General features: G+C 47.5%; 2 long non-coding RNA genes across 2 annotated transcripts; one reads left to right on the top strand and one right to left on the bottom strand.

Moving 5' to 3' along the window:
- The first annotated feature begins 12476 nt into the window (after positions 1-12476).
- LOC144371069 (uncharacterized) lies at positions 12477-43282 on the top strand. The gene is made up of 3 exons (XR_013431228.1): positions 12477-13034; positions 13488-13648; positions 42991-43282. It is a non-coding gene; the product is annotated as an uncharacterized LOC144371069 (long non-coding RNA).
- Positions 25411-40689, bottom strand: LOC144370916 (uncharacterized). The gene is made up of 7 exons (XR_013431006.1): positions 40267-40689; positions 39261-39343; positions 38914-39037; positions 38414-38527; positions 37621-37734; positions 29789-29930; positions 25411-28236 (listed from the first exon to the last, which is right to left on the bottom strand). It is a non-coding gene; the product is annotated as an uncharacterized LOC144370916 (long non-coding RNA).
- Positions 43283-71917: the final 28635 nt, after the last annotated feature.

Raw genomic sequence — 71917 nt, 5'->3', positions numbered from 1 at the left:
TCTGCATGAAGATGCACGATGGGCTCAGAGGAACCTCAGAGTGGCTTCTTCCCTGGACAGCTAACACGGGGACCTGTTTGCTGAGCACCTGCCTTCTCCCAGGTCTTGCCTAGACTGTGTCCCACGGTCCTGGATATGACCTGGCAGAGACAGGAAGTACACTCTTCACACTGCAGCCATGAGCTAGTGGCAGGTGGATTTCTGAAGATGACCATAGGAATCCCACATGTTCTTCTCACAAAGCAGGCCTGACACCTCCATCTAGACATGGGATCTATGCTCCCTCCCTTTGATTTCCAAAGACAGAGCCTCAAAGCTACATCAACAGCCTCCACCTGGCACCATACTGAGTCCAGGAACCCTGATCTTACCATGCCAAAGAGCCTGCGGGGACAGACCCCACAGAGATAGAAAGAGAGAGGCACCTGGGGAAGTCCAGCTGCTCCGACTCGCCCCTGGTCAAGTTTCCACAGACACCTGACAGACAGGTCAGTGAGGAAGTCTGCGAGGCCAGCTCAGCCCCAGCTGCCCCTTGACTACAAGCTCACAAGACCACTCAAAGCTGCTGCCAAACTCCTGGCTCAGGGAACCTGGGAGAAAGGACCCAGGAGGACGGCATCTAAGATTTGGGGTGACTGAGTCCATGGCAACAGACCAGATTTAAACAACAGGGAAGTGTGAAGTGATCTGTCACTCAGAAACTCCTGCCAGCAAGTGAGTGCGTCACTGTCACTCGTTCTAACTAATACACTGTGACTAAAGGTTTCTCCATAGGTGAGCAGGTTCAGGGAGGGAACCAGAGGTCCTGGGTTTAGGACAGCCACCTCTCACCTTTGATGCCTTTTAAATGATGAGTTATGTAGGTAGATTGCACTTTTCATTTCATATTGTCCTGTGTAAACACACGTCTCTAACCTCACCATTAACAATGGCCAAGTGGAAATTAATCAGTGGAAAGAGAGCCAGCTCCCTAATTGATGACTATGAACATGGACTTGGGACAAGGCAATATTGAACACACAGACGCATCGCTTTTACATTTTCCCTTTGACATTTTTTTCCACTGCTAGTTCACAATAGAAGGGTAAGTTCTGTTTAAGACAATGCAAAATGTCTTAAAAGGAGATGGACACAGATGATTGCTTGTTACTTACAAACAATTGAAATTAACATTTTTTTCCCTCTTCTGTGCATTAACTACTTTTTGGATTGAATTACAGAATTCACTAAATATTTTGGCACACCATAGAAATTAATTTATTGTCTCACTTGAGTTCTTCATTTTCACACATAATAATAGACTTAAGAATATGGGATACTGTACTGTCTCTGCTTAAACAATAATCTAGGACAAGCATTGTAATCTGTGTTTATACTTCTCATCTAGAACACAGACATTTGTTTTTTATTCAAGCAGTGTGTGTGTGTGTGTGTGTGTGTGTGTGTCTGTGTGTTTGTGTGTGTGTGTATTCACATATTTTTTCTATCTCTTGGCAAGTGTTGGGCTAGCCATTAGATATGTAATAGTAGCAAAAGGCTCATAAGATCTCCATCCTCATGAAAAGTTGAATTGAGAAGAGAAACATGAATCGCATCATTTGAACAAACAAAACTCACAGTGGTTGTGTTAAATATATAGAATGACTGGCACATGCCTATCAACTCAGCAGCTTGGGAGGCTGAGGCAGAAGAATCATGAGTTGAAAGCCAACCTTAGCAACTTGGTAAGGGCTGGGGATATGGCTCAGTGTTTAGGTGCCCCTGCGTCCAATCCCCCGTGCCCCCCCCAAAAAAAATAAAGTACAACCAAATGCATCTTTTATGACTGGTAAAAGAGTGCATTAGAAGACCAGGCTCAGGAAATCAGTGTGATGTTGTCTGTTAAAGCTGAGCACTCTTGGGTAGACACCACCCAAAATGTGTCTGTCCCTTCACTCAAACACATTAGAGTGTCCTGCCAGTACCATTTGTCACAGCTCCAAAATGGGAATGACATAAAAATGTCCATCAGCAATGGAATGGATTCTAAAATTGTGGTCTATTCATATAATTGAACACTACACACAATGACAAGAAATGACCTATGGCCACACAGAAATATGTTTTGACTCTTACCACCTGATATCGAGCACAGGTGTGCACTATCTGATTCATTTACATGAAATGCAGAATAGAAAGAGTAAACCTCTGTATTAGAATAAAGACAGTGGCTCCCGGACAAAGCAGTAACTGCCAACGGTCATGAGTCTAGGGCTCTTGTGGCTGGTTCTTTGATCTAAAGTAGGAGCATAGATGTGCTCCCTCGTCTGTGTGGGGTTTTTTCTGTCTGTTGGATGGTGTGTGTGTGGGGGGGGGCGTCTGTGTGTCCCTGTTACCTGCAGCTTTAATCCTGAAGCCTGTGAGTGGAGACTGGACCTGAGGCAGCTCTGTCCCCCCTCAGCCTCACGCTCTTCCGATCTCAGCCCACCTGAGCAGACTTCTGTTCTGAAGCACACCACACTGTTCTCCAACCTCCCGATTCTATTCATGTGGTATTTATTCTTGCCTGAAATACTTTATTATTCTTCCCCAACTCGAGTGTCCCTTCTTATTGGTTGCCCAGACTCAGGTGCAATGTTGCGTTTAGCAGAAAACCATTCTTAATCACTCTCTGTAACCCATATTCCATTCATATGTTTTCCAATTCTTCTGATATATTTCTCAATTTGAGTTTTTTTTTTTTTTTTTTTTTTTTTTTGCAGCTAGCCATTTGTATGTCAGATCAACTCTCTCTCAACTCCTACTGACTCCACACAGTGAGCAACCTCAGGGAGGGGGTCTTGTCTTAGACCTGTTCATTGTTTAAGTGCCTTGCACAGACCCTGACATGTCGTATGTGTTAATAAATGATTGAAAAAAGAATTCATGAAGTAGTGCTAGAATAGACATGTCCTGTAATGCTTGGGTAACTAGATCATCAAGTAGAGAAAGGCAGTGTAGACCCCCAATTAATAGAAACAGAGAAACTATCAACCCTTATATGCTTAACCCAAGGATTTCTGGAACATTTCAGGGAAATGGTATCCACCAGGCAGAATAATTATGATGTAGGTGGAAAGCTGTATGAAGAGAACTTTCACACACACACAAAAAGACCTTCTAAGCAAAGGAAGGCTAAAGGCAATCTACACACAATAGAAAAACACAGTTGCCTCCCTCATTGCTGATCAGGGCATCTCCAGCATGCGGTCACAGGCTCCCTTGTTTCTGTTGAGCGGTGTTATATCCCTGGTCTCATCCTAAGTGCTAAGATCACTGGTGACTCAGTCCCTGCACACAGAGAACAGGAAGACACATAAATACATCCTTAAGTTGACATAGTGTGGTTATTGAGAACCAGGAAACGTCCACCATTGCTTCTCCTCTTTATGTTTTTGGAATTGCCATTTTGCTTATATGAAGCATTTCTAAATAGTCCTCAGATCACCTGCATTGCTTATTAGCTACCCATGTGCTGCCTTCAGGTGTTACATAGGCAACAAATCATATTTTCCTTTGAAAGCTAATAATTACAATAGTAAGGAGAGGGAGGGAGGGAGAGAGAGAGAGAGAGAGAGAGAGAGAGAGAGAGAAGAAGAAGAAGAAGAAGAAGAAGAAGGAGGAGGAGGAGGAGGAGGAGGAGGAGGAGGAGGAGGAGGAGGAGGAGGAAGAGGAAGAAGAAGGAGGAGGAGGAGGAAGAGGAAGAAGAAGGAGGAGGAGGAGGAAGAGGAAGAAGAAGGAGGAGGAGGAGGAGGAGGAGGAAAGGAAGGAATGTGGGAGGGAGAGGGAAGGAGGGAGGAAAGAGAGAGAGGGAGGGAAGGAAGAAGAAAAGCTAGTAAAATTTACTCTTTATCCAAGGAGGTAAAATCTGTCTCTTTTCACTCAGAGAAGGTTCTTTCTGGCCACTGGGAGACACTGACAACGTGGGGAGGGTTGGTGAAGCATTACCTCTGCTTGCTTGATAAGGAGGTCACCAGGAGGAAAGTGCTATGGTGATAAAATGTGCTCTGCTTTATAAACTTGGTGTCTCCTTCTGTCAAAAGTTACTTACCACTTTGGGGACCTCTTTTTTTAAATATTTAAATACACTGGAAACCCAAGCTCACTGAACACATCTCGGCTGACTTTCCTTTCCACTTTCCTAGGTGCTAATCACAACCATTTCAGTGGGTCAATGGCCCGGGGAGCATCCACGGCTCTCCCCTGTGCCTCGTACCTGCATGAATCACCGGGAGCTCCGGCTTCCCCCCCACATAACTGCATCCGGGTGGACATCTCACTGCCTTTAATAACTTGGCTGTGTATTTATCTCTCTTCCTTGACTTTAAATTTCTGTAGTGGAGTTTAAAAATTCCAGATCTGTAACTTTCCTCTCCTTGACCCCGAGTTGGCTGCATGAGGCATGTTGAAGTGCTTTACCTTTGTGGAATAAATGAAATCAAGTAAGCCTTTTCTCACTGGCTGTTTTCCATATTATTTCAACAAATATATGTTTTCAATTGTCTACATCATCATCGTTGGCCTTGATTCTGTTAATACTGAATACTTTGATTCCAAATTGACCTGCAGAGATTCTTTTTTTTTCTTTTTTTTAAGCACTGGGCTTATAGAATCGCCACAGAGTTTCTACATGTTGGTGCCTTAATTGTGTGAAGAAAGATACACTAACAAATACAGACACATCCTCCCAAACAGAGAATGAGAGGAAGTGTGTGATGTCACCCTCTGGGAATGCCACTAAATGCCCGCTAAAGAAGGATGTCTGTCTTTGAGAGTTGGCACCGCACTTGGAAGCTCAGCTGTCACTTTTTTCTCACATTTATTCTGAATGAGCACAATCCATCCATCAGTGCTTAAAGAGTTTTCCAACAGTACATTGACCTTGAATGCGGCACATTGATTTTCAGTAACGCAGGGCAAATAGGGTCGTTACTGAGTCACCCAACAGTGGATGTGATTGGGAGCAGATTTCTGAAATTCCAATAGGGTGCCACCTGCCTCGGGTGATGGATCAGCCTACTGTAAGCCATCAATCCTTCCCAGGGTCCTGAAAATGGTGACACCTCTATGAAATTTATCCTTACGTACACCACCAGCCAATGCCCGAGGCCATAACTGGGGCTTTTCCACAATGGCGGGGCCTCTTGGGTGGACCGCCTGTTTTGTTTGCAGCAGCATTTATTTACTGAAATGCTTTCCTGAGAAGGGCCCACTGGCGACTGGTGACAAAGATGTAAGCACTCTAGGGAGTTATGTCTGCAGCAAGGACTGAGCGATAGATAACAGCTCTCGTCCTGAGCTGTTGGAGGTTAACGCCAGATCAATTAAGGTGATTGTTTCCTAGATTGCCCTGGACAAATGTACACACACAAAGGGGACATTAGCACAAGCAGAAGAGGAGAACAAAGAGAAATTAGCTAACTTGCCAGACTCCCAATCAGACTGGAAAGAGACCTTGCGTTATTCTGAAATGCCGAATTATCTTGATGGCGAGTTTCCTTTCAAAGTGAAGCTCCTGTGTCCTTGTTTTTACTTTAGCATGTGGAACCTTAAAACAAATGAAGAGGTTTTGTTAAGAATCGGGTAATTGCAGGGGCCACGCTAATTTTGTTTTGGATTTGGAAAGCTGTGTCTCTTTTTTAAAAGAGAGACATTGTGTTTTCCTAAGTGATAGTCACTGTCACTTAGGATTATCTGCTGTGCGCCAATTGCCACCCAGACACACAGAAGGCATTGTACCAGTGTTCTGCAAAACCCAGTAGGTGGGGTTAGCCTCTTTCCCATTTTACAGATTGGAACACTGAGGGGCAGAGGTCTTGAGGAACTGGCCCAGTCTTATATATTTATTAACAACAGAACTGAGATTGCAAATCTGTCCCTTTCTCTTAGACTTTTACAAGACCCCTGACCCCATTCTTTCTGTTGTGGCCCTCTGTCATTCAAATAGCACAAGAAATTAAGCCATGGACATTAAGATATATATCTGGCTCTAATACTGCCCACCTTAAGAGCAGCAAACTGGAGCAGATTGCACTTTGGTCCTTTATCCAAAATGTTAGCAGACGTTCCCGGGCATGGTAGTTAGCAAAGGTGCTCCTTTGGGACTTGTCGTGCCCTCGATTATATTTCCCTTATTATAAGATATTTGGAAGAAGGAAAGTGTTTGGAGGGGGATGTTTGTGAAGGCACACCCACCCACCTGTCATTTCTCCTTGATTCAGGCAATCCAGTGTTGGACGTCTGTGACCCTCGCCCACCAGACGCAGGGATCGATATCCACTCAAGCAGGACCTGCAGTGACGACAGGTGAGGGCCACACGAGTCAAAACCCAGCCCAAGCCACCGTGGGAAGGCTTGCCAAGCTCACCTCTCTCTTTGGATAATTTCCTGCACTGGTGGGGAGCTGGACGTCCACAGCCAGAGTGAGCTACTGACTGTTCTTCCTGGCGTAACTTTCTGGAGCAGGCGGAGCGCTATGGCCTCAAAATGTAGCTTCATTCATTCATTCATTCATTTACCTCAATCCCCACTCCCCTCCCAAATTTAAATTTGGGTCCCTACAGCCTCACGCCTGCCTCTGGGCTGTGGGACATTTGCAAAGGTGATGGCATCCTTCTCAGTTTGAGCATCTAACATAAGCCTTTCTACATAGAAGACTCTCAGCACTTGATCCTTAAAAGACAAAAAAAAAAAACCAAAAAACTAGTAGAGAAACTCATGATGGTCTATAGTATCCTTCTGCCTCACAAAGGCTTTGAGAAGATAAGGAGAGAGGCTTTCTCTGAGAGAGATGGTCCTAGGATCTACAGGCTTATGGTGAGGAATAATGCAGCTACCATGATGTCCCCTCTCTGTGTCTTAATACTGAAGATAGTTAACAAACACCCATAGAAAAACATTATTACCCATTAGCTAAATGGATGAATAAACATCTCTTGAATGAACAAATATCGGTGGAGTGAATGAATGCTGTAAATAACTAAATAGTTGCTGAGTGAATGGGTGGATGGTTCTTTCCTGAATGACTAGACAGGACTTGGCTGTGTCGAGTTTCCCATGGCGCTGGGAATTCAGGCTGAACGGATACAGTGGGCAACTTTGAATCTACACTTGTCAATGTGTTACATTCAAGCTGCCCGAATATCTAAATTCTCCAAGTAGGAAACCGATGGAATTAACTACCTCGAAATCTGTCTTCAAACTTCTAAAAACTTCCCCACAATTCTAGTTGCTGTGTCTCAAAGATAAACCTCCCACTCATTTTTACTATTCATTAGGATGACCAGAAAAAAAAAATGGTGTCCTGGGTGGTGGGCATACTGTGTGTGTTTAAGGAATGAATGGAGCTTCCTAAACATCTATTCCAGGAGCTATCAGTATTCATAAAGGAAACCCAATACGTGACAAATGTGATTAGAAACGACTGTCAAATAATGACAAATAAGTTCTAATAAAAACAGACACAATCTTAACAATTACTTGAAATGCAGGTATTTATCAAACCGAGCAAGATTAAAAATGACCAGATTGCATTAAAGAAATCGAACTGATGGAATTTTAAGCATGCAGCTTGGCCGCTGGACTCTGCTCACGCCTTCCCCCTCGCCAGGCTCCCGGCCCAGCAATGGGGTGGGAGTGAGTTTAAACAAAGAGTGCTCCAATGTGCCCGCGAGTCTTCACATTTTTTACCAATGTTATCTTCAGAGTTTGGCTCTGCAGAAAAATGAGACCACAGTACAGGGACGAGTGGGACAGAGGACCGTCTCTCAGACTCCAATTGTGAGAAACAATGGAGAGACAGCAACAGCCGCGTGGGTGAGAGGTGCAAGGGGCCCCGTGGTGCCTGTCCTCAAAGGGGCATTTATTATTAATGAAAAAGTCCAGATGGATTGATTTTGGAAAAATAACTGGACAGGGCAATGATGATTAAGGATCCTTTCCCCCCTTCCCAATTCATTAATTTTCTCTCTCTCTCTCTCTCTCTCTCTCTCTCTCTCTCTCTCTCTCTCTCTCTCTCTGTCTCTTTCTATTTTAAAGACTTTAAACAAAGACTGTGACACTAGCCACTCATCTTCCTGGAGAAGCGCTGATCATATTTTTCAAATATTGACGGCCAAAATAATAATAACAATGGTAATAATCAAGATATATTTTCTTTTATCTTTCCACTATGATTTTTAATTTATTAATAAGAACCCCCTATACATCCCTAAAACTTCAATGGAATTTCTATTGCTTAACATTTAGCAAATTCTACCTGTATGCTGGGTACTGGGGTGAACACTACAGATTTCATGGAAACTGAAGCTGATATACTGGGAACTTTCTTTAAGAAAAATGCAAAATTGGATATGAAAGGTAAGATTCAGATTGACAAGATTACAAATTTTTCCTATTATTCAAATGCTACAAATATGGGCTACTTCCAGAGCCTTGGAAAGGGCCCCTGCAGAAAAAAGGCCTCAAGACGTAAGTTCACTAGCTTAATGAGGAGCCCTTTCCTGACACTACTGGGATTACAGTACATGCTGTTTTTCACAATCAAACAAAATAGGTGCAACATTTTTGTCCTGCTATAGACTAAGAGACTGTGGCTCAGGGAGGTTCAGTCACTGACCTCAAATGACAGAGGCTGGACTTGAACTCAGCCTTAAGAGCCAGGTTACTGCTCCCTCACTGTCTATGGCCCCTCTAGAGGCCGAGGAGAGAGTCCACACCACATGAAGCATCCAGGAGTTTCAGGACTCCAGTACACACATGGACCAGTATCCAGATGAGTTATCAGCTGCAAGGTAGGAAGGAAGAGAGATGGCCAGGGAACGGGGAGGGAGCAAGGGAAGGGGGAGCCAGGCTCACCCGACTCTTCCATGGCCAGCTGGTCCTTGGACACTGTGTCTGAAGCAGGCTTCTGAGGGGTGGTCTTTCTTCTCTGGGTGGATGAAGCACATGACAGTGTATCCCAGGTGGTCCATGGGGACCATACATCATGACTTCTTGGAAGTATCTTTGCCCACCCTCAAATGCATTGCCCAGTGTGCTTCCAGCTGTACCCCACAGCTAGAGCCTCCCTCCACCCCCCGTCTTTTAGACATGAACATCAGGTTATTCACACCCAACTAGCTTCCTTTAGAATAAGAAATGGAAGGAGGGACGGGTTGTGTGTCTTTTGACCAGCGGCTCTGAAAATTGTCTTTTCCCCAGCTCCACCACCCCAGCCTTCACTGAGTGCATCTGGCTTCAACATCCTTTGCATCTAGACCCAAAATAACCTCATTTACTGCTACTTTTAGGAATTAAAATTTCCAGGCTTGTTAAGGCTTTTATTTTCTTGTCCCTCAACTAGGATATGCTGTGGCTATTGGAAGAAAAACAATCTCACCACTAAGTACTTTGTAAAGAAACAGGTGGGAGAGCCAGGCACGGTGGCGCACACCTGTAAACCCAGTGGCTCAGGAGGCTGAGATAGGAGGATCCTGAATGCAAAGCCAGCCTCAGCAAAAGTGAGGTGCTAAGCAACTCAGTGAGACCCTGCCGAGTGCCCCTGAGTCCAATCCTTAGTACATCAAAAAGAAAAAGAAAAGAAAAGAAAAAAAGAAATAGATGGGACCCAGGTGTGGTAGTACAAACCTCTAATCCCAGCTTCTTAGGAGGACTGGGCAGGAGGATCACAAGTTTGAGGTCAGTCTCTGCAACTTAGCAAGATCCTGTCTCACAATAAAATAAAATGGGCTGGGATGTAGTTTAGAGGTAGAGCTTGCTTGGGTTCAACTCCCAGTAGACCCCCTACCACCACACACACACACACACACACACACACACACACACACACACACACACACATGCATAAATTAAATAAATGCACAAATAAGAAAAAAAAGAGCAAGGGAAGATAGGTACTGATAACAAAAACTGGGAAGATGGGTTTCTCAGTGAAGCAGAGGGTCCTGCCACAGTGGTTCAAGGGCCCATGGAACTAATGCAGGAGGAAGGGGTGGGGAAGGTGGTCAGCTTCCAGCGGCACAGGCAGGTAAGGGAGATCATCCGCCTTGCACAGGCACAGGCTTGCTTTGGCCTAGGGCAACAGGTCTGGGCCTAGGAGAGAAGCAACCAGCGCCCTCTGCCTTAAGCCATTTCTGCATCTCTTCCTACATCAGGCCCTATGTGCTCATACTGGGCAGAATTCTCATCAGGAAGGAATGGTAAACATTGGTCAGAGACACAGACTGCCCTGATTTGATCATCACATGATACACACATGGATCAAAACACCGTGTTCCTCATAAACAGGCATAAGTGTTACGTGTCAAAAATAAAAATAAAACTTTAATAAACAAGAAAGGTTAAGATTATGAAATTAACAGCGGCATCTTGGATCTCCTGACGCAATACCCGTGGGCTTCATATGTGGCTTGGTAAATGTGTGAGCCTTCTTGATGTAGCTGAGCTCGGGACGCAGTCTCAGATCACCCTAGACTACAGAGCCCAACCCAGATTTCTAAAACTCAACGTCTTACCAGCTAGAGCGAGGATGCCCATCCCAATTCTCCTGTATTAGACTTGATTGGATTAACTCACTGATTAAATTATTATCCAATAGTCATTTACAAATATTGATTGTATGTCTATTATGTGCCAGGAGAACCATTGGATTTTTCTGCAGCAAGATCTAACCTTAATCTTAGTCAAAATGAAGACAAGGCTGAGGACCTAGTCTGACAGGTGCCTGTCTAACGGTCATCTGTAGCACAGGTCCTCTGAGATCTGTTCCGCCACCTTTTGCTTCCATGACAGAAAGTTCACGCTCTTTTTAGGTGTCATCACCCAAGCCTTGTGGAGCATCAGAAGCAATTTCCACCAGAGAATCCCAGAAAGAGGCAGAGGACAGAGAGCCCTCAGGCTCATCTGCAAGTAGCGGTATTATCTGGGACTTGGTCATTGTTTCTTCTCTATTCTCCCTTTCCAAGGGATGTCATCCGGTCCCACAGCTGAGGGCTCTCTAGTGCTAGGTTCTATCTTCAGTCTCAAATTCAACTACTTTTTGGCATCCTCGATAGGGTGTCTAATGCGCATCTCAAACACAACACTCTCAAAAGCAAAGCTCAGGTTTCCATTCACACTCCATCCCCCTGACTCTTGCTCCTCTCAGTAAATGGTATTTCCACTTTAAATTCTTCAATTCCTTTCTCTTTCACTCAGTCTTATCTATTCCATCTGCAAATTCTGTTAGTTCTTCGTGCCCCTCCGAGTGGAGCACATGCCTCTTGTAGGTAAGGATTTCGCCTGGTTCAGCTTTACCTCCAGGGCTTGGGCTAATGCACACCACTGAGGTGTCGGAGAATGCCAGGGAACAGAAACCGAATGAGGGTGTTTTCTCCTGGACTCAGCATCCCCACCTCTTCCCGGGGCTTGTTCATTTATTTTCTCACAGCACCACATCCTTTGCTTCCGTCATGGGTTAAAGGATTTATAATTAGATATTTATAATGCTTTTATTGTTTAATACATGCCTTGTCTATGTGTCAAAGGACCCTGAAGGATAGATTTATGTCTTTCATGCTCATTTTATCCCTGGAATTTGATAGGGAGTAATATGGTCATTCATTCAGCAATAATTTATAGAGATTTGTTTGTTTCCAGATCGTTGAAAAACACTGTAACTCAGAGATTCATAAGACACATTGTCTGCCTAAAAGGACGTCTTACCTCCTGTCAGACAAAATGATTGAGACACGTAACTGCCTATCCATCCATGAATGTAGGCAAAACTCTGCATTTACGTCCAAGTGCTAAGGAGCACAGGAAGGGGACACAAACTTGTAGGATCACTGGGAGATTCCACACAGGACATGGCAGAGGATGTGGGGCTTCAAACCTAAGGCCTGGGTGGGCATGGCGAGGTGAGAGGTGGCAAGGTCATCGAGGGAAACGACCCAGGAACGTGCACAGGTGAGGAGCCACAGTCGGACACAGCCATCAGTGTCACCGGAGCTGGAGGATTCTCAGTGGTCGTGGGTTAACTTTCAACATGTGCGATGCAGAAACGCATGGAGCTTCCAGAATATTCTCCATATCCTCCACAGTCACTCTCCAAGGCAAGTTATTCATCCTTTCATGGTTTTATCTGGGCTTCCACCCTCAAGAGCCTCAACAAGAGCACAGGGGGAAAGGAGCCCTCATCTCCAGGGTATTCGTGTCAAACATGCTCCGTGCTCTCTAAAACTCTCCGTCTTTTCCAACTATGCTCAGGCTCTGGTGTGAATCATGTCCTTTCTCAACATTCACCGAAGGGATGGTTGCTTTCCTGAATGCATAAATGGGTGCACCCCCACACGTTTGAAGAAGGAAGTGGCAGACAGTCCGGGATGGGCAGGAATGGCTGTTGTTTTTCTCACAGATACACAGAAATATGCCTGTTCCGAGCTGGGGGTGGGGCGGGATTGGAGGGTAAAGAGGCCCAGGTGACAAAGATGTTGTGTGAACACAGGATGTATTATCCCCTGCCATCACTGATCTGCGTGAATCCTGTCTAATGATTGCCCAAGGGGGCAGCAAAATTCTACCTGGTGCCATTGCATAGATTATCTCAGGTGTGGACTTGCTCATTCATAGCAGGGGATGTGGGGAGGACAAATGACCAAGGCCAAGGTCAGCAGACAAGCTGGCCGGCTGGCTGGCTTCTTTGTGTGAGCTTCCTGTTTACCCTGAAGCTCTGTGATCAGTCATTGTCTTCCCCACTGGGTGCACTTCCCATCTCCCCTCACAAGAACGTGGACAAAGAGAAACATCAAAAAACATCGTCCACACTGACTGACATGGTTGGAAGCAGCACGGAGATTCAGAAAGAGCACAGGCCTGGGGATCAGAGAGGACTGCTGCGACTCCATGATGGGCCTTGGGATGGTCATTCAATGACTCTACCCGATGAGGACCACAGAGGCCTCCTCCATCGCAGAGCTTTTGTGTTGGCCAGTGAAAAGGAATGCACAGTGTTGAGCACAATGCCTGCTTGGTACTATGTAAGCATAAAAAAATAAAGAGCTAATAGGTGCTAATAGTAGTATTCCTAGTGGAAAAGTGGTGGTAGTTATGGGGGGAGGAGGAAGAGCTATGGGCTGGTTGGTGGTGTTGGCAGTTAGACTATTAGCAGTAATGGTAGTAAATGCTCCTCCTAGCATAGAGTGGTGTTGGAGATACGTGGAAGCAGCAGTAGGAATTACCTAGAAGGGTTGCAGTGTTTGGATTCAAGGGTCCCAAGAGCTCTTGTGCTAATGCAGGAATGTTCAGAGGTGACGTGAGTGAACTGCGAGAGCTGTAACCAATCAGTCCCTCCTGGTATGAATGGCCTGACTGGGAGGTGACTGCAGGCAGGTGGACTGTGGTAGGAGGAGGTGGGTCACTGGTGTCACACGCTACAAGGGCTCATCTTCCCTGAGGTGACTCCCCTTTCCCCCCATCTGCTTCTCTGCCAGGCCTTTCCGCCATCATCGGCTGCCTTGGGCCCAGAGCAATGGGTTCCGCTGTCTATGGACGAAGACCTCTGAAACTGTGAGACCCGGATAAGCTTCTCCTTCCTCTAACTTGCTCTTGCCTGGTGCCTTGGTCCAGCTACGCGACGCTGACTGAAACACAGGTAGAGGAGGTGACGGAGGGGGAGTTGTGACAATGGCAGTCGCATGCCAATGCTGGCGGTCGTTGTAGTAATGGCAGCAGGAAAAGAGGGTGTACTGGGATGGGGGTGGGGCTTGGAGGAGGAGGGAGGTGGCAGCAGGTGGTGGTGGTGGTTGTGGTATTGGCAGTGGGAAGAGAAGTGGGAATGGGCGGCAGCGAGTGTAGCAGGAGGAGAAGCTGGAGTGTTGACAGTTCCTGGAGCAAGGGGAAGAAGAGGAGGAAGAGGAGGAGGAGGGGTGGCAGCAGAGTGCTCGTGGTAGGCGTTAGAGTAACAGGAGCTTGACTCAGTTCTGACAATAATTATCATTGCAACAATGAGAGTAACCGTGACAGAATGTTTTTGATACATGTGCTTCCCATCTTCATGGGTTATGTTCTGGAGACTTCTAGAAGAGGGCACGGGGAATAGGAATCCTTATATCCAGAGGCATCAGGGTCAAACATCCCACTGGCGTAAGCCCTGTTTTATGACTATTTGTGAGGGTCTTTGACATTTTAAGTTCCCCCCGAATCAGCCAGACTTGGCCCATACAAGTTAAAGGACTTTGAAATGAGGCTGGGGCCTGGCATATAGGAGCAGTGTCTCCCGAAGGTCACACGGACACACTCCCGAGGGACAGCAAATGCCCTCGCCCGTTCCTCACCACAGGCTTAGTTGGAGGGGGAGGAAGGAGCGCTTGGCGATGGTTCTGTGGCTGCCTCCTGCCACACCAGGCTTGGCCCCCAGCCTCACCTACTCCTCTGCCAAGCCCCAAGACAGAAGAGCTCATTTTCATCCAAGAAATGAGAAAGCCAAAGGAGCCTACCGAAGAGGCATCACGGCGACACTGCGCCTAAGGGTCTCCACTGCAGGTAGCCCGAGCCCCTCGGGAGCCGAACGGCTGATTGTCACATATCCACAGCGCGCAGTGGAAACCTCAGCTTTGCACAACGAGGCTCGGGTGCTCAGGAGTGTGGCCGCGGTTACACAGTGTGCCCAGAGAGTTGGAGTCACAATCCAGGTGGGTCCTCTTCCCAGGGGCCTGCCCAGATGTCTCCAGCCCTCACGGCCACCCTCCTCTGAGGACTGTGCCGGGTTATTCCGGAATCTTCCCTACTCTTGTGTTTTAGTTTGTGCTCAGCTAGACTCTGGACCCTGCAAGAGGAGTCAGAGGGTTTTCTTCGTGTCATTCGCAGCATCTTTGAAACCACAGAACTCTGGCGATGAGCTATCCTGTGCTGGAAGTTGGCTCCGAGACACAGCTATTTGTACCAATGACCAGAGGAAAACAAAAAGAATTCCTAGATGTGGTTTTGCAAAAAAAGAATTAAAATGGTATGGCGGCAGGTTGAGATTCAGCCCCATTCCTTATTATCTGAGAAATAAGAGAATGGCCAATCGCTCCCTTAGCCTCCGTGTCTGCATCCTCAAACTACAGAAGTTGAGATGCTTAGAAATAACCCAGGTGAGGGACGCAGCTCGGTGCCTTGCCATGGGTAGGCAGCAGTTCAGGCAGAGGAGGAGCTGGGCTCTCCAGGAGCTCGACCTTTATCAGCAGTGAAGGTGGGGAGGCTCTTTACCACACAGGGCCTCCGTTTCCTCAATCATGGAACTCCCAGGGTGAGGGCTGGTTGAGGGAGTACGCCTTGGGGTGCACCGTCAACGCTCAGTAGCTTTATGAACTAGCAGCTAGCCACATCTATGACCCGTGACTGACTCAGATGCTGTGAGAATGGAAGGGTAGGCAAGATGGTGTGCTCCGCGGGACAGAGAGTACTGAGGTGGGCGCTGAAGTAGGATGGTCTCGAAAGGCCACAGGGCCCTGTAGACTCTGGGCAAAGGAAATGCATGCACATGGCGGTGGGCAAGGGTGTAGTCACCACGGAGAACAGGAGAAAGTTTATGGAGGACACCTCAGGCCTGCCTCCTGCCTCCGGGAGCCGGGTCGAGGCCGGTGAAGAGGGAGGCAAGGCTGCTCTCCCAGTGCACCTGGAGGGACCGACCTCGAATCCCAACATGGACGGCGTCCTGGCATTTATATTCTGCCCGGTCTCCATGTAGTTTACTCTGCACACTGTGTACTGATTTGCCACTTTTTTAGGGTAAGATTATGTCTCTGAGTAAGCTGATTAGTGTTAGACTGATTGTTTTAAAATAACTCGAGCGGCATCTGAATTTATTTACATACATGATATTGCCTTCTATAAACACAGCTGTAGGCAGAAAGAAAATTCAACGGTATTTTAGGAAGTTAAGCCAACAGTTTAGCTATAATAAAGGCGGCCTTCTCATTCTGGTTTCTCTTTATTTTATTTTATTTTTTCTTTGTGGACTCAGATTTTCAACAAGGGCTGGGCTTCAATACCCCTGTCCCACAGAGTCTCTGGTAGCAAGAGAGAGGAAACACAAGGTGAGTCAGAAAGAGGAAGAGGACATCTTGCAAGGAGGTGGTGGTCCCGGCCCCAAGTCTCATGAGCACACGCTGACTTCCATGCCTGCATGAAAACCACCCTGCGCTCCAGGGCTGTTCCACTTCTCCTGTGCAGGGCAGGGCTGTCTGCATTGGTGGCTTCCTTGTGTGTTGGTTGAACTCAGTTCTGTGTTGTCAGGCCCAGTGTTAGGCTCTGGAGATCCAGGAAGATAGAGACCCTGTGCCCAGGAACCTCAGTCTACTGCTGGAGACGGGTACATGGGTGGCTACGCATGTGGGCTGTGAGCGCGTGCATTCTCTGTGAGCGCGTGCATTCTGGCCCAAAGATTGGCCCATTGTACAGATCTTTAAAAAAACATGCTTCTTGTTTCATTGATTTTTCTTTATTGCTTTTCTCTATTCGATGGATTGTTCTATCTTCATTGTTTCCTGGCTTCATTTCTGTCTATTTCAATTTGCTCTTCTAATGCATCGAAGTGGAAGATGAGATCACCAATTCAGATCTTTGTTTTTTAGAATACAAGCAGTTGGTGACACCATTTTTCCTCTAAGTACAGCTTAAGCTGCATCTCACAGGTTTTGACATGTGTTCTGATTTTTATTCGTTTCAAAATATTATCTAACTTAAGATTTTTTTTCTTTGGGAAACAAATTATAATATACTAGATTGTAGCTTTACTTTCGAGTATCTGGAGAGTTTCCCCATATTTTCTATTATGATTACCAATTTTTTTCCATTGTGATTAATGAACATATTTTATATGATTTTACTTTCCTTAAATTTATGAAACTTTGTTTTATGGTGCATGATATAATTTATTTTAGAGAATATTTCATATACACTGAAAGAACAATGTGCATTATGCTGTTAGTGGGTAGAGTGTTCTATAAATGTCAAGGAGGTCATGTTGGTTGATAATGTTGCTTAAGTATTCTACAGTCTTACTGATTTTCTGTCAACTTATTCTATCATTTACTAAGAGATACATCTTAAGGTCTTTGAATATAATTGTGGAATCATCAATTTCTCATTTCAGTCCCGTCGTGTTTTGGATCATGTAAATTGAAGGTCTCCATTGGATTCATGTACACTTAGGATGGCCATGTGCTCTTGATGTATGGATCCTCTTATCATATGAAATACCCTTCTTTATCCCTGCTGATATTCCTTGTTTCAACATCTGCATTTTCTGAAATGTGGATAGCCCCTCCAGCACTCTTTGGTGAGTGTTTGCTCGGTGAATCTTTTACCATCCTTTTACTTACACTATCTGTATTTTTATATTTATATTTTTATTTTTGGAGCAGGTTCCCAGTCAAAATATACTTGTGGGTGATGGTCAACATGGCAGATTATGGTATTAGTTCTTTGGTTAAATACAAGTTTAGAGGTGGTTGTAAAGACATTTATAGATGTGATTAGTATTTTAATAAATAGACTTTGCAGAAAAGCAAATTACACTCCATAATATGCATGTGTTTTGTCCAATCAGTTGAAACATTAAGGTAAAAGACCAGAGTACCCCGAGAAGGAAGTAATTCTACTTCTGGCTTGCCTTTGGATTCAAGATTGTAAAGTCATTTCCTCTAAGTCTCTATTCTGTCAGTCTGCTCTGTACGTTTTGGATTTGTTATTACCCATAATCGAATGAGCCAATTCCTTAAAGTAAGTTTCTCTTTCTCTCTTTCTCAATTCCTTAAAGTAAATCTCTTACTTAAAGTAAGTTTCACTTTCTCTATCTCTGTCTCTCCCCCTTTCTCTTCCCCTATCTATCTATATCTATATCTATAGATAGATAGATAGATAAAGAAAGATAGTCTATAGAACACTGACTAATACATTGGATTTGCTTTTTTATGCAATGTGGTAATCTGACTTTTAATTTGAGTATTTAGTTCATTTACATTTAGTACAATTGCTGATGTGTTGAGTTTTACTCTATATTTTTTATTTTATTTTTTAATATTTGTTTTTTAGTCGTAGTTGGACACAATATTTCTATTTATTTATTTATTTTTTAATGTGGCACTGAGGATTGAACCCAGGGCCCCGCACATGCTAGGTGAGTGCTCTACCACTGAGCCACAGCCCAAGCCCTATATTTTTTTATATTTATTCTTTCTGTTCTTTATTTTTTCTTCTCTTAGTTCCTTCTTTGGGACTAATTTTTAAAATTCTATCTTACCTCTAATATGGCTTTCTACATCTGTCTCCTTTTTAAAGAATTGGTCTTCTATGATTTTGTACATAAGTTGTAGTAGACTATAATAATGTCTATACTGTTATAGTCTACCTTCAAATATTATACCATTTCTACAACTATGTAAATATATTTCCATCTTCTATCCTTTGTAGAATTTTTATCATGTGTTTTACATGTATAGATCTAGTATGTTCCACAATAAATTGTTTTACTGTAATGAGTCAAATATTTTTAAAAGGGTGTTTAAAATGAGAATAAAACATTTTTTATTTACTCTTTAAATTTAGGGTTTCTGGCACTCTCTATTAAATTGTGTAAATCCAACTTTTTAATCTCTGTCATTTTATCTTGCATAATTCCTGACAAGGAATCTTCTATAATTCTTTGGGTTCTTCTTTTGAATATAATATATTTCTCTGGATGCTTTTAAGACTTCCTTTCCAGCTTGAGATTCTAACAATTTCTATCAATGGGTGTGTTTTCCTTGAGGTTTATTGAACTGCTTGTATCTATGGATGTATAGTTTTATCAGATTTTTTTTCAAATATTAGAATTTTCAATACTTTTTCGAAAGATTTTTTTCTCTTCCACTTTTTTCTTGGGCATAATCAGTTATATATTAAATTGCTTTGTCTTTTGATAGCAGTTGCTCATTCTCTGTCCATTTTTTTTCAAGTTTTTTTCTTGGTTTGTTTATTCTTACTTTGTTTTGTTTACTTTGTATTGCTGCAACTGCAAGATCATTAACTTTTTCCCTTTCTTTGATGTCTAACCTGTTCATTCTCTTTAGTGCATTTCTTTTACATGACTAGAAGTCCTATTTGGGTCTTTTCATGTATTCATTTTTCCTATTCATCCCATTCCTCTTTTCCTATGCCACCTTGAACACATGGAATTTATTTACAATAACTGTCGTACGGTAGCTGTTGATCTTAGCAGTTATTTCTGGGTTAGCTTCTACTGATTGATTCTTCTCTTGGTAGCAGATCATGCTTACCTATTTGTGTGTATGGTGAGCTTTATTGAATATACGACTCTGTAACATGTTGTCTGGGACTAGATTTTGCTGCACTGGGAATTGTTTGCAGCCTGTTCAGGCCCACTTTTAGGCTGGGTGCTACAGCTCTTCCTATTCAGTCCCACCACTGAGATGGTGTCCTCCTGAGGATTCTGATGCTCTGTGTTTTACGGAGAGCTTTGCTCTCTGCCTCGTGGGAGAACCATCTCTCAGTTCTCCGTGAGCTCCAGGGGCTTTTCTGCCTGCTGCAGAGTGTGAGTCATGGGTAGTTCCCTCTGGCTCATACGAAAGCCAGCACTCAGGAGAGATTCCAGTGCCCGCTTCCTCGTTTCCCGAGCTCTCTCTCCGTGCCCCTGGCCAGCCATCTCACTCTTCCCACCAGGGCTAGTTGCCTTCCTGGGCTCTGACCTCCGGCTCTTCACATCAGCAAGACTGAGCTGGGTCTGGTCGGGTCCTGCTTCACTGTGTCTCTCTGGTAAGTGAATCCAGGCAGTTTTCTATTCAAATCACAGGGTTCACACCACTTCTTTCCCTTCTCCCAGGAATCATAGGCCTATGGTGCCTGCATAAATGGTCAAGTGTCTAAAAACTCCAGAACACATGTGTGAATATACAAAAACTCCCTAGGGCTTTATAAACATAACAATTTTACTAGAAAATATACATACAGATGTATAAAATATTCTACACAAACGTATAAGATTCTACATATAGAGTTTATATGTACATATTTTTTTTCTAATTGATGAAGGGAAGGATAAGTGTGATTGGAGTTACTCTCTGTTCCAATGTTTTTTGACAACTCATATTTTTAATCATGAATCATGAGCTGAAATGTGGGAACGTTGACTTGGCAGCGAGACGGGGGCTACCTGTGAACGAGCACGGTGCAGGCGTTGCTCTGGGTGTACGAAACATAGTCTGAAAAGATGTGTAGCTCCTGATTGGAATTGTCTCTAGGTGCTAGAACTGTGCTGCAGATGCTTTTCTTCTTTTTCTCTTGGCATTTTCCTAAAAATTGAAAATAGAAATTTAGAAATTGCTTTTATATTGGAAAAATCAACTCTATTTGAAAAAATAATTAAGGCTACTGAGTAATTTCACACTGAGGAAGTAATCCCAGGGTTATTACTCTTTACAAAAGAGCCATGCTCACATGCTGGTAGGAACAGGCACATCGTCTTTTTGTGTGCCTCATCTTTGGCTTGGTAGTTCCCCTTGGACTTCATTTATTTCCAAAATATATTTGGGCCTTGGGAAAAAAAATAGATACCATAAAATAATAAAACAATTCAGGTGGAGGTGAAAGTTCAAGATGCAGGAAATGATGTGGGTGGAGAGTGTATGGTTGAGGGCATCCTGAGAGGGCCTGGAAGGAAGCCATGGGATTTTAGCAGGAGAACTAGACTCAGGGAAGCTTTGGAAATCAAGCGCAGAACTTACCTGCAAACTTACTGGTGGCCAAAACAGAGAGGGAAGCAGTGGGATTTGGAGCTCTCAGAATTAAATCTAGAGTTATTTCACCTGCAGATGATGTTGTCTATTGTATTTATTTCTGACTTCTAAACGAACATTTCATATAAACCAAGTCAAAGAAACACTCAACCTACGGAAGCATTATGTTCAGCTCCTTAGGGACAGAAAATCATGCCGGGTATAGCCTGGCTCCTTGAGGGCACTAGTTCCAAGAGAGAGGATAGAGAAGACAGGATGGAGACCTGTCACGGTTTCAGACGGAGACCAGGCAGTGCTGGATTGATCTACCTCCAAGCCTGTGAGGTCCAGCTAAAGGTGGACGGTGAGCGGGCATGAGCCCAGGAGGACAAAAGCCTCCAGGAGAAATACTGCAGGGGGTGCCAAGGAGGCCGAAGAGGCATCACTACGGATGGGAAAATTGGTGGCCAGAGAGGCTGCTGGGGAGCAGCAGGAAGGTGGAGCAGGTGCCCCGAGTCACATCGCACCACCTGAACGCCATACAGAGGAGCCCTGACCATAGACCCACAAGTCCTGTCTCTGCTGAATTAAAGAAGCTGAAACGAAGCCATGCGGATACCACCTTGAGCTTTTCCCGCTAATGAAGTTGCGTCTTCTAATGGACACTGTGTGTCCGGCCCTGTGTCAGGTGGCAAGGCCTGTGCTCTGTTATAAAGACGACAAAATCCACACAGGGGAGGAAGTGCTTTTTAGCCCAAACCCATTCTTTCTAACATTTAGCAATGTTGTTTACGTAGCAAGGCATCTGGGAAGCGCGACGCTGAGACTCAGATGTTCCATGGAAGGTTCCCTGGCCCTGGCCTGCAGTTTAACACAGGACGTTTGGTGTCCTTTTCTCTAGAGGACTTTGGGTGGTGGAAAGGACTCGGAAGAGGCCGGGAGGGGTGAACCGGCTCCAGCCTGGCTCTCCTCTGGGCATGAGCTTGGGAGCCTCCGGGTGGAGGGTTGAGGGTCTGGACTGGGCATATGGCTTGTTGTGTGTCAGTGTGCACACACGTAGGTATTGCTGCCATGGAGTTCTCCTGGACACACAAGTTGTTCTGGCTCTGAATTAGAGAAATAATGAAGTCCCTTTAACATTTTGTGGCAGTCTCAGGCCACCACCCTTTGTGTCAGCCAGGGCCATCAGGAAAATGCAAACCACACCAGGTATTTTAGTTAAATAAGGCAATAGAAGGGGAATATTGCACAGGTATTAGAAGAGCTGAAAGGACAAAATGGGAACACAGAGGTCACATCAGTAGTGACTGTAGAAGACAATGCCACCCTCGTGTCTTCCGGATGTGGAATCTCAGAGTGCCCACCGGGCAGACCCAGGACTCTGAGGAGGCCTGCGACTCAGGGTCTGGACCTGGGAGAGGAGCCCCTGCAGGGACCAAGCACGGTCACCTGCAGCAGGGTGAGCGCCCCAGCCTGGCAGAGATGAGCCAGAAGACGCCTGCTTATGCAGGAGGCAGAGGACGGGTAACCGGGTTCCTGGAGGGTCCACCCAGGCTGGTGAGTGCAGGATGCTCACTTGCAGCATGAAAACCAAGGCAGGGACATTCTTGGAGGGATGACTGTAGGCTGATGCTGAGATAGAAAAGGTCTAATTTCTTATCTTCTTTTATCCTTGCGATAACCCAAGAGGTATGCAGCTCAGAGTGTGTGTAGCCTTCTGAGGGCCACGAAGCTAGCAGGCAGGACAGCCAGAACTTGGTGGCTCCTGCACTCTTCCTCTTTCACTAAGTGATGACCTTCTCTACACCCTTTGGCCTCACCAATCAGCTTCAACATTGATTGAGCAATTACGATTTCCCTGCCAACATGTATGTGCCGAGAGATCAGGACTGCATAAGATTTTCTGGAAGCTGCATGTGGGGCCTGGCACAATGGACAGGGTCCCATAGGCATTCAGTTACCACTTGTTGCATAAACCAGTGAACGTTTAAGTTCCTCTCCTCACCTTTAAGTACACTAAGAGCATGTCCAGATGCATGATTTCATACTCAGACACATGCAAACTGTGCAGCCCGGCCTAGATGTCTGAAGTATCTTGGTCCTGCATAAAGGAAAGCTTTTGAAGTCAGAAGGGGAGCCTGGGCACTCACGTGCCTGTTTTTGCACCTGCTAAGAGACTGACTGCACATCGTTTATAAATGAGGCAAAAGTGAATCCATAGCAAATGATCTGTGAATTAACCATCCCATTCACCATGGCTGCTTCTTCCCCTTCTCCCACCCACCCCTGCCCCCCACCCACCCCCACCCGGCTTAGCCTATCATTAGCTGCTATCTGGAATCGACAGTAGAGTAATTTGAACTCTGGTTCCCAAGGGCCTATTCTTTTACTTCCTGCTGTAGGAATACGGTGTGTATTGATTAGATATCAGACTGTAATGGGCTTCCAATCTCTCTGCCTTAAGATATATGATGGAGATGACAGGAAACAGATACCCTGTTACTACTTGTAAATAGTCTGGTTGAACAAAGTGGTTGGTAACCGCTTCGGCGCCGGGCCCCTCCAGCCCGGAGACGCTGCTTTCTCCCTCTTCCCAACCCGACTGTGTGGCAGGGAGGTGGGGAGCTCCCTCTCCACACCACAGCCCTTGCTCAGGGGACCCTCCCCTCTCAAAGCCGTGCAAGGGAGGATTTCAGAGTGAAGTTAATGCTTAGTAGGTGCATCATCACAGGTGGCTCAGACACAGAACCCCGACAGCACCCCGCCCAGCGCCTGGCGTGCGGGAAGAGGTGCCGGATGCTGATTGCGGGCAGGAGCACCCTCCTTCCCTTCTGAGCACGACCCAAGGAACTTACTCAAGGAGCTTCGCTCTTCACACCTGTGAAATGGGGATCCAATGTCACGGGCAGGGCTCCAGCAAGGACTGGGTTCAACCGGGCGCCTGGTGTAGCTTGGCTGGGACCTGGCAGTCCGGGTGGTTCTCCCTCTGCTAGAATTCAGGGGGTTCTTTGGGGTGGGGAGAGGCAGACCCACCCAATGCTCTCCTTGTCCTCCGTGGGGCAGGCCCTCAGAGCTCCTAATGGTGGCACCTGGGGGCAGTGGATGGAAGGAACCAAGCTGGAGCACACGCAGCCTCCAGCTCTCTCCTGGTCTGGCCCCCGGCACAGGTGGCACCCTGTTTGCACTTGGCCTGGGGTGGCCTTGTGGGTTTTGCCTGCTTCCTGGACTGGGCCTGTGTGGTTTGAATGAGAAGGACCTTGGCTCTCAGCTGGAAAACTGCGAAGTCACAGTTGACTGGTGACACCTTTCCCCTCTGGAGCCCCCCTTCCTGAGCGGGCCTGAGCTTGCCCTGCAGAGGTGTCTTAGGTGGGGCCTTCCATTTCCTTTCCTTTCCTTATCAGCCAAGATGACTAAAAAGCAAGTTGAATGGTGATTCACGAAGGATTCCGAAGGAAGATTGTAAACTTTTAAGGGGGCATAAAATGTGAGTTTATACATTTTTAATTACACCGGGCTGGAAGCTCATATTCATTTATTACTAGCCATATCAACCACTTATCTGCCACTTCTTTAATCTTTGCCCTGCAAACAGACATGACCCTGGTCAAGTAAGATAAATGGAGAATTAAAAATGGCTACATTCTGGGAATTGATTGGGAAAGAGAGAACAAGAAGCCGGAGGCTCAGGCCGATCCTGGGCCCTTTCCCACCCTGGCTGTGAGGGGAGACAGAGCAAGTGGGCCTCCCCTCCGCCCGGGCTAACGTTTCCTCAGTTCTCCTTCGTCTCCTTCCTCCCCTGCCCCCATTAGGATGAGGGGATCAATAAAGCCAGCTGGAGGGAGGAAGGAACCGGCTCCACGCTGGTATCAGATGCCGTATCCAGGCAGCGCGAGGGGAAGGGCCGGGGCGCAGGCGGTGACCTGACCGCACGTTCCAGAACGCCCGGCTCCCATTATTGGCTACATCAGCACTGTCCTCCCAGAGGTTGCTCTCAATTAGCCCAGGAGCGGGTTGAAAGGAACTGTGACCGTCCCCTTCTGTACCTGAGGGATCCGGCCAGGAGCAAAACAGGCACACGCACAAGGAAGCCCATCCTTTGCCGAATGCTTTCTTTGGCTCAGCCTCTGTGCCAAGTTCACAGTGCTGGCCGTCTTCATTTCCCCCTGGCGAACACACCTGATTACTCCTCTCCTCCAGGTGGGGACAACGGAGTCACAGAGGAGTCGGGAACTGTGTCCCCGCGTGTAGAGCTGGTAAATGCAGAAGAAAACTTCACCCGCAGATCTGTCTGATCTCCTACCCCAAAGGGAAGCCATGCCTGCCATCATGTCCAGCTACCAGTTGGGCAGCAGCAAATAAAGGAGAAGGTGCAGGTAGTGACAAGGGGGAGACTTCATTTAATCCTGCTCCTTTTAAAAATTTTTCCCCAACTCAAAAACAAATCCAGAGAGGAAGAATGACTGGCCAAGGTCACACAGCAGAGCCATGACTAATCCCCCTGAATCTGGGTGTTTTCCTGTGCGCAGGGCAAAGATACAAGCTCACTTGTCATTCACACCAGTCCTCCCGCAGACACCAGCAGGAAACCCACCCTGCACCGTGACAGGGAACCCGGAGGGCCAGAAAAATGGGGAGACAGAAAGTGGACATCCCAAAAGCGAATCTCAGAGGTTATTTTATTGATTCAACAAGCTTTTATGGAGCACCTAATACATATAGAACTGAGTTAAAGTGCTGAGATTTCATGAATGAAAAAACAGGTATATTAAAGGTGTGTGTGTGTGTGTGTGTGTGTGTGTGTGTGTGTGTGTATGTGTGTGTGTGTAGCAGGGTCCTTTCTTATGTAAGTAGCTATCCCAAAGACAAGTTTGAGCTTATAAGGAAAATGAGGTCAATATGATTTTAAAAAATGATAAAACCTTCCATAGGCACTGTGAACGGAGGCATCAACACAGTTGCTGCAGAATTTCCCTTGATCACCATTTTTTTTTTCTGATATTGAATTAATCAAGTTTTTTGGATTCTTTAGTTGTAAAAATAAATGAAAACAAACTAAAATCAAGACACCTCTCAATTGGCTGTTCTTGCTTGGAGGCGAGAGGCTGAGTGTTTGCAGGGAGGGGTGACGAGGCTGGAGTCTGCCCAGTGCCTCTCCTGGCCAGGAGCTCCGTTGACGCTGCTCCAGGGAGTCCCCCGAAGCCTTGCTAGGTGTTTTCATCTGCATTTTGCAGACAGGGAAGCTAGAAGCAGCACCGTGACATCTCAGCAAGCCCACAGCCAGACGGCAGGAACGGGCCCGTCAACTGCAGAGCTGATGGCGTTTGGAAGACACCTCTGCTCCTCCTCACAGCGCGTCACCTTCACATAATGATAAACCCTTCGTGATAAAGACAGTCATTCCCACGTCTTGAGCATCTGCAGGGTACCAGGCACCATGCTGCGTGGATCCTAGACACTGTCCCACGGGAGCCTCACGACAGTCCCACGGTTCAAGTACTGTCTGCACCTTCCCTTCACAGACAAGGACACAAAAACACAGAGAAGGCAGGTCACCTGCCCGGGAAACCGGGGAGCCAGGACTCAAACCCATTGGGTGTAGCTGCAGCCTCACACTCTTCACCCTGCCTTTCCAGGAAGAGAGGAGCACGGCCCTGCAAGCACAAAGGCGGGTTCCCAGGTCGTGGGGAGCCCAACACTGGAGAGGAATGAAGAGGAGATTCCAGGCTGGCCGGCTCTCACCCCGTGCTCACGCCCATCAACGCATGTGGGGTCTGAATGGGGAGCCACTGCCCTGGACTACATCTTCACTCGGGATTCTGGTGAATGTGACCCTCTAGCTCGCATTGTGTGGCGCTCTTGTGATCCAGCTATGACAAGGGACTCCGGCTGGTGCATCTCTTGCTCGCGGGGCTCTCCTCCGTGAGAGTCCGGTGCTCCATATTCCCTAAGGTAAACACACCTGGGCCTTCTCTGGAGGTGTGCCTTGGTTTGAATCAGGCTGTGGTGAAATGGTGGCTCTCTCCACTCGGCTGCCCGTGGCTCCCAGCTATCCCTCTGCCTGCCCTGCTCCACTCTGCACTCCTGCTTCAAGGAGCAGGGGCACATGGCTGCAGGAACTGGGGGCGGGGGCTTTCCCTTTGCTGCTCTTTGACTCATAAATGGTTCTCCAGGTCACCCTTGGCCAAGGAGAGAGCCCTCTTCTCCTAGAGGCCATCAAAGTCCTCAGTCCCCTGTTGCATTGGTCATTCAAGAATAGAAGCTGAGACACGGAATAAGAGTGCATACATGTGTGCAAACGTGTTTGTTGTATATGTGTCTTGCAGATATGTGTGTATGATGTATTGTGTACGCTTGTGTATATGTGCATATGCATGTGTCTCCTATACATGTATGTGTATTATGTATGTGTGAGTGTGTTGTGTTTATGCGTGCACAAGTGCTTATGTGTATGTGCTATGTGCATGCAGGTGTAAGCGTGTTGTGTGCGATATGTGCATATTAGGTGTTTGTGTGCATATTTGTGCATGTGTGTCCTATGTGTATGAATGTCATGTGTGTTTGGGTGTGAGCTATGTTTTGTGCGTGCACATATGTGTACATGTTGTGCATACAGGCACATATATGTGTGTTGTATTTGGTTTTTGTGGGTTGTGTGTGGCATAGATGTGCTATGTTGTTGTGTTTGCATTATGTGTATGTGTGTCCTTTGTGTGTATGTTATGGATGTGTGTTGTATGTGTCATGTGTACATGTGTGTGTTCATGTGCCTATGTTTACGTGTGTGTTGCATGCTGTGTGTGTGTGCAGTTCCACACTCGCCTTGCACGCTGGTGGGCATCCTGGTGCTATAGGCTGGTGGCTCCCAGTCCTTCTCTTCACAGCAGCGGCCCCTGTTTTGTGCAGGTTACGTTGCTCATTCTTGTTGTGGTTTCTGTTCCGCTATTCACGGCCCTGGAGCTGGTTTCCTGCTCCCTTTAGCTGAGAGGAAAAGCACTTACATTATACATACATGGACATTCTTCAACAATCACTTTTGCTTTCAAGTCAATAAAATTTGACTTATGAGCAAAATCGTTGAGAGATTTTGATGGTATACTATTGGCTCCCATGTGGGGGAAGGAGCAGGGGTTTTGCCAGACCCCACAGAGCTCCTCCAGGAGAGGGACCCTGCCCTTCCTGTGTCCCCAGCATGGTCTCCAGACACTATGTTTTATCTGGACCACCAAGGAAGGACCAGGGCCCTGACTTTGTCTGGGGAGCCTGCTCTTCCCATTGGGTCTATGGTCTTAATCACAGATCATAATCACTTATGTTTTTTTTTTTTTTTTAAAGAAAATGAAGCAGGATTCACTGGCTTCTTTTATCACAAGTGTCACTGCAACAGTGACTCAGTATGGAGGCCACATGCTCATCACGTTCACTTGGTGAGGTCACTCAGATCAGCCTGGTTTTTGCAGGACAGAAGCGTCCCCTTCGTCACCACCTGTAGAGCCAAAAGGTACTCAGATAAGAATAGGTCTCCCGTAGAAGCAAATATGAATGCCAGTTGCCCCAATATGCCAAAGGGCTTTGCTCTCTCCCCTCCTTTTCAGAAGAATGATCAGGACACGGTCTCCACCCTGCAGCATGGATCACCCCACTCCACAGCTGCCCTCGGGAGAGCAGGAAGCACACATGTGGGTCTTAGATCAGTCCCTTCACTTTGCGTGTGACACCTGAACAGGTCAGCTGGCCTGTGGCTCCCTGGGTGTCTTGACATCCATCAAAGTACCGCTCGGAGCTCCCAGAGTCCGCTGGCATTCACCCTAAGAATATATTTGGATTCCTTTGCTTATTTATCCTGTCAATTCCTTCCCCACCTCAGCAGCAGGCCTCATGCTAGCTGGGAACTGAGGATTATTTTTGAAAAACTAAGCAAAACCTTCAAAACAGTTTGCAAGTCTTGTATCGGCACGTTTGTGCTCTCACAGCTAAAGACCTGTCAGGCCTCCAGTGAGCACCTCGACTTCGGCTCAGCAAACGGAGCAAAAGAGCCATTTTGTGCATGAAATCGCCTGCGTTCTGCATGGAGATCTTGCTGCTCAGCACCCTGGGCACCTAGCAGCTGTGTTTGGCTTTTCCTGGAGCTGGGAAATGGGGTCCCAAAGCATAGACTCCTTCTTGTTTGATGCTGGAAAAGCCATCCCAGAGGAAACAGAATTCAAAGCGAGAAGCATGAATTCTCACTTAGAATGTTTTTCTCTGAAAAAATAATTTTTTTTTTTCTAGAGATAGATAACTGCAGTGGGTGGGGTATGATCAAATGTTCACGCTCATCCAATACTCCGGAAAGTCTGAATTGCTCAGAACCCTGATAGTGTGGACTTATTTCATGCAAACAAACAAACTGGCAGCAAGAATGTCGATCAAAGTAACCATTTATATGCCTTTTGGAATAGTGTCCAGGTCCTCAGACCCTTTGAATTTCACTTACTGGGATCTCTCCTGAGGAAATAAACCTCAGTCCACATCTCCAGTCACATGGGGGCACAGTCACCAAAGCCTCAGGGAAAACAGTGATTAGAAAACCGGGAGCACGGGAAGCCAGGAAAGGGTTAGGGAGAGTAGAGTATCCGTTAGCCAGATGGAACGTTTTGCAACCATTAGCCCGAGTTCATAAAAGAAGTTCACAAAAACCGTTACGGCAGATTTTTTAAGTAGGTTTTATGGAAGTGTAATAAACATAGAAAAGTGCTCAAATCCTAAGCATGCAGCTCAATGAATTCACAGAGTGCACACACCCATGGATGAAAGATGGAAATGCGGGGTCCTTGGCACCCCAAAGCCTTCCCCGTGCCAACCCTGGTACCCCAGGGAAGCAGCTCCTAGCACTTTAGATCAATCGCCTCTACTTGTGAGCTTCCCTGAGTGATTCCTGTATGTTCTCTAGGCCCTGGATTCTTTCCCCAGCTGTTTTGTGTGTTGGGGTCATCATCCGGGTCGTCCCAAGCTGCCATTCCCACGTTGCCATTGCGCAGGGTGCCTGTGGCTGTTACCTGTTCTCTCTCGAGGATCTTGGGTTGCCCCGGATCGTGTCCATGTGTAAAGTGCTGCCAGGGTGGTCCTGTTCACTTCTTTTGGTGATTTTGTGTGTACCCATCTGTAGGGTTTGTGCCTGGAGGGCCAACGACTGGACTGCTGGAGGGACAGGCACATACTCAGTGTAGCTCAGACCTCAGCTTCCACACCATTCTACCTCATCTTCCTCCCACCAGCAGCATGTGAGAGCTCCAATTGGCCCAAATTGTCACCAACTTGATGTCTTGCATTAGTTTAAAAAAAAAACCATAAAAAATAAAATTCAAAAATTAAAAATAAAAACATTGCAAATGTATGAGTAGGATAGATGACAGATTTGAGAAAGATAAATCTAGAAAAAAAACATAGTAGGAAGCATTCTGACATACTCAGAATTCCTTGGTTTTGTGTTGTTGATGGACTCTCTCCCCAGCTAACACTCACTTTCAAATGCTATCGGCTCTGGGAGGAATGGCCATTTCCCTGGCATCTCCATGTGTGACCAAGCACCTGTCCATCTAACCATTCATCCGTCCACCTGCCCATCCCCTGCCCATCTTCTGTGTGCCTTCTGCAAACGCACACTAAATACCCACAGTGTGCCTGGCACCCTGCTGTGTAGATAAATCATGGAGGTTATATCTTATCATTTTACAATTGGGCATCAAAAATAAGGCCCCATCGAGGTGCACGGGGGAGGCTGAGCATAGCCAGGTGTTTCTCGGGGGCTGTGATGCACTGGTCACTGAGCTAAGCGGGTGAAGTGGATATGAGTGTTGAAATCACTGTCGTTGTAAATGTGAGTGTCACTTTTTTCCTTCTGCACAACAGTCAAGGAAGCTGAAGCGTGGATAGTCAGGCAGCTTGCCCGGTGGCCAGCTGGGTGGGATTCACACTCAGAGCCCTGGGCCTGCGGGCTCTGCCCTTCTAATCATTCTTTCTGCCATGCTGCCTCCTACCCAGTTAGGGCAGAGGGAGAGGGAAGCACAAAGGAAGTGATGTTGACAATAGTTGAAAGATAGTCTTTAAATGTGGTCTGAACAGGAATTTGGTTGTTTTTTTTTTTTTAATTTTCTTAAGGGGGGAGGGAGAGAGAGAGAGAGAGAGAGAGAGAGAGAGAGAGAGAGAGAGAGAGAGAGAGAGAATTTTTTTTTAATATTTATATTTTAGTTTTCGGCAGACACAACATCTTTGTATGTGGTGCTGAGGATCAAACCCGGGCTGCATGCATGCCAGGCAAGAGTGCTACCGCTTGAGCCACATCCCCAGCCCCTGAACAGGAATTTGTTAGGCAGAAAAAGAGAAAAAGGGATACTTCTAAGCGTGAACCCAAGTCGTCGAGGTTTGCTCCAGCTCTGAGAGAAGGCTGGAAGTGGGCATGAGGCAGAGACAGGGATCGCGGTGAGCTTAAGTCTGCCAAAGGGACCCCTGAGTCCTCTCTGTGGAGTCCCCAGGTTGGGCACCAATGCAGGGTCAACAAGGAGCCGTGGAGGTCTGGCCTCTGCCCAGTGCCCCGGGCCCTCCTCAGTTCCCACTCTCCTGCCTCACTCGTGTCTTCTGTAGCTGCACTATTCAATATGGTGGCCATTAGCCATTTGTGGCTATTTAAGTTGACATGAACGGAAAGGAAATAAAATGAAATTCCCCAGTTGCACGACTCACATTTCCAGGACTCAGGTGGGGCTGTGGCTCCCATATTGGACTTCAGAGCCACAGGACGCTCCTGACATTGCAGTATGTCCTTTTAAAGAGGGCCACTGTGTGGTCTGTCTCTTTTGCATAGGAAAGTACCTAGGGACAGGGACCCTGTCTTGTATCGAATATGCAAAGAAAATTACTCAGTGGTTATGAAGTCACTAGCTTTGGGACTCAAAAGGAGTTTATGTGCCGTGTCTCCTGCCACAGGGCCACTAGGCTGACGTTGTTACTAGCAGTGTGCCCCTGATCCAGTGACTTTGTACCTGGTACTTTTCCAATTTGAGCATGTATGTGGGTCCCCCGGGGCCCTCTAGAATAGCGCTAATTTTGCATCAGTCATACTAAGGCGTCAGGTCGATTTCTGAGAAGCTTCGAGGCGATGTGCATGGTACTGGTCTGTTCACCACACCTCCGAGAGTGGAGAGTGGGGCTCTAAAACCAGGAGACACAGAAGCAGCCAGTCTGGCTGTTGGGATGGGGAATTTCTGTGAACTTGTTTCACGTCCAGGAATTCATTTTGCGAACACAGGGACAACTTCAAGCCACTCATTCGCCTGTTCCTTTTGTGACAATAAAACATTCGGTTTATAATGATTTTTAGAAGATGAGAAAATCAGAGTCCATTGAGAAACCTGTGGTGAAGAATGCCACCCTCCTGATCCCGTCACCATTCTGGTCCCATCATGGTGACCACAGCGAAAGGGTTAACAACACGGACCGGAGAACCAACTCAAGAAGTCTCCGATCAAATTCCACCGGGTGCAAGACATCTTCAATAGATAAGCGTGCTTTGGAAACGCGCGTCGGAGACGAAGGGAAAAGGCCAATGTGTTTTTAAGAAACTTCGGGCAAAGAGGAACACAGGCTATACACTTGTCCCAGGAAGAAAAATCTCTTTCCAAGCCTTTGCCTTCCTTAGATATCTCCTTCAAAACCGCATCTGACACGGCTCTAATTTCCCTGCTCAATAGCGGTATCATCCAACAGCCACACATCACAAGTAACATGTTTATCATTTAAACATTTCTCCCAGGATTGGGTTTGAATTATGGATTGTGAAAACATAGATTCTGTTGCTTGGGAGGGGGAAAGGGACTCTTGTCAGTGTTCTAGAAAATGAGTCTTTAATATCATGTGAAAGAATGATCCTGAAGGCTCAGAGGTTTAACTCCTTAAGACCACCTCTTTTTCCTTTCCTTTCTTTTTTTTTTTTTAATTTTGAGACAAGATCTCGCTAAGTTGCTGAGGCTGGGCTCAAACTGACGATCCTCCTGCCTCAGCCTCCCGAGTGGCTGGGACTTCCTGGCATGTGCCACTACCCCTGGCATTAAGACAGTCTCAATGCCCGAAACAAATATCTTCAGTTAAGTACCTCATGGCTCTCCTTCGTGCCAGAGACTCTGAGAGAAGCACACAGACACTCTTCAGAGGGGAGGCAGACATTTAGCTGGTTGAGCAGCTCCAGGGCTCAGGATGCAGCTGCTTCCTCTCTGTCTCCACCCAAGTTCGGTGGTGGCCAAGGCGGAGTCGGTCTGTGGGATCCGAGCGAGTCAAGTGGGTGTGGAATTAAATCTGGCCACTGGTGCTCTAGAGCCATTTAATCTGGGCCAAGTTCCTTAATATTTTCTGAGCCTTGGCCGTCTGAGCAATAGTAAGATCTGATTGCTGGGTTATAGGAACTATTAGATTAATGTCTAGAAAGTGCCAGATACAGAGCAACAATGGTTTTAGTCGAGCTAGTAATACTCATAATGGCGCTTGGCCTTCATCCCGGGAAGGGGAATTTGTGAGAGTGGGCCAAAGCTTGAGAGTTTCCAAGGGCGTTAAGGATTCATTCACGCCCTCACCTGTGTGTGTACCTCTTTCCTCTCTCCACAGGTCTCTGGGAACATGCAGGACAGATGTGGTTGGAAAAGGAGTGGTTTTCAGTGTCAGAGTGAGGGCAAGGAGAGCAGAAGTGGATGGTGGGAGTTGATGCAGATAGGACCCTGTGGGTGATCAGTGCTATCTCCATTAATACAGCGAATGTCACCTGTTCCCACACGCTCCAGGTGCTATGGTCAATGTTTTCTGGGGATCGTGTCACTGAGCAGCCCCTGCAGCAGGCACTGCTGTTATTCTATGTGTGCCAAGGTCTTTGGCCTTTGGCGCTGTTGGCTTTGGGGGCTGGAGCATCCGTTGTCCTGGGAGTTATCTTGGGCACTGTAGAATATTCAGCAGCATCCGTGGCCTGGACCCCTACCCTATCTCCAATTAATAACATTTCTAGACATTGCCAGATGTCCCCTGATGGTGCAAAAAATCTCTCCTGGTTGAGAACCCCTAGGTACATAGGCGAGTAAAAAAAAGTTCCGTTACCTCCCGAGGTCACCGGCTAGCAAGCGCAGAGCCTGGATTAGAAATCAGGCTGCGAGACATCACATTCCTCAGATCCGCCTCCTGATCTCAGAAGGAAACTCAAGCTCTGAGTTTTCCTGGATTAAGTCTGAGGGAGGGACCTTTGCAGCAAGGATTGTGCCAGGTCAAGGGAATGTGACCAGGCCCCGACAGTCTGGCCCCATCATGTCTCCAAGTACACGGTTTCCTTGAGAACTTTCTGCGGATTCCAAAGGGATCTCGGGAATATCCTCCTTGGCCAGTTTATGGGCATTCAGGAAAATTCTGACGACGTGACATTTGTCCCCTGTCTCCTCCTTCATAACACGAGTTGGAAGCAGGTGTTTTATTTATTTATTTATTTTTAATTAAAAACGAATACTTTTGAGGGTGGAGACTGGCCCTCATCGAGGACAGCACCACAGGTTCAGGGGGCAAGTTACTTAAGACAGAGCGATCATGCCCGAGACAGAGCTCGTTTGCATGGGTGACTTCCGAGTGCTTTGTTAGAATGCTGTTCCTCTTGTTCCCGAGGTCCACTCTCTGCAGCCTAGCTGGACACATCCAGGGGCGTGAGGAAGCTCCCGCTCCATCGCTGGGTACTGCTCAGGCAATAAGACTTGCTCGTGTGTGGTGCAATCACAACAAAGGCTCCTGCTCCTCTCCACTAACCTGGGGGCAGCTCCAAGCACGGCATGTGAACTGGCCCCGTGTCTACACTTGGGAGACTGAGGTTGGGGCAGTGTAACGTCCACAAGTCACCCCCTGGTCCCAGTTCAGAGTTTAACCGGGTGAGTCAGCAGTGGGTGCCTGGTCAGGAACCAGGAAGGGCGAGACCAAGCCTACCCATCTGTCCCTCGGCCTGTCACCGTACTGTCATGGGGCCTGCCGAAGACTCCAGAAAGTGCCTCAGCCTAGAACAGCCCGCAGCTGTGTGCAGCAGCCATGGAGGCCTGGAGCTGACTCTCGGGTGGGGGGCAAGCGTCCCTCTCCAAAGCAGGCACAACCGTGCGCACGAGGGCACACTCAAAGCAAGTGAAAGTAACAGTGCCAGCACTCAGGCTTTGCAGAGGTCAACAGTCAAAGTCCACACAAAGGGACTGGGTCCAGGCAGAGTCCCCTGTGAACTTTAATTACTTTAATTCCAGTCTTCAGGGCCCACTCTTCCACACCCCCCACCCATCTTGCCCACATCTCTAAATGTTCTCTCCATTTTCCCACAGAAGTATGCTTCCTTCCTGCATACGCTCCAGCTCAGTTGATTTTCATCCTTTGGATCTTGAACTTTTTGTGTCCACAATGTACAGCCTTGCTCTAAGAGAGCCAAGGGGGTCACAGCTACAGAACCTGAGACTGAGTGCGCTGCTCTGATGTGTCCCCAGAGCCCAGCTGAGTTCTGGCACAGGGGGTGGGTGGGAGGAGCTGGAGATCAGAGGCTGAGCGAGACCCTCTGAGGCTGGAATCTGAGGTTGCCACTCAGTGACTGTGGCCTTGAATGAACCACTTTACTATCTGCGGTAGGTAGAACCTGGAAAACTTACCACTGCCCCACCCAACCCACCTGGGCAAGGGTGTCCACACCCTAGTCCCCAGAACCCATGAATACTCTAGAGGGAATCCAGGTGGCAGATTGAATTAAAGGTGTAAATTTGATGACTTTAACCTCTGGGAATCATCCTGGAGTCTCCAAGCAGGTCCACCGTCATTATAAGAATCCTTAAACTTGGGAACAGGAGGCAGAAAAGGAGTCTGTGTCGGAGGGAGTCCCACCATGGAGGAGGCTGGACCTGCGGCTGCTGGATTGGAAGATGGGGAAGGTCATGTGTCATGAAGTGCAGGTGGCCTCCAGAAGCAGGGAAAAACAGAGTGTCCCCTAGAACTTCCATGGGAAGGCAACCCAGCTGACCCTGACGTCAGCTCAGCAAGATCCAGGTTGGACTTCTGACCCCCAGTTCTGGACGACAGTAGGTGCTATTTAAGACCACGAAGTATGTGCCCATTTGATGTGGCAGCAATAGGAAGCCAATTTGCTGCCCCCTCTGTAGATTGGGGGACAACGATAAGGACACCTGCCCATTGCATTCTGTACCGCTGTCAAGAATAAATGAAACAGCACGTGTCTAGTTCACGGGAGAGAACCTGGCTCTGGTGAAACCGATCAGTGCTTATCAGATGTACAACCAGCTCTGTGCAGTGAGGAATGAGTGCATCATGGAACGGGTGGAAATAGTTGGGGCAAGAAACAGAGAGGAGCGAGGACATTTCAGTGAAGGATCAAACACGTGCAGCCTTGAGATTGGTGCTCACACAATTCGTCCCTTGCCATTTGCCGTTCTTTGTGAAAGGGACAGGAGTGTGGTATCCAGGCCTCTCCTGCATTCCGCCACTGAGCTTCCCCGTAACAGTTTTTTTGTCATCTGTACCGCCATTCTCTGGTGTCCACTTTGTTCTGCTCCCCAAACGGAGGGTTCGAACTCCCAAGAATCTCTTGGGCAAGAAGCCGACAAAGTCACAATACACTAGACGCTTAGATCCCCCTGGTGCTGTGGGAACGGAGGGCAGGGGACGCCCCACAGCCTGCCCTTGACCAGGGCGTGGAACTGCAGAGGTGCTGCTCTCCGTGCTGTTCCCTAAGTCGTCACCGTCCTTGCGCTCACTTTGCCTGTGGGAAATGTCCACCCTGAAGGTGCCCTGCCTCCACCACGCTCTTTTGCTCCTTCCTTTTTTCTTTCTTGCGGTCCCCCTGTCCTGAGCCAGCAGGCACCCGACCTACAACAGAACAGGCTGCTCTGTCTCCACTCCCCAGCATTTTCTAAATATTCACATTCTTCAGATGCCAGCTCCTTCCTTATTTTCTCAATTCTGTATTTGTTTATCCTCAAAAGCTTCTTTGTCGCTGCCCACGGGGATCTGGGAAACTGCGAAGGCCGCCTCCTTCCTGGGCGGGTGGGCCAGGGCCCACCAGGGCTCCATTTTCCATTCTCCACCTCTGGTCACGTACCCAAGAACAGAAGCAGCACAACGAGGTCCCCCATCCCCACCCCCCCCCGCCGTGGGCCAGGGGGCGGACCCAGCCCTGAAATGTGGAAGTTCTCCTGCACTCGGGACCACTGAGCCCCAGGCCAACGGCTCAGCCCAGAGCTCCCAGTTTCAGCCTGAGTCCACTCAGGGGGGCCTCAGAGCCCGGGGACTTTACCTCCCAAATCACTCCGTGGTCAGGGACACGCTGTGAACTGTGCCCAGGCAGGTCATGGTCCTCAGAGATTGGACGGTCCCTGGAAAGCTCACCACTGCCCCATGCAGCCCACCTGGGCAGCTACTGCCCTCCCAGGAAGAGGACCAGGAGGAAGAGGTCTCTCCAGCATGGGCCTCAGCAGGACTTCAGCTGTGGTTCTAGAGCCATTTCTTCCTTAGAGCGGCTCCTTTCTGGGCTTCATCTTTCTTAACGTCTGCCGCTGCCTTCAGAGAAGAGCGGAACCTCCTCTGCGCAGTGGTCTCTGCTCCACTCACTTCCCTCCAAAAGTGTCCTCTGGTTGTCCTGCTGTTAGTGCGCCCCTCCAACTCAGCCTGCCTCCTGACCTTGGTGCCCCTGTGAGCCCTGCCTGTCCTGTCTGCAGGGCTTCCTTCCTTCCCCACCCTGGGGATCCTTATCCACCTGTCAAGCCTCAGCACGGCTACCTGCCTCCAGCTCTGACTATTGAGGGCTTAGGTGCTTCCAGTCTTCACGTCCACTCACCATCCTGGCCACGGGTCTATGTCCACCCAGTCCTGGGAGCTTGATCAGCTTGCCCCAGGTTGCAGAGGTAGTAGGAGGCAGAGCGCCAGGCAGCCCAGCTCTGGTGTTGAGCACCTAGCAAGGAGTAAGCAAGCAATCATGGTGTCACTGTTAACAATGGTGTTCTCCCCTCCCAGCCCTGACTACCTAGCCCCGAGTGGCTGCTCCCCACGGAGGCCAGGCGCCATGTTGTTTGAACCTCCTCAGGCAGTACCTAGTAGAGAGCTGAGCCCGTGCTGGGGATTTAGTGATTGAGGAATAAGGGAGAGCTTCTAGTCCAATGGAATCAGAATAACAGGTTCCTTTTCAGTGTTTGATTAATGTTAGCATCAATTATTATCATTATTGTAATTTTCTGGGTGAGCTTCATCAGCTACATCTCTGACAGGGGACTTTCTATTTTTGCCAAATTTAATGAAGGAGAGCCTCCAAGACTCAGAAGAAATTTTGCAGAGTTTGCCACCGCAGCCACCGAAGAGCAGCAACTCGGCTCTAAGTTGTTTGCCCCAGACAATTAATTCCTTATGGTTGTCCAAAACCATGGTGCAGACCATGAAAGGGTCAAGTGGGGTAAAACCAGATCAGACCAATCATTTACCCTGCGATGGGAATCGCTAACCACAGGCCAGGGTCAATATTAGGGCAAGTTACATATCAATTGGGGTCATTAGTCCCTGTCCTTCCTAGTTCTGGGACAGTAGATTGGCCCTGGCCCAGCCCACGTGAGTAGGGCCATGGCAGCGTGGACTCTGACCGTGAAAAACAAGACACTAGAAGGTTTTATGCTCCTCGGGCTTAAAGGTCAAACCACGGTGCGGCCACAGTGTCTGCAGGCTTTCCGGATGAGGTCCACAGGGATGACAAAGTCCTGCAGGGGAAGAAATGGACAGGCCCTGGGCTCAGCCTGCAGGCTGGGCAGGTGCTCCCCAGGGTTCTGCAGCAGGCAAAGAGGCCCAGAATGACTTCTCCACAGGGAACACACGCTGTGAGCCCGACACGCTGGGGGGACTTCATCTGTGACATCACCAAGCCTCCCGATGCCTCTGGGGGAGTGGGGGTGACCAATGCAATTACACGGAGAAGGAGGCAGGGGAGCCCAAGATCCCCCAAGCCAACCACTAGTGTGTGGCTGGGACACAGCCACCTCCGAGTACAGCCATGGGGTGCACAAGGGCGGGTGCTGAGCCCAGACCCATCTCTGCCTTTTCTTCACCCAGGCCCCGATTTCATCCAGAACAGCAAGGTGCTCATTACCTGGGGACATGCTTGCTCTCCTGGGTCCCCTTGCAGCTGGGGTAACCCTAGAACAGGATTGTTGGTGAGGTTTAACGGAAACCCTTCTCGAAGAAGAGTTGTCCTCTTAGGAACACAAACCTCCCTGGAAGAAAACAGAGCGGGCTCAGCCCATCTGTCCCTTTTCCTTCTCCTGCCTGGAATGCAGTTCTTTAGCCTGGAGTGGCAGAAGCCTTATTCTGCCCATGAGGAAGAGGAGAGAGTCTTCAGAACAGGGTCATGGAGAGGGTGAAGCGGCGCCAGCAACCAGGTGTTTAGGATTTCTCAGGAGTGCGGGAAAACCCAACAGGAGCAAAACAAGAGCTCACCTGCTTCACTGGCCCGTGCCCCCTTTCTTCAGCAGGCTCAGGGCGTCCACGTAAGGTACACTACAAGATGTTCTGGTCACCGCCTTTGGGGAGGGGGAAGAAATAAAATAGAAAGCACACATACAGTATAAAAAGGTGCAAAGCCTGAGCAACAGCTGGAACTTGGCCTTGGAAACAAACCCTTCAAGACTGTTTTGCTCCCCAATTATTCCCTCCTGAGCTGGGGAACTGGTTTTGCTGGGGGGCGGCCAGCTCTGCGGCTGGGCGGGCGTTAGCCGCCATGTCCGACCCTCTAATTGTGCTTATCATGTACTAATTAGCATGTAATAAGCAGCAACGGACATCCATTCCTAAACAATAAAGCGACCTCATCCCCACTTCAAAGATGAAGAGACTCAGATTAGGACGTTAACAGCAACCAGAATGAAGATCCACACACTCTAATCAGAGTTAATGGCACAATTAGAACCCAGAACTTCCCCGTCTGGAACCTGGTTGTGGGTGGGGAGGCTTCCTAATTAGCCCGGCCTTTCCTCTTGGAGCTGCTCCCTGGGGTGGAATAATTAAGGCAGCAGGTTCCTTTCAAGAAGCGCCAAGTCCCAGGTATCTAGATGTGCCTTACGAGGCCCCAGACTATCTCTTGTGCCAGGTGTGAGCTCTCAGGGCTGTGAAACTCTGGGTGCTGGGCGGGGGCCCCCTGGGCCTTGCTATAGGATGCCTGACTTTGGCAGGCGCAAGTTATTCTGGGGAGGGGCTTGAACACACTTTCAGGGCGGGCCCAAGGCCCGTGCCAGTTCTGATCAGCAGTGGGACACATTTCACAATCCCACCCTGGCTCCCACACTCTCTGCTGGGGCGTGATGTCTTTACCAGGGGAATAGAAAGTGGGGTTCCCTGGACTGACAGCAACACCCTAAAATTTGGTAGAAATGAAGTTCTCAGTCTCCCCCCACCCTCATGCTGCAGAACCACTGAATCAGAAACTTGCAGGAGGATGCCAAGCTACCTGCGTGTCCACAAACCCTGCAGGTGTTCTGCTAGCCACCAAGGATCCAGAAGCACCTGCTGGAGCCTCCTCCCAGGCCAAGGGCAAGTGCAGAGTGAAGCAAGAGGACCTCAGATCAGCCTTCGGCAGCAATTCCTTCTGTACTCTGCATCTCACGGAAATGCCCATATGGGGACCTCACAGGAAGAGCAGTTCTCGTCTGGGTTGCTCAGCTCTTCCCACCTGTGCCCTTACTACTCACTCTGCTGAGTGACTTACTCCTCCAGGAAGCTGCCCCAGACTCCGCACTCCCCTTCATCAGCACAGAATGGTCTGCACCATCTCAGACTCCTACTGACTTCTCTTGCTAGGTGTTAACCCTTCCCTGGCACTCATGGTGCAGAGCCCGGATGTTAGCACACAATGCCTGTCCATAGTGTAACTCCTCTGACATTCGGTCAGTCCGTTGGAACCTTTTGCCCACTCCTAATGTGAACCCAGGGACTGCTTCTTGTGTCTATTTCAAGGAGAACTTACCCAAGGTCACATTTCCTTACACTCCCCTTTATTTTCACCCTCTCTCTAGTGATACATAGATGTAAACTTGAATTTTCTTCTGTATCTCTCAGTTTTAAAAAGCACAATGGAAGTGCTTCTTCCCATAAAATCTGGTTCCCTTTCCACATGAGAAAGTCAATGATTAATAATGCAGTGTGCTGGACTTTTAGATGTGGTGTAGTCCCATCATCTCCCCCAGGTTTGACATTCATTTACCCAGTGCTCATAGAGGAATGTTGAAAAAAATATTATTAAGAAAATCATTGGGACGTGGATGTAGCTCAGTGGTAGTGGGTTTGCCGAGCATGCCCAAGGCCCTGGGCTTGATCCCCAGCACTTAAAAAAAAAGTCACCGGTTGGCTTAGCTCTCTGATGTTGAGAACCTGGGCTGGGGCACAGGCTTCAAATAGGAGAAGCACCCTGTCCCGATTAGAGATGGTTCTTCACTGTGATCCTAGTCAGATCCTGAGTGCCACAGGGGTCACAGCAGGGAGAGGTGTGTGTGCCCTGATGTCTATGGAGACGAGAAAGAGGACGGGAGGAAGAGTGTCTGAAGAACAAGAATGGTGACACTTTGGGGTTGCATGTCAGAAACTAGCACCACACTTACTGCTCAGCTATTCATGCTTGGGGACAAGATTGAAAAGAGCCTTGTCCACAGACACAGCTCGGTCTGCGACCTGGATGAGCTGAAATGGCAGCCATAGGCCTTAAAAGGGCAAAAGAAAGCCCCGAGGGCTCGGGAACAGTGACATAGGGGGTGGGGGGCAGAGCTTCCTGGAGGGAAGAACTCCTGAGTGATGTACAGAATCCAAGTGGGCTGAGACGGGGGAGAGACGGGAGCATGGGGGCCAAGAGGAGGGCAGGTGCAACACGCGGAGGTCCTGGGGAGAAGTTCCTCCGGGCAGGACTCGGTGGGCAAGGCGGGACTCAGCAAGAGCCTCGGAGTGGCTCTCAGATCTGAGCACCTATCATCATGAAAACTCGGGGAGCAGAGCCCCATGGTGGCATTTCTGATTCTGTGGATCTGGGGTGGGGCCAGAGAATTTGCATTTCTAACAGGTTCCCAGCCGAGGTTCCCAGGCCGGCTGGCGTGGTGAGGCTCATCTGGAAATCACTCTTGGAGAATCAGTGGTGGAAGGATGGTCAGGCCTTATGTCCTTCACATCCTGTGTGAGCACACCTGGGCCTTCCAGGAGCTCTAGGGTTGATAGATGAGCACTAGACGGCATCCAGGCGGTTGAAGCTGGTTCTCTGAAGCGGACCGTGCTACCTCCCGAGCACCTGTTTTGTCAAGTCAGCCACAAGGGAGGGGAGGGTGGAGTGGCCATGTGTGAAGACACTGGACTGTTCTGCCACTGTGTGATAGTGACATTTCAGAGGGACTTGAGCAAGGGACGCAGACAGGGGAGGCAGTGAGCTGAGTCCCTGAACCCTGCCCCATCCCCTTCGCCCTGGACAGGGCTGAGCCTGGGGAGAGCTTTCCATAGCCACAGAACTGGATCTTATGTTCTGTACACACTGTTCCAGATGCAGAGGACAGCCAGACAAAAGGCAGAGGGGCCACAACATGGCCAACGCTGAGCATCAGCTATTTAATCTCTACTGAGTTTCACAACCATTGGAGTTCCTCGGAAAGGAAACTGAAGTCACTACTGTGTTACGAGCATATAACAATTGTGGGTGCAAGCAGACACACTCATCCACCCCTGCACAAAAACACAAAGTTAAATGTGTATCCCAGATGACCACTTATTCCTAGATGCCGTATGAAAACAAGACTCGGGTGGCATAAGGCTGAGGTGTACAGAGAGCTCTGTGGTCCTACTAGACCTGATGGGAAGAGGGATGCTAGAGAATTATCAAGAAGTGCTCGCATTTCTTGAGCATCTGCCAAAGTTCTAGAACTGTGCTCATCTTCTGTGGTGCTCACCACAAGGGAAGTGCCACGCTATCTCTGCTCTGCAGATGAGGAAACGGGGCCTCAAGAAGAGATAGAGCTGATGCTTGTCAGGGCTGACAGAGAAACAGATTCCGCGGACCAGGGCATGGCGAGGCTCTGCTCTCTGCTTCTGCATCCTCTTGAACCTTTAGAGTTGCATAGCACCTGTGCAAAACTAAAATATAATTAAAAATAACCAAACAAAGCTCACACCTTGACTCATGCTCTTTTGTCTTTGTCACCAGTGGCTCCCACTCGGGGTGGCATCAACACAGCCCACCCTCTTCACGCGTCCCAAGACTCTCAGACTTGAGAACAGCATCCACCCTCAGACAATAGGAGGAACTGCAGGCTCCGGAGGCAGGGTTCGAGAGCTTTGGGAAATCCTGCAGGAAGTTCTCTGCAGCCACCCGACCACAGAGCCCTGACCACCTCCTGTCCATGCCCGATAGAGCATGTCAATAAGAGCAAGATTCACCTGGGCAGACGGAGCTGAGAGAGGGAACTTGGAGAAGAGTGAGCCTTGCTACCTGATTGTCCAACCACCAAGGTCACTCATGGGCATACCCAAGGGTTGGTTGACAACAGGGGGACGCCTGGTTTCATGGTGTGTCCCAGATGCCGTCTTGGATATGAATTCCATTTCATTCTGCGGACGTTTTCTGACCCCTGTTTAGTGCTTGCTCCTCACAAAGCATCAGAGCACGATTTCTTTCCCCAGTGGCCATCGCGTCCGACGGGATTGCCAAGTAGTCACGAGCCAGGCTCTCGCTCCAGAGAGCCCCAGTTTGAAACCTGGCTCCAGTGCTCAGTAGCTCTGAGACTTTCGGCAAGTGACTTGAGCTCTCCGCCTCTGCTTCCCCATCCAAAATCAGGGGATTCAAAGAGAACCCACTTCATGTAGTTGTCACGAAGGCGGATGAGCCCACAGCGAAGAAGCACAGTCCCCAACACACCAACAAGTACCAGCTGACGGTGGAATTGTTACTTGTAGGTGTTCTGACTTCCATTGCTCTTCCTACCCCTGGATGCTGTGTCATGGGGGCAGTTCTGATTCTCCAAGCACCCCACACTGCCTCTCTAGGATGGAAAGGATGGATGCATGAACTTTTTCCAAGGTTTTGAAATATCACTAAGTTTAGCTCAAGAGTCTTGTTCAAACAAAATTATGTGCAGGAATGCATGAACGTGGAGATTTTCTGTTTTACATAGTCTCACACTTTATTTAAAATTTTGGACTCTTCTATTGCCCTTTTGACTTCACATTGAGATTAACTTCCCTGTGCCAGTTTGGATTTTGTCAACCTCGTGCAAGCTTTGGCTGCTGTTTTCTACATGCTAACAGTTTTACTTAGTGATGCTTGATGATGGGTGTGTGGTGTGTGCAGCTCCATGCATGTGTGTGTGTGTGTGTGTGTGTGTGTTTGTGTGTGTGTCTTTGTCTGCGTCCTTGAGTGAGTCCAAATTAACCAACGAGGTCTATGGGAAAGGCTATAGCTTGTTGTTTTAAAAATTATTGCTCCCAAGAATGGGCCCTAATTCATGGTCAAAGAATAGCTATGCTTCCTAAATGTGGGCTTGGTGTTTAAATGCATTTTTATAGTTAAAAGAAATACAGATTAACTGCAAATTTTGTGAATCTCTGGAGAAGCATAAAATAAAAATATTATCTTGTCACTCCTTTCCCCAAGTCTAAACATTCCCTAGGGAAAATCTCTGCTCACCATTTAGTATGTATCGATCCATTTTCTATAAGCACAAACTTATTTCCTTATGTGTTTTTTTTTAAATAAAAGGAATCATATTACTTATATCATTTCTCAATTTGATTTAGTTACTGGATGATATTCAACTTCATTTTCAAAGGAATTCCCATAAGATTTCAAGTTAAGAGGAAAGTTGAAAGCCAGGACCAGGGTCAAGGTGTGAATGCTGTGAATGGAAAGCATCATATCAAAACCCAAAGTGGGAAGCCAATGGGGTTGCGGCGGGGGCGGGGGCGGGGGGGGGCAGGCCAGAGCAGAGGTGGCACCAGGGGTGAGAGGAGCAGAGTGAACACAAGTTGGTTCTCTTTTTGACCCCGTGCTAAATGAAGGGGTGCAGAGGACAGGACATAATGCGGCCCTGGCTCCAGGCCCAGCCTTTAAGAAGGCTGCAGCTGCTGCTTCTAAACACCTTCACATTTTCACTCTGGAGCCTTGAGCCACCATTTAAGACATCCAGCTACTTGGCTGGAGAGTCCAGGTGGATGAGAAATAGCCTGGGACAGCATAGAGAGGGAGAGAGGCCATCTTAGGATCTTATCTAAGATGACCCCAACTCTAGTGTCCCTTTGCCTGTCACCACTTGAGAGACCTTGGGACCAGCATCAGATTCACCCAATTGAGGCCAGGCAACCCATAGACTGAGAAACAATCAAACACTGCTGTTTCCAGTCACTTTGTGTTGACCCCAACACATGCTGGTTACACAAAGAATTAAACACATAGATGATAGCTTGAGTGTGTGTTTGCATCAGGCCTGGTAATTATCAGGAAATAAGGAAACTTAGAAGGGGGTGGTCATTTCGATCCCAGATTCTCGCAAATGGCTCTGGAAAAAGCTTGTGACTGCCATATTCCAATTTAATCTGGAGTTAGTTTGGGAATTCTTTTGAAAAAACAGCAAGAAAACTCTACGGGTATTCTTGATGCTCTTATCACAAAACCCTGGCCAGTGTCCCTTCAAACAAGATCAGAAAACAGTTTACATCTTCTTAAATAGAGCTGATGGGAGATGGGAGAGCTGGTCCCAATCCAAGAGTCTTTATAATTATATATCAAAAAGTGAAAAAAAAAAAAAGAAGAAAAATATCTGGACCATCTAGAACGTCGCCACGTGTTCTGACTGCCAAGATTTACAAGCAGATTATTTGTTTAGCCTCTTCTGACATTGGTTGGTATAATTGGTTAACTCTTGGAAAGGGTGATGTGTCTATTCTTTATTAATTGACATTTTCCTTTAACAGGCAACATAAGGACCAGAAAAAAAAATTGTCATTATCAGAGAGTAATGGGTTTTCTTTTGAGAAGCCCACGTATTTAATGAGGATAGCATCTTTCATCCTGCAGCATTCCAAAGGTATTTAGAAACTTTATGGAGCTTGAAATGGAGCCACCTCTGGCATGAAACCCGGGAACACCTCTCACCATCGGAGGACAGGATGTGCAGAACGCCAACCGAAACCACCCAGAGCACGTAATTACCAGTTGGAATTATCAATTACCGACTGGAACGGGTCCAGGCCCCAGGCTCAACTCCTGTGACAAACATAAAGGGCTCTTTAAGGACCACACATGGTTTGACACCTTGGCTTTGGCCTCGCCGCCATCTGGGACCCCAGAGCAGATAGTATTTAAATAGATTAAAATCTCCCTTTGTGACCAATGTTGAACTCCGACTCATAAAAGAGAGTCAGGCATGGGGACTGCATTCGATCCGGCTGACCACCTGGTCTGGGCACAAGCAGTAAGCGTTGCAGAACACAGGACTCTAACACCTTTTCTCTACTCCAGGCTGGGAAGCCACCACGTACACCAGCCAGGAGCCTGGAGTGGTCTTGTCAAAATATGCAGAGGTGCAGGGATCCATCGTGATGGATGGATCAGCTTAAGAGACAGTCCAAACCTGAGCATGTGCACTTGTGTGACTCAGGCACTCAGCTTCTCGGGGGTCAGTGTGCTTCGGAGTGTGCCCAGTCATGTCTGTGAGCTGGGGCTCCATTTATGAATTCATGCCTTGGCTGTGCATGACGGGTTTTGAATTCATTTGCTTGCTTGTTTTTTTTTTCTTCTTGTTATTGTTTTTATTTAAGTGACAAATAGTATTTTCAGATAGCAGCAAAAAAAAAAAAAAAAAAAAAAAAAAACCAGAGCAAAATAAATAAGGTTCTGTCCTCTGAAGCTCACAGTCAAGTTCGAGGGCCAGGGAGGCGACCAGGAAATTATGGTTCAGTGTAATTAGATGCCAAGTGGCTAGTTGCGAGTGAGTTTTCTAATGAATTACCTCTGTCCGCCTGAGTGTTCAGAGCAATGCATAGCTGTTAGAAAATAACAGAAGTTTGTCAAGTGACGGAAGCACATTTTGTCCCTGCTCCATCTGATGGTGAAGCTAAGGCTGTGAATGGATCCTACCAACTGTGTGTGGTGGGTGGAAGGTGGGGTCCTCCACAGGATCCTGAAACCCTAAAGCTCTGGTCATAGGGACTCCACACCCATCTCCCTCTGTGACCGAACTGGCATGAACTGTGGCTTTCACCTTCAAGGTCAGGTAGGAGCCTGTGTGTTGCTGGGAGGAGCGCGGGACATAAAGGGATCTAGCGTCAGGGGCGTGTTTCCTTGTCTAGGTCCCACGTGACTTTCTGGGACTCAAGAGAGCTTCGGCTCTCTGAATTGAAGTTTCCTATGGTCAGTTCCCTGCTAAGCTGACATGCCTCATGTGGGAGAGACTCTCGCATTTGTTTCAGCTCTGGTACATTTTTATTTCCGGTGCCTTTGTTTCTCCACCATAGGTTAGGCCTCCGTCGCCTGGGTTCCGGTCATCATCATCTCCGAAGTCCCAGCCATTCCCAACTGCCGCTCCTCTCTTGAGCCATGAAGTACAGAAAATGCCTTGAGTGGCTATTTTCCCATCTCCTCCAAAAGTGGTACTTAACCAGGACCAATCTAGACGCAGAAGAGGGTTCTTTCATTTCATGCAATGGATAAGTCACTTACAAAGCCCCAACTCTTGCAGAGACTTCTGAAATAAGGTGGCTAAAGTTCTGCTTGTTACAAACCCTGACTTTTCTAGGCTATTTCCTTGTCACATTTCAGCCCTCCTCTTAATAAGGCCCTAGACATACCTTCCTAACGTAGATCTTGCTGCTAGTCCCATTTTTTTTTCTCAAAATCCTAGTTATTTCCTTCCCAATAATAATATTTAAAGAGTGGGTTGCTTGGCTTATTGACTACCTGCCTTCTGTCACTGGTAGATCAACTCCATGAGGGGCAGGGTCTTGTCTTTCTTGTCACCACTTGATCGCCAGCTTTAAATCATGGGTGGAAAGGACATTCTCGATAAATATTGGTGGGGCTAATCAATTCTCAATCAATACCAGAATTTATCAAGTCTCAGTAAGACCACTGCATACATTGTATTAGCTATTTATAACCTTCCCGCATACACGTGTGGTGTGCACACACGCTCCAGGAACATTCATTGCTTAGTCTTTTTCTCTCCTTTTCAACAACTTCCTGAACTTGGCACACCAGGAACGGCCCTTCCCAACAGGCAGGATCATAAAATATTCAGGCCGGTTTATCTCTGCCTGCTAAGATCGTGTTACCCCGAGGCCCCACGCAGGCCTTTCGGGAAGAGCAGCAATCTCCTGGATGAATGGCAGGAAGCCCACCGCTTGGGGCGGAAGCCGTGGAGAAGGAGGGAACGGAAAAGGAAACAGCCCCCATTTGTGCACTGAAAGAATGATGGGCGCATCTCCCAGATACCAGTGACATCTACTTGGCTGGAACATTCGACAGTTTGTCACAGCCAGTCTGCGGCTCCAGCAGTAGGAGCGGATCCCGGTATCTGGGAACGGCACGCACGCACAAGCAGTTAGGGGGAGCAGGCGGCAGCGACAGGGTGGTGCTGCAAGGCAGCTGGGCCTGCCCTGACACGCAGCCCGACACATGCGCCCAGGCATGCGTGTGGGGCAGCCCAGACGTGATGGGGTTGCAGCCTCAGAGCCCTGTGGACCTCAGAGAGGTCCTCCCGGGGCTGTCCCTGGGTGGTGATTCAACTTCGTTCTTATTTATCAGGTTTCTGTGCTGCTCTGATTTCAGTCCAGTTAAAATAAATGCTTCCCAATTGAGAGTGTAGACTGGAAGTATTTATTCCAGACCACTGAGATATCTCTACACTGCCTCTTCCCATCAGGTTGTGGGGACATCCTGAGGACAGCTAATGTTTCTTGAAAGCTGTGGTTGATACCATGCAAAGAGGTTCCTGGGACACGGTTGCCAGATTTTACAAACCAAACTACAAGACGCCAGTTAAACACACGTGCTCAATACTGCATGAGGTTATACCTGCTGCTCTTCGTTTCTATCTGAAATCCAAATTTACTTTGGCATCCGGGCAACTCTCTCTATGTGTTTTAGTGTCCCAAGCTCACTGTGACAAATTACCACACTCTGAGCGGCCTTACACAGCCTTCTAGAGGACAAACACGCTCACAGTCCCGGAGGCTATGTGCCACCAGCAGGGCCATGCCCCCGAGCCCTGGGGGGAAACCTTCCTCCCCTCTTCCTAGTTTGGGGAGCTAGCCTTTGGGGTCCCTGAGCTGGCAGCTGCACCTCTCCCATCTTCTCCCCGGGTGTCTCTGTCTCAGCTTCCCCAACCCTCTTCTTCTAAGACACTGACCACATCTGACAAAGAGCTCTCCCTGCTCTGTCTGATCCCATCTTAACAACATATAGCCGAAGCCACTCCACTTTCCAATAAGGTTACGTTCTGAGCTACGAGGGATTCAGATTTTAACCGAGTTTTCCTGGGGACGCAAGTTATCCCAGGACACGATGGTCATCTCACGTTATCTGAGTGCTCAGGATAAGTTGGTTCTGCTTCATGATGAAGAACCTATGAGAAAACTGAGTCCTAGACAGAGTGAATGACCTGCCCCAGTTGTTGGCACTCTCCAAGAGGGAACCCCGTGAGACAGAAAGCTGGGTAGTGCACTCAGAGCTCTGCTGGCCATCTGGAAGTACCCAGCTCAAGGATCAAGGCCTCAGGGTTGTGTCCGTGGGCCAATCCTTGACCTTCTTTATTCCAGGATCCTAAGGTGAAAAGATGGGCAGAATTGGGCTATCCAAAATGGCAGCCCTGGTAATAATTGGTGATTAGAAAGGAGATTGCTCAAGGGTCAAACCTACACAAGAGTTTGAAGAATTTGAAGAATTAGACTCCCCCTAAACAGAAAGTAACAACAACAACAAAAAAAGAAGACCAAATAGCTTACTAATAAATCCTTAAAAGCATTTACATGTTGAAATGATCATATTTTGGATAGAATGGATTAAATAAAATATCCTGCTAAAATTGATTCCACCCACTTTTTTTTTAAAAAACTTCTTAAATTTCATGTGGAATTTTTTTAAATGATTTTTATTTATTTTTTTCTTTCCTATTTTTAAAACACTTCACACTTGGCCAGTGCCAGCTTAGGCCAAAGAATCTCAGTCTTTTGCTTTAAAAATTGTCTGTCTTTTGCTACAGAGCCCTTCCTTCAAGGACCACACAGGGTATCCTCAATAAAGCCTATTTTTATTTATTCAATCATTCATTTATTCAACAAATCTCTACTCGGCAAAGGCACTGCGCTGCCAGCTGGGCACTGAGGGGGGACCAGTGAGGCCAGCACGTGTCCCCCACTGCCGGAGCTCTCCTTTCGGTCCAGGCTGAGGGACAGCACAGAAAGCAGATAAACTACACACCAAGTCAACTTCGTTTTAAAAGCCCGTTTTCTCTGTGTTAATGCCAGAAAAGAGACGGCGGCGGGATGATGAACTCAGGGATCATGGAGACCCTCCTTTAATGTAAGGTGCCCAGGGAAGACCTGGGTGAGGATATGGCCTTTAAGCTGAGCCCTGAGCTTCCTGGAAAGCGGCACTGTGACCTTCATTATAGACCAACTCTGGTGACTTTCCTAACTCTGGGACCCTCAACCCATCCCGTCTAAAGGGAGGAACAACGGGAGCTTCCGAATGGAGCTGGAGAATCCATGAGCAGCCCTGGCACAGCCTTCAAGCTCCTGGGTCCTCCGTGCTCTGTAAGGGCTTGGAAAGTGTCCATCCGATGACGGGGTTACCTGGGCCTAAAGTATGTAGGTAGGAGGCTCAGCTGGGCCCTGGCTGCCCCAGGGAGCAGGACTTCCCTCACAGCAGAGTGATCCCGGCCTCGTTGCCGGCCTTCCCATCTAAAGAGCCAGACCAAGGAGAGGATGAACCGTGGAGCTGGACGGAAGAGACAGAGTGAGACCAAATCAGGAGTAAAGGCCACGAGGCCTTGGATGCAGGAGTCGCATCATCACCCTGGGCCTCCAGATGTGTGCCAGAGAACGTGTCAGTTGGAAAGGAGGCTAGATTAAAATTGAAGAATAAAGGAAAAAAGGAGAAATTAAGCTTGAATAGAGGAACGTCCCTGAGGGAGGAAGAGGAGGAGGAGGAGGAGGAAGGGGAGGGAAGGAAACTCGCAGGAGGGACATGGCCGTGGGCCATCTCGAGGCTTCCCAGGAGCCTGAGCGCTTCCCCTGGTCTCCCTGGAGCTTTCTGGATTCTAGGCCTTCAGAGTGCCCCTGACCTCCGTCTGTTGCACAGGACAAAAGGCCTAGGTGGCTTAGCCTTTCCCCTGTCCTGGGGGATGCAAGAGCTCAAATCGTGCTCAGGAGAACTGCTTCTGGTTTTCCCGAGGTCCTGGGTACAGGGTGATCTTTGGATTCCTGTACGTATTGGGGAGTGGTCTGTATTCAGGATTTTGCTTCGCAAGAGATGTTCCGGAGCCTTTAGCCAGAAATCTGTGTTTGCACAAAGAAGAGTAGCTTGTCGGGATGTGGACCGTCTTCATTGACCCAGCACCTTTGCGGGGTGGGGTACCTGCTTGCCCTGTGCTCTCCATGGAAGCAGAGCTGGATACAAGTGAGTCCCCAGAATCTTCCCTGAACAGGGGACAACTAGACCACCCACACCCACGTCCAGCAGGCTCCGCGCACAGCTTTTGCCTCTCTTGGTCTCCTCCCAGGGCTCCTCTCACCTGGGAGGGGATTCGGACCAAGAAACATTAACTCCAGGCCAGGGGCTGGACATATTGACCTACTGCCATCTGCCAGCCGTGTGGCATCAAAGTCCTCTTAATTTCCTGCTTACAAAATCAACTGATCCTTTTAAATTTAGCAAAATTACTTCTTGATATTGGTGCATTATAATTTTGCATAATAGTGGGCTTTGTGGTTGCGTATTTGTAGGTGCGCACAATAGAACCGAGATGATGTGGCCCATTCACTCCCCGGGACCCCCCCTTTCCCTGCCCTCCTCCCTCGGCCTTCCTCAGTCTGCTGGTCTCCTTTGTGTGTTCATGAGATCCCCCTCCTTATTCTTTCAACTGACCCTTTTAATGGAGAGAAAATAAAGAGGGTGAAGTTTATTAGAGTGTCGATACATTTTCAGTCTTCAATTTTGATGTATAAAGCAAATGAGATTGTGAGTAGAAGGGAGATTAGAAAGAAACAGAAATTGTATTATGAACACTTAACGGGGGGGCGTGGGGGGGGAGAATACAGATATTTTAACCCCAAACAATTGTCCTACCAGTGAACATTCATTAATTTGAGTCTTCAAAGAACAATATTTATATTTAAAAACTAATGTCACAAAGCATAAAAGGCTTTTTAAAAATGCTACTTTGAGTGTCAATTTGTAACTTTGAATATGTAAAAAAATATAACTGGGTACAGTGTGATGTGATAAATATTGCATTTAAAATAGTGAACAATAAAATTATATAAGAACATTACAGATCATTTCAAGGAAAAAAAAAAGCCACACCACCCACCATTCCACCATCCTAAAAGTGCTATTTTTATTTCTTTTGCAAATTCCTTTACATCTCTGACTACGTATGTATCTTTACGTATCATAATAACAGAGCAAGCGTTATTTTCTGTTCTTTCGTTTGTATATCTTTTACCCATCTATCTTCAGACTCATAATAAACACCTGATCCCGGCTGACTCAGCTGTTCCTTGGGGAGTTACCTGAACATCCTGGCTCTCCTGGTCAGTGCTGCCTTTGTAATTATGGAAAGATCGTTTCTTCTTCTTCTTTGTTAAATACTGATCAGAGTTATATTTTTACTTCTCTGTTGTGATTCTTTGATGAATATCTATTTTCCCCTTCAAATGGGAAGTTCCTTCATGTATCATTCTTGGTGACAGGATTTGGTTTCACAAGAGATTTTCTAGAGCCTTTGACCCATGTCCTTGTTGGAGTTCTAGTAGGTGCTCATTAATCATTTCTTAAACACCTGGTGCCTGAGAGCGGCAATCATCTCTCATCATGTCCCTGTGGCAGCATTCTCGATGTCACACCACCACGATGGTACCCTGATTTGCTTTGGATGCATCTCACGAATAACATACCACGTCACCAACATCTTTCTGCACCTAACTAAAAAGAAATTATTTCTTTAAAATAGAAAATTACCATGCCGATAATTGTCAACATTTTTATGGCCTTTGATGCGTATGACCATGTTATACTACAAAATATGGAACCCATTTTTAAACAATGAGTTAAGGTCAAATGATGGAACTATTTGAACCATTTATGATTAACCATGCACCTGTGTGTTACTCAATGGTATGTATTGTCTGTGTATTATTAAAGCACTGTCTTAATTTGTTTTTTTGCAAATCTTTCTGTCACTTGCCTGTGCATCAGTTCACATTTTTCATTTTGCTTCCTCTTTTTAAATATTTCCCTCCTGACAGACAAAGAAAATGGGACGACCCACATCATAGGACAGAATCTTTACTTGGAAACCGACCCTGCAGCACGAAGCAAATATGTCGGTGTATAAGAAAAGGCATTGACTTGTCTTTCTTGAAATCTATTTCAAAAACCCTGTGGGAAGAGAGGCTGTAACCGAACGAAGACATGGAATTGATATCGATTGACAGCTGTTCCAGTGTCAAACTGGAATTTCAAAAAAACGAAAAGAATATTCCCGTCTTCCTTCTCAGAACCAAGAGAGTTGTTCAACAAAATGGTTATCAAATCCCTCCTGCAAACACTTATGACTTAATACTCTATTTCAAATACTCCATGTTCTAATTAAAAATAATTTCCCTTTCTTAGTTAATAAAAAATTCCAAATTTGAGTTAAACAAATGAAAATAAGCCTTTCAAGTAATAGACTTACATACATGTGTCTCTGTGTACTTGATGACATATGTGCATAGGTCTGTGTGCACACACTCTACCAGAGGCATGAAGACCTGTCCAAGGGGTAGTTCACAAGTCACTCTTGTGGCAGGAGAATCACGTTGGGTGCTCAGCAGTTGTGCTATTCCAAATTACACAGGAGGCTGCCGTAGGGGGGAGCCGGGTGAAGGGCATGTGGACCCCTCTGCATTTGTTATAACCTGGTGTAGATTTGCAATTTTGTTCGAAATAAAAAAAATTAAGAAGACAGAATGAGAAAGGAGAAAGAAGGACAGAGAAAGGGGGGAGGAGAGGGAGGGAGGAGAGAGGGGAAAGGAGGGGGGGGGGGCAGCTACTCCCTGCCTCTGGCCGTCACACACGTCACAGGTCTGCCATGCTCACATCCCACCCTTCCCGGGCTCCGCATCTTCTCAGCCTTCAGATCTGACCTGCAGCGTCATCCTCAAAGCCATTCTCCCGGGTCCTTGGCTCCTGCAGGCCTCAACAGTTGAACGAGCTCACGGGCTCCTTGGGATACCCCTGCAATTGAAATCTGACAGTTGAGTGCAGACTTTTGCTGGCGTGTTGGTGTGGATCTCGGCAGTAGACCCAGAAGACAGTGGGCTCACCTAGAGCCAGTCTGCTGAGATGTATTCGCTAACTCTGGTGTTCTGCCCCCGGGGCCTTGGTAAACTGCTCCTCCTTCTGTGACTCAGTTTACTCTTTGGTAAAATGGGGATCCTAACACCAGCTGCCTCCCTGGACCGTTGTTCTTCCCATGCGCAGTGTGCTCGGGGGCTGGGCACACGACGGGTCCTCAAGCACAGGAACCACGGGCAGCAGGGGGTCTCAGCAGCTCTGGGGCAGGACTCCTGCCTTCTCTTGTACCTGGTCTTTGTAAGGTGACCAATTGCTCCTGTTTGCCCAGGATGAGGGTCTTCCCTGGACCCAGAACCATCCGTTTTAAAACCAGGAGAGCGCTGGGCAAATCCGGACCAGTTAACCTTTTGTCCCATCCCAGTTCCCAGTTTTAGTGAAGACTGTATACAGCAAGCACTTATGCATGTCCTCTGAGCTAAGAAGTTGCCCAATAACCTGGGATGCGATTTAACTCTTCCTGGGCCAGCCACTGCCTCCTGCCTTCCCAGAAATGGGCATGGTTAGGACCCCAGGGGTGACTGGCGGGGAGAAGAGCCATGAGAGTGGCTGGGGACGTGAAGGAGGTGACTCAGCACTGAACGTGGGGGCTCTGTCACCACAGGCTTTCCTCTCCCTTGAGTGCTCATGTGCCAACACTGCCCCACCCGGTGCCGTGAGTCACACAGGATGCAAGGGTCCGCACTATCATTCACTGAAGGGGCGGTGGGGCCAGGCCCAGCCTGCTCCCCAGGACTTCCCCTGGGCTGAGGGGCAGCGGGCAGGAAAGCCAGGCCATGTCCTGGGAGGGGCTTCAGCCTGCACCTGCTTCTGCGGGTCACCATGGGAGAAGCCGTAAGCTGAGTCACTATGGTGAGGAGGCTGTGCACTTTCCAAGAATCAAGAGCTAGGGGGGCGGGTAGCAGCCACTGCACACAGCCTTTGGGGTGAAGCTCCCGGTTTCATTACTTCAGGCCAAGATTCTCCTAAGCCAAATAGTGATTGGAAAGCTTCTAGGCTCAGCTGCCCTGAGCAATAGAGAGAAGATCTGGATGATGGTTTTTATCACAGTTTCTGCTCCTGGTATATCTCTCTTCCACCTGCACCCACTTCACACCAGGCCTGCACACACTGTAAACCAGCCCTGGAGACGTTGACCATCATGCACACTGAGAACATGATCAAACCGAGACTTTGGGAGGTTCTAGCACATGGACAGTCATAGGCATGGCTAAGACTGGCAGCCCCCGAGGTTTAGCCCCTTATGCATCCTGAGTTTTGTTCAGAAAACCCCAGGAAAACTGGACAGGAAGTTGGATCCAGAGGCTGCAGGAATAGAAGGGAATCTAAAAGTAAAAATATCACTGTTTTAAAGAAATCGTTCATGAATCACTGTCCCTTCCCCTTGTCCCCACCCCACCCCCTGTTTCCATGCCAGTTGATTTAGGGATCATCTTTCATTTAACTACCTGCCTGCTTCCCAGAAGGCTCGGGCTCACACATCTGGCTAGGGAGCCTCACGCGCTCCTTGGGTGCATTTGTCAATCACACTCAGCCCTGCATCCGTCTCCCTACTGGCAATTCAACCTTTTAAACACCTGTGAGTTAATCCATGGATTACATGACATTGATCTTCTTATCTAAATACATTTACAAAAACCGCCTGGTAAAATCTGGATCCTCACCTGGACTCCACCTCTCTCCTGTCGTCTCCTCCCTGTTTCTGGAGCTATGGGTGCTGCAGAGCATCTGGGCCTCCCTCTTTGCCTGGCACTCTCCTTTTCGTTGTTCAGGCCCTACTTCCAATGTCCACTCTTCAAAGGGGCTGCCTGGCTCTCCTGGACCCCCACGACAGCTGCCACAGTAACCTGCCCCAACCCAGACCTGGCTCTCTGCGTGCCCGTCTGTGGGCGTTTCAACAGGAATGGGAAGTGGAGTTGTCTCGGATGCTTGTTAGAAGTGAGGATTCCCAGGGCGCGACCCCAGACGCTTGATTCTGTGAACTCGGGCTGGGACCTGACAGGTGTGAGTTTTCACTCACACTCTGGGTGACTACGATCTGGTGCTTCTTGGGCCACACTTTTAAGAAACTGCACGTCACTATAGTTGTTCCTTGTCTGTATCTTGTTCTATGCCCACCCCCACCTATACCTCCAAGGTCAAGACCTCTCAGGAACAAGAGCAACCCACTTCCACTCCTAAGCTCTAACAGAGGCAGATGACCACAAAATTAATTTGTTCATGACCACTTATGGTGCACCGACTATATCCATGGAATTGTTCTAGACTCTGGGGGGAAGGAGCAGAAAGAAAAAGAGATGGAAGTCTCCATGCTGTGGAGGAAGCAAAGGGTACATGACTACCAAGACTGCATTCTGAGTTGCTGAATTTAAATGACCACATGTTGAGGTCTACTACTTGTTGGCCACTCTATTATTAAACTCTACTACAATAAATTAAAAATAAATCACATGAGAGAATGATTCATTCATTCATTCATTCTGTCTGTCTCTCTCTCTCTCTTTTGCATGCACAATGATTAAATTGGAAATTAGGGAGGTTTGGCTGGAGGTGTGTTACCTGCGACTTGCCTGCAGAGTCTGGATCCAAGGTCCGCCCTGTTCTGTTCTCAGCACTGGGCTGTCTCTCCTGAGCTCCTCTGCTACCACGTGGCACCCATGTGCCGTGGTCTTTCACCTGGCTTGGGAGACTCACACAGCTAAGCTGGTTGACATGTGCCCAGGGAGTCAGGAGGCCAGCGACTGAGCCCCTGGACTGCCAGCCTCCTCCCCAGCAGACTCACCTGTGGAGCCGCTAGCACCGTGGTCCACTGAGCCAGCAGTTCAGGCAGGTGCTGCTTCCTGAAAGGGAGCCTGTGTCATTCAAGAAGGTTTAGGGCCGAGAAGGCTGAAATGGCTTCATGTTGGCACAAAGAACCCAAGATTAATAGTAAACCTTGAAAATAGTGAAGCATCCGATTTGTGCTTTTCCATCAACAAGCCCAATAACTCGGAGGAAACTATTAACATACAAATAGACAGGCTTCCCATTAAAACAGCAGCAGCAGAGGGTTCTGGAAAAGACCTCTTCACGCAGAAAGCATTTATGACAGGAAATCAGGTCCGATTCAGGCCTATTTGCAGCAAGCTTGGAAAATCAAAATGTAATCACTCATAATCGTGCAGACAACCCCGTGGGGGGGGGGAGGGAGGGCCAGTTCTTTATTATGATCACTATTATTATTTGACTTTTAAAGAATCCAACCTGACGAGCTCCAGAGCTTGCTCAGAGGATGACAACACAATGCAAACACATATTCACGTAGCAACAGAACAAAGCAAAAAAAAAAAAAAAAAAAAAAAAACAACAAATAAATAGGTTTCGGGTTGGTTTTCCAAAGGCGAACGGCGTTTCTAGCTGAGATGCCACTCGAGCCAACAGAGAAAAAGCGAGCCTCTACTTGGAGCATCCGCAGCCTCTGCAAGTGGACTCCGTCAGCCCCCGCCCTTCCTTAGTTTAATAGAGCTGGAATGTGAGTGAGTGGAACCTCAGAGGCTCCGTGGCATCTAGATAGGAGAGGTGGGGGCCACCAAATGGGGAGACAGAAGCACTTCCAGCAGATAAGTTATTTTTTTTTCTCAAACGGTTATGAGAAGAGTCATGGAGCAGGAGGAGGTAGCAGATAGTGATGCTGATATGTGTCCCCAAAACGTCTTAGAACAGTTCCCAGGGCAGCAGCGTTGGGAAGTGGGGCCTGATGGGAGGTGAGTGGGACTAAAGCCAATCATAAATGGGCTGGAGGCTCTGAGTGGGATCTCTCCCACCATGTGATGACTTCTGCCACGGTTCAAAGTTAAAGAGATCAGAATTCAAGACCTTTCTTTGATATTTATTATATAATGAACCATAGGAAATTTACTTCACCTCTCTGAGAAGCCTTATTTGGTAGGGTTGCACAATGACAGGGGCCACCTGGGTTTTTAAAGATCCACTTAGATAATGTAAATGAAACACTTATCACAGTGGCTAGTGCCCATTAAGGACTCTAGTAACTATTATTATTATCATTAATGATAATTACCCCAATTCCCTCTTACCATCATATAGGAAGTTCCCTGGATTAAAAGATTGAATTTAATTCTCATCCATGACTTCATCTGCATGTTATGAAGATGTGGTCCTTGGGACTTCCTGTGTCAGAGTTACTTGAAATCTTTATTAAAAATACAGATTCCCAACATCAGCCTCAGTACCACTGAGTCCGGGCCTTTTACAGGGGAATGGAGTGGGGAAAGAAAGGGGTCCACATTTTTTAATAGCCTTTTCCAGCTTGATCCTCAGGACTGTTTTAAAGGAAAGAAGATTCATCTCAGAATTGGAGGGCCTGACACTTTCTGGTCAAAGTGAGTTAGACTTTGAGATTCCCATTTTCTCATTTTTGCAAAGAAAACACTCTCCTGCCTTTCCTAGCCCAGGATGTTCCTGGGGAGCCAATGCTCCTCCTGTTGAAAAGAGGGCAGAGGTAGCCAAGACTACATTTCTTTCAAGCTCACTCCATGAGAGTGAGTGCACAAGCCAAGGTCATAGAGTACAAATCCAAGATGCCCCAAGGTGAAGGGAAGTCAAGACACTGTTCACTGTTTTGGAGCTGAGCTTCCTTAGCCGGGACTGCCACCTTGGTGGGGCCACCTGTCCTGGAGAAACCAAGGGAGAAATTATGTTCTAATTGCCCAGGTGGCCATCATGCATGCAAAGAGCAATCATTATTTTGAAATAAAAACTGTGAGGTCATTGAAAATGCATTCCTGTAGCAATGGTATCAGAGAAAGTGTCAATCTTGGTGTGGCAAATCTTTCTAACTCATGCACCATTAAACTCACTCACCTTCAATTAGGAATAATAATTTCATTTACTTTGGGGGGGTCATTGTTTTGTTTCTTCTGTAGAGGCTTATGCAAAGGACAAATATTTAGAAAATTGTGTGTTTTCTTGTGTGATCTATGAAGAAAGGAAGGGCCTTCAATTAGACAGTTTCTGTTTCCATTAATAAAATCAAGTGTCTGCTGCTATACCAAATGCAATGGCTGGATGGGTTTTTACTGAGTTTGGAGGGACTATCTGGGAAGGTCTGACATAAAATTCCAAATCTGCTGTACATATTAAAGAGCCCTTTGGATGCCAAGGGTGGGTGCTCCAAGAGATAGTCACACATCCCCTAGAGGAACAGAATTGAGCCATAAGGAGAAGCCTCTGTAACCAGGAAGGATAAGCCAAAGTGTTAGAGGTCTTGAGCAGAGCGAACCAAGCACGTTCAAATATGAGTACAGACCCAAAGTCACAGGGTCAGAAACTCGGAACTGATTTCCAATCCAGTGCTGACATGAGGGCCAGCGGGCACTGAGGTGGCAGCTCCAGGTCAAGAGATCCAGGATGGGTCCTTACCTAACAGATGTATCTCTGCTGGGCTCTGTAAGCAGAGCTGCAGACAAGGGTTCAAGTGGGCAGCATCCTTGTATGCCTTTGTTAGGGGGAGCAAAAGGGTCCTGTTAGGGATCGAGTGTGGGTGTGTATGACATGGATGTGGGCAGCTGGAGCCCAATCCAAGTTGGACTTCCTGAGACTCTATTAAAGCCAGGAACACAGGAGCTGAGGAGTGTTCATCTACCTGCTCCTATCCACTGTGGCCACTCTAGGCTTCTCCTGCCCATCCTGAAGTGACCAGAGAAGTCCCCTGGACACAGTGATTAAATCTGACAGCTTGACTGGCTACTTACAGAGTTTGCTGTACTCCAGAAGGTTCTGTCATGGGTAAGTCTGTGCGTGAGGACAAGGACAGTGACATTGGCAATGCTGTGTGATGGTTTGGACATTAGGTGTCCCCCAAAAGCTCAGGTGTGAGACAATGCCAGAGGGTTTAGAGGAGAAATGATTGGACTGTGAGAGACTTAACCCAGTCAGCGAATTGATCCCCAGATGGGATTAACTGGGTGGTGGCTGCAGGAGGGCTGGGGCAGGGTGGTCCCTGGGGTGTGCCTTTGGGGTATACATTTCGATTCTGGTGAGTGGAGTCTCTCTCTGCTTCCTGATCCCCCTGTGATCGGCTTCCCTCCAACAGTCTGCCTCACCTGGAGCCCCAAGGGATGGAGCCGGCTCTCATGGACCAAGGCCTCTGACACCCTGAGCCCTCAAATAAACTTTTCCTCCCGTAAAATAGTTCTGGTCACATTTTTTAGTCACAGAAGCAAAAAATGCTGACTCAAACGTGCAGTCATTGCTGTTTGCTGAGTGTCTGTCACACCAATAGGTGTAGTCCAACAGTAGGTCGACTGTGTGCCACACGTAACCCCCAGAGTTCCCCGGGGGAAGGCATTGAGACTCACGCTGTGCAGATGAGGAAGTGGAGACTTGGCTTCCTCACTGGCCCAAGGCCAACCAGGTGGAAAGAAAAAGCCAGGATTTGATGCCAGGTCTTTGACTGTGGAACACCCCCTCCGCAGAGCAGTTAGACACGCAGATTTGCTTACTGCATAAACGGAATACACAGAAGACATTCTTTGATTCTCTACACTTTAAGATGGCATCTTGTCGGTTGGCATCTGCCCTGACCATCTACAGAACCACCCCCCTCACCTGCCCGTCTCACCTCTGTGCGAGGCTCAAGTGTGTGCTGTACAGAGTGTACCCTAGAGGCAGGTGTGTGCACTTCAGTGTGTACAGAAAACCTCAGGAAATCGACGCTGGGACTTGGGGCAGGCCACAGACTCTTGACACCACCGCTGCCTCCCGATTCAAGGCCCGGCTCCCCTCCCCAGCTGCCCCCTTCCTCCGGTTCACAGGGTGCACTCCGTTTAGCCTCATGCGATATCTTGTTATTTTCTGGGCTGGTTCACAGCAAATATTATCAAAGTTTAAGAAAATATGTTGGGCTTCCAACAAGGTTTGAACTATGCAGATGTTGCCAGGATAGAAGTTATGAGATAAGCTATTTCCTGCCACAGGAAGCTTCTGTAACTCGCAGTGGGTTTATGGTTGAAAGAAAGAAGAGTTTAAAAGAAGAAGAAGAAAGAGGCTTGAAATGCTCTGAACCCCTTCTCCTCGTGCCATCAAGCTAACTCCCAGGCATCCTGTTGAGAGGAAGCTACACTCTCAGGAGGAGGCGGCTCTTCCCCTCCAGGAGTTTCGGCCACCAGCGTGCTGCCTTCCCGCCCTGGAAGCCATAGGAACCTAGAGCTCGAAATAGTTGGGATTTGCCAGGCAGTAACTGCACAACAGACCCCTGTTTCTGCTCTCTCTGATTGGTCCCTGTCCACCCCTCCCTTAGCTCCAAGAAGGAAACCAAGCCTTTCCCCCCAAAACGGATCAATGTGTGAAATATTGGTTTTTATTTCTGAAGAGCTCACTTCTGAGCTTGTTTGCCCAACTCTGTAGTTCAAATTAATTTCACCCTTCAGGGATTTGTAGGCATGTTGACAGATTCAATGACAAAAATGGCGTTTTATTGGAAAGGGTGTTAGTCAGGAAAGCAAAGGGCTCAGGGGATAATTTGGTAATAGGCGATGGAGACTTTCTTCCTAGGCCGTTGGTTCAAATCTAGAACCTGCTTGGCAGTGATTGAAAATCGCTACCGCCTGACAGCTGCCTGACAGGTGGCCAGTGACATCTTGGTTCCCCATTCCTGCAGGCCTACAGTGATTCGAATGTAAACACGGGGGCCAAATGACTAGGTTTCCTCCTCAACAGCTTGTTACTTAAGAGGTTAATAATTACTTTTATCAACTTAGCAGATAATGGACCACTGAGAGATTCCCAGGCCTGCCTCTTAACAGATTGAAATCTGATTTAAACCAGGGAATAAACAGGACCTAATGAGAAACCAAGGATGAAAAAGCTACTGCGAATTTTTATGTTTGACAAGCTGCTTATAAGTGAGCTAGCATATCTATATATTTATATAAAAAAAAAGATAAAAGAGCTTTTTTAAAGGCCAGGACTGGCACCAGAAAGCATGCAGGACAATCCCCAAATAGAGCAAGTACAGGAAGAATTTGGCAGATTTCCATCCAAAGGGCCCTAAAGAGACCCACAAGGCCAAGAGTCTTGCAGGGCCCATTAGGGGAAGGTTGGCGCCATATTAATTTCAGCATGGCCATTCTCAGCTGGGACCCAATCACCCGATGAGGTCTCCGCAGGAGTCCATCCTTAATGCAAGCTCCACCAAGATAATGAGAACTTGATTCCAAGCAGGGGGATTTCCTTATGTCAGTGGGCTTAAGCCAAAACCTTTAAAATTATTTTAATGTCATTTTTCTTCTTAATGGGACATGTAAGTACTAGGAAAATTATAGGCATTAAAAGGGTTTCTTTGGACTTTCTTATTTTATTTTCCTTTTTGTAATTGCCTTTTGGGAGGTGGAAACTTTAATTCATTCTGAATGTTGCAGCTTGCTATGGGAAACTTGACCCAAGCTTCATATTCGGAGTAAGTTCCTCATATTTCCCTTGAAAAACACTTGAGACATTCATTTACTTGAGCTCAACATGTCTTTCCTCTTGGGCTTTGAAGCCCTAGAGTACCAAAGAGGGGTAAGACTTCTTCATGGAGTTGACCACAAAGAAGCATGTACTGTGACCACATGAGAGATTCCCTTACTAAGCCATGCAGCTGATTATTTTGCAAATAACAACCATAACTTGTCCATGGAAGTAAGGTTGCACTTTTTGCAATCTTGGCTGTGTAACAGCATGTTGGCTTCAATGTGGGTCACTGCCATAGGTTGGTTGAAACAATACCATGAACACCCCTCCCAATCTGATCGGTCCATGATTTGCCAGGTGTGCTGGGTGGTGGTAGCTTGCTGTCCTGGCCTGGGCTGGGCTTCAGGTCAGCTCCTTAAACCATTCATTCTAGGATGCAGGCTACATAGGCAACAGCTGCTGGGAAGTGTTCTTGCCGTCACGGTGGACAGGAGTGCAAGAAAGATGGGCAGAGACACACAGAGCCTCTTCCAGCCTTGGCTTGATTGGCACTTGATCCCTTCTAATTATGTTCCATTGTCCAAAGGGGACACAGGACCAAGCCCAAAGCTGGATGGTGGGTGCATGCAGAGGGAGTAAGTACTGAATGTTAGTACAATCTACCACTGTCACGTGACTTAAACCCCTCTGCTGTACAGTGATGTTCTATTCTGACTTAGTACACGTATCGACAACTCTAACCCTAACATTATGTAGTATGCTGAGCATGACACATACATTATATCACGTCATCCACACAACAGTCCTCCAGGGGAGGTATTTGTCCCTATTCTGCAATGAGCAGGCGGTGACCTGCACAATAGTTGCGCTTCAGCTCTAACACTTGCATGGAGGGCTGGAGCTGGGGTCCGTACACCTCTGTACCCAGGCCTGTGCTCTTCTATACACCTAGCTCTGTGCTGAAGGCCCAGGTAAGAGAGGAGGGCAGCCGTGTCCACCTGCAGTGGGGACAGTCAGCCGGCATCTTCATATAGTGCCTGTGTCATTTTCACCCACCGAGGGGGAGAGGAATCCATTTTGAACGTGATGAAAGGCTGTTAGCTCATTCTGGGGCTAAGGTGGTGGATCCAAGTTGATTATCCCAGGCGAGGTCTGAAGGGAGATGTGACTCTAGATGGACAAGGAGGATTCCATGTGCTTTCAACCTGGTTCCATGTCTTACAGCCTGTCTTACACCCTCACTGTGAGGCCCATGCTTAATTGTATAGAGAGGAGTGGGAGAGCGCTCGTCCAGCAGAAGAATTGCCAAGAGCCATTCATTCCATATTTAATATCTGCTTGACAACCTTAAAGCACCAAGTCCACTGCACGAAACTTGAGAAGTTTAAAACAAATCTAGAAATGGTCCTGACCTCAGGGTGCTGCAGTCTGGAGGGGGGAACAGACCCGTGCTAGATCATCACATTAATGGACGTGCTTTTGAATCTGAAGGAGAGGGGTGCAGTTCCAAGAGAGGATATGCCAGAGGGGAAAAAGACTTCCCCACAGGGGGCAGGAATCTGAAACAGGAGAGCACTTGCCGTGGCTGAGTGTGTGTGTGGTGGTGCCCACGTGTGTTCATGAACGAGTGTTGTGTGTGCATCTGCACACATGACATGCCTGTGTGTGACAGTGGAGTGACAGGTGGGAGCCTTCTGGACTGAAGAACCAGCGTGTGTTTGGGCTCTTGGATGGGCTCATGGAAGCCTGGTGCCTTGCATTTCCCCTGGGGCTGAGACTCTCCTGAGCCCCTGGGGTGCAGGTGCTTCTAAAAGGGGCCCAAGTGCCTGGTATTTTCTTGCCCTTCCAGCTAAGGTCAGAGAGTATGGATGTCATCCTGCTGAGATCCTTCCTAAAGTCTGCCAGAGCCCCTGTTGCACCAAGGAACACACCCTTCAGCTCTGAGAAATCCAATTCTCAGCACCTCAGAGACCCCCGGGGTGCAGCTAAGGAAATGGATCCTTTGTAGGTTAGAAGCTGCAGTGGCGTGACCACCAGGTTGCCATCAGCGGTGGACCGTCCTTGCACATGGCGTTCAAGGCATAGACTGAGTACTTGCTGTGTTCCAGGAGCACAGGAGAGAGAAACACAGCCCTCCCACTAAGTCTTCAGAGAACACACCCGCACAAGCATGTCGTCATGGCACACGGGGACATTGCTCTAAGGGTAGTGTTCATTGCCAAGGAGGTGCTCCTCATTCGGCAGATGCACTGGGGTGCCAGGAGAGCTTCTTGGAGGCTTGAGGGTTGGAGAGCTCTTGGACCATTTATAGTCTACCAAACAAAGAAGGGGCGCTCGTTTCTTTATCAGAAGGAACAGTAAGCACAAAATCAGGGGTACATGCAAAACATACAGATGCATGCGCACACACATACACAGACGAGGATGAGGAGAGCACTGCGCCTGCCCCTCAGCACTTCACCTGGGAGACGCTTGTCGATGCAGACCCTTCCCTGCCCAATACACAGAGATATTGCTTCTTATTTTTCTTGCTAAAGTATAGCTGTGGTTTCTGCTCCCAAACTTCTCTCATGTGACCTCAGTAAAGTGCCACTAGAATTTCTGCCCAAACTCTCTCCGGGATAGTGCTTAGTCTTTGGGACTGGGCTGCATGCATGGTTGATGTTATTGGCTTGGTTATTGGTTTTCCTGGGTGGTGGTGCTCCCAACCCTGGAGGACTTCTGCCCAGCACACAGCACACAGAGCTCTAATGGGCCAAGTGGCTGATTTCTGACCCCCAACTCTCAGTTAAAAGACTTCTGCTCCAAGAAGATGCCATCCAGCCAGGAGTCACATTTTCCTCCTTTTATAGTCCATGGGAAGACCTTTTCTATTGTGTTTCATTTTACATACACATATAACTTCTGTTAGATTAGGGGATCATAGGAATTAGCTCTGCCTGATCCATTTGGAACAGAGTGTACATCAGCGATTATGGCCACATTTCTGCCACCTGATTGTAGGCAGGTTATCATGTATGCTGAGCTCCATATTCATCTTTTCAAATATCATTAAATTAAAAAAAACTCACTGAGCATCTACCATGTGGCCACTCTTGTGCTAGAGGATGCGGATATGTAATACTTACTCTTATAGGATGCATGGTCTATGGGAAAATTTAGATATACAGGAGATGATAATTATAGGGAAAATTATATTCAGGATTGATTTTGAAAAGAAAATTAAGCCCCGAATCATGATTAATTTAAAGCAATCAATAAACACAAAATAAGGCAAAACACCAACTAACCACTCTTTGGATCTGGAGGTGGAAAAATTTCCCTGAATTAATAATGAGTGCCATCTAAAATCTAGAGCAAGCATCTTTTCTTGACTGTGAAAAACTGTAATTTTTTTTTCCCCATTAAAATCAGGAATGAGACAAGGTTACCCTCTATCCCATTTTCTGGTTGCCATTTTCCCAGATGTGCTAACCAACACCATAGGACATGAAAAAGAAATAAAAGACACAACACAGAGAAATGAAGGTAACAACAGCAAAGTTTGGAGAGGAATGGCTGATGATAAGTAAAATACAAGTAATAAGATTTCAAACATGTTGCTACTATAATTTTAAGAATTAATATCATTCTTATACATACATTAATACGGGGCAGTTAGAATATGTACATTTAAGTTATCCTATCCTCAATTGCAAAAAAATAAAATAAAATGAAGTGTAGACCACCTGGAAATGCTAAAAAAAATGTATGCCAGATAGCCATCAAAGTGGATACAACTTTATTTAAAGGACATGAAACAGGACCTAAATGAATGGAATGATATATTATGCCAATGGTCAGAAAACACTAAGTTGTTAGAATAGAATTCCCCCAAATTATCCTATAAATTTAAATTATTTTCAAGCCTAAATGAAAATATCTAGAGAAGTAGACAAACTTTTTTTTTTCAAAATTAATTTGAAAAAATTAAAATGCTGACAAAGCATTTAAAATCAAGTAAAAAGGGTGTATGATTCTACAAATTACTGGGACATAGATTATCCAATAGGGAAAGCTATAAATTTAGAATGGTGCTTGCCTCATACAATGTTTAATAGTGAATTTCAGTTAGAAATTAAAATGCATTCATTTGAAATGCAAAATTTAACATGTATTTTTAAATAGTAGAATAACATTATGATTTTGGAGTGGAAAAGATTTCTTAAGTAAGGTATAAAAGGCAAAATCCTTAAATGCAATTTTGAACATTTAAAATGTTAAGCAAAGTGCTTATTAAAAGTCCATATACTAAAATAAAAGTGTATCCACATATGCAAATAATTATGACATAGTGATAGGCAAAAAGTATATGATCACCTGGAGGACTGGGTATGGCCAAATGATAAAATAATTTCAAAAAAAAGGAAACCCAAACATTTGACAAAATTGTGCCCATCTCTTCTCTCCTGGCGTTGTTGTTCAGACACTAGACATTGGGGTCTGTTTCCAGATTCTTCTGTGTCTTTAGTACATGTGTTGGTCTCTGTTAACTTACAACAGTCTTTTCATTTCGAAACCTGTGTTGTTCCATGGGGGAGTCACTACTACATCAAGCTATTAACATTTAAATGACAGTAAAAATTCAAGCCTCAGTCGCACTTACCACATTTCAAGTGCTCAAGAGACCCAGGGGACCTGTAGCTCCCATGTCCAGGAGCACCCGAATGGAGTATTTTCATGACCGTAAAGGTTCTATCAGACAGCACTGCTTCAACTGGAAGTCTTGGTACCACCATAAAAGGACAAGTCTCTTGGCATCCTTTCTTATCTTTAAAATTGCTTTGGTTCTTTACTGTTCCAAAACAAATTTCAGGATGAGATCAGGGAAATGTAAATTAAAATACAATGATTAAACCACTCTGCAGTAACTAAGATGAATAGTCTATTAAAATTGGTGGATTTAAACATAATGTGAATCTTTGAGAAGAGCAAGTTGCAAAAGAAATGTGTATGGGGGAGGGTATATGTGTGTGCACGTGTGCATGTAGGTGTAGTTATAATTAAGGCAAATCTTAGAAACACATCAAAAAACTATTCCATGTACAGTTCATGGATCATAATAATAGCTCACAGTTATTAGACATTCATTTTTTCTAAGCTCTGTTTCTGGCAATTTAAATGTGATGTCATTTGATTGTTGTACTTAGGAATGTTTTATTATCATCTTCCTTATTTGACTGGGACATAGAAAAGTTAAGCAACCTGCCCTGGTTCCCTAGCTAATTGGTGCAGAGTTGGAGCTCAGAGCCCGGCTCTCTGGCTTCCTCGTCCACATGGATAACCACTGCACAATCGCAGATTCACACCAAATGACCCTAGCTGGGCCAAGGGATGTTTCCAGAGATGGAGAAAACGGAATTGGGATGTGTAATGTTGGGGGCCGGGGAGAGAGGGAGAATATGAGCATGAGGGAGATTCAAAGGAAAACGTTAACAGTAGTCACCATTTTCTGTTTGAGCACAATATAAAATGCCTTTTTTAATATCTTTATTTTCATTCATTTATTTTTATGCAGTGCTGAGGATCGAACTCAGGGCCTTACACCTGCGAGGCAAGTGCTCTACCACTGGGCTACAGCCCCAGCACAAAATGCCTTTTATAAAAAACAAATAGGTAGAGGAGCAGATGGAGGAAGGCCTCCAGGACTTGCTGTTGAGCGGCGATTTCTAACTAGACCATGCTTGTGGACAGTTGGCCCTTCTGTCTTGCAGGGCAGATTGTGGAAGTTGAAGGGGGACCCACAGCCAGTGACAGGAGAGATGCCTGGAACGGACCAAAGGGAGAAGGCAGCTACTGGAGAACCACGGAGCAGTGGGCATTTAAAGGGCAATTCCAGGAATCCTGTGTGCGGGTGTCTCCCTCTTCCATTTCCCCAGGAAAGCATCATGAAGGCTGAGCATGCTCTGTCTCTGGAGTGGTCGGGAAGTCGTTTTCCTTTGGCTTGTGGACAAGAGGGGAGCCTGGCTTCAGAAGGGCCGTCATGTGCGTGGTGCCTGCCCAGTGAGTGGAGGCACGTGTGGTCCACCTGGAAGCCCCTCACCATGGCTTGGTGTGGACGGCTCTTCTCACCTGGTGTTCTCTGCCCTCAGGTCCCTTGCCCAGGTCACCTTGTTCCAGCGGTGGAGCTGCCTGGTGGCCTCTCTACCCTGCATTCCAGGCAGGGAGGCTCTGTGGCTGTCACCTTGATGCCTGCTTGCATGTGTGGCTTCTGGCACAATCACCACCCTGGGAGCCCACCAGGGAGGTGGACGAGGTGGGGCTCCCAGGGCAGGTCTGAGGCTGCTTAACCACTTGGCAGACAGCTGCCAAGTCACCAGGAGAAGGGAGCTGGGTTCCCCCAGGGCTGCCTGAGTGGGCAGGGAAGAGTGGAGGTGAAGTGTGGGCTGAGGAGCCAAGGACTCGCCACCCCAGCCACGTGGGTCTTCTCGTCTTCAGGCACGTGACCCACTATGGAGCAGCAGGTTCTTCCGAAGCAGACTTCCTGCAGAGTTAGCCAGCCTAGCTCTGGCTCCAGCTCTGGCTCTGCCACAGCACCTGCTGTGGGATCAAGAGAGACTTCCTTGATCCCGGATTGTGCTGGGCCTTACCTGCCTCCAAGCCTCCTGCTGTTTGGCTTTCACACATGTGAACATGCTTCTTTAAAGATAGAGAGCTTTAGAATGAAGCAACAAGCGAAGATGAATTAAGTTTTGTGAGCCTAACTCTGGAATGTGCCACAGTGGAAGCTTCTAGACTATACTGGACAGGGATCTTGGGGCAGCTAAGAGGTGAAGGCACCTGTCGTGATTCATTTCTTCTTCTTCAAAGGCCATTGGCTCCCACATACCTCTGAACCCATGCCTGGTGTTTTGGAATCTGTGCAAAATGCAGGCTAGGCTAATGGTGGAGTGCACCAAATCTGGGGGTGGATAGAACTTTAGGTCTCGGTGGCTAAGCTTTCTGAGCTTCACCTTGTTGATCAGAATAGAAACCTCACCTGCTTTTGAGAGTTTCTAAAATCAGAATGAAAAGCTGTGTTCATCTGCCTAGTGTTCTTCATTTCACCTGTCCAGACCATGCTAAATGGGTTTTCGGTTCCTATGATAGTCTACATTTTGCAAAGTCAGCTGGGGAGTGTTGCTGCCTATTTGCTTTAGCTGTATTTACTACAAATGAAACTGTTATAGATGCACATATGCATTTTTAAAAATTCTTTCCATCTCAAAAATAAATACCTAAGGAAGTGATTTATATATATATAAGGAAGTAATTAATATACATATATATGTATATACATACACACTATACACACACACATACACATACACATTCATATGTATATGAATATATGTCCATAACTCTGTAGTACTGAGGAAAGTGAACAGCATTCCAAAAGGCAGAATTGGGTCCTACTATTCTCTCCAAAATGTCTTGGCTCTGTGACACTGGGAAAGTTAGTTTACCTCTCTGAATCTGGTTTTGCTTATTGTGGAAGGCAATTTGCATAGTTAAAGTACTGAAACCAAATTATCTGAGTCTGAATCCATTACCTCCTCATCTCTTTGTGCCTCAATGTTCCCAGGTGTAAATGGAAACAAGACTTGTACCTTCCTCTTAAGGATGCTCTGGGAATTAATTGAGCCCATAGAAAGTCATATACTGTAAAGGCATCAAAGAACTGCCCAACCCAGAGTTATTAGAATGACTTCAAAACGAGATGATGCAAGAGTCCACTTTGGAGGATTGTGGTAAGAATGTGTGAGACTGTTCATGGGGCTCTGAGTCTGACCTCCTAGAGGTCAGCTGGTGCACAGGTAGCTGCCGTTGCAGGCAGGAGACGGACAGCTGCAGGTGCACTCCTGGCGTGGAAGTCCCAGGCTCTAAGGATCTGGGGCAGAGCAGGTGGTGGGAAAGGAGGTGCTAATGTTGGGGAGAAGGACCAGGGAGGGCTGGCTGGGTGCAGACAGAAGCTGCAGAGGCTGCAGGTGCCACACCTCAGGGGGGCTGTGCTTTGGTGGCACCTAGGCCGGGACCATGCTGCTGATCTACCCCCAGCTGACAAACCTTGAGCTTTGATCCACTGCCAGTCCTTGGGCAATGGAGGTGAGGTGTGCCCGGCTGCCTGCAGATCCTGCCAGCTGAGCTGGCATAGGGCCAGGAGGGAAGGGCCCAGAAGGGTGCGGATGGGCTGGCTGCTGAGCCCTCACAGCCCAGAAACGCAAAAGACTGAGATCCCAGGGACCACGGGACGACCTGCTCCAGTGCTCACGTGTTCCGTGATGGCCACAGGAGCCTTCACCAGCTGTGGGAGGAATGGCATCCCAGACGGTCCTGGATGCTGCTCCAACCTCTGGGTGCACCTGGATGGGTGGGTCCTCGTGACCACCCAGAGCCAACCTCACACCACAAAGGGGTGGAAGCTAAGGCCAGGAGAGCCTGGGGGACCCCCAAAGTCCATGCCAAGGAAAGGGCATCCTTTGGATCACCGTTTTGTTGACCTCCCTGCCACAGCGCCTCCGATAAACCTTAACCGGGGCTGCCCTGTGCACCCCAGGGTATAGGGCAGCATCCGGGCCTGCACCCAGTAGGTGTCCAAAGCGCCTCCTCTTCTAGGTGAGTCAACCAACCGAGGATGCCTCCAGCATGGCCCAGTGTCTCCCGGGGAGGACTTGGCCCAACAAGGACCGCTCCGCTGCCTGCATTAAAGAGAAGGAAAGAGGGGCATGACCTTGAGCAGAAGAGGATGAGAAGACAAGAGCAGAACCGGGCAGAGCGACAAGGAAGTGCCTGCAGGGTGGCTCAGCTCTGGGCCAGGCTCCGGGCCTTCTCACACCCTCTGACTGGACCCCAGGGGCAGACAGTGGGCGGCCGGGAGACCCCCCCGGCAGCCGCCTCTTCTGGGAAGGGCTCAGCACGGCAGCACACCCCTCAGCAAGCTTCCCCCAGGAGCACCTACACTCCTTTCCCTCATCTGTGCCAACATCTGCAGTCCCCAAAGCCTCCACCTCTCCTGACTGAGGGGACAGACCAACACGGCGCCCTCCCC

The sequence above is a fragment of the Ictidomys tridecemlineatus genome, chromosome 15 (assembly GCF_052094955.1).
Source record: "Ictidomys tridecemlineatus isolate mIctTri1 chromosome 15, mIctTri1.hap1, whole genome shotgun sequence".
In the NCBI taxonomy this organism is placed as follows: domain Eukaryota; kingdom Metazoa; phylum Chordata; class Mammalia; order Rodentia; family Sciuridae; genus Ictidomys; species Ictidomys tridecemlineatus.
Note: the sequence above shows the minus strand (reverse complement) of the source record. Positions and strands in the feature narration are given on the sequence as shown.